Here is a 72,089-nt window from a genome sequence, read left to right on the forward strand (position 1 = left end):
GTGACTAGTGACTACCACATTGGACAGTGAAATTACAAAGGGTTTATCATTGTGGTTTTGTGCTTTTTGACCCAACAGTCATTTTGAGAGTTTTCTTCCTTATAAGTTCTAGTTTTGGTGAATTACAATAAAGAAATAAAAATATGGCTTATATAGTTTATACTTCTAAATTTTATTGATGTTCTTTTTGCCTTATGATAATGTGCCCAATTTTAGAAAATCAGTGGAATTGAAAAGAAAATCTGTGATATAAAATTTTGCTACATCTACTAATTCAATTTTACTGATTATGTTATTTAAATTACCTAGATAGATTCTCTTATTTTTATCAACTTGTTCTGTAATAGATAGTGTGGGATTTTAGTACCTAATTATAATTGTGTTTCAGTCTCTTTCTTCTTATATATCAAATAGTTTTTTGCTATATAAGTTTTGATGTTATGTTAATCAGCTCATAAATGCACAGCACTATTATATTGCAATTACAGATTTCATCTTGTTTCAATGGAAAAGAGTCCTTTTTGTTTCATTGTTGTATTGAATTGTTTTTGCTTTGAACTTTCCTTTGAAAATATCAGTGCCACCTGTGCTTATTTTTATTTGCCTTCTATACCTATCCTTTCAATCTTATCTTTTCAATGTAATTTAATTTTGGTCTCACTCTTGATCTTCTTTAACTCAATTCAAATCTGTCTTTCATTTCAGTTGTAGAGCAAAACTATTTTTATTTATTTTTCATACTAAGTTCAGTCCTATTTCTACCATTTTGTTTTATATTTTTTATTGAATTTCACACTGATGTTTTGCTGTTTCACTTATTGGTTTATGCTTTTTGCTATACTTTTTTTTGCTCTTTTTATTTATAGTAATTTAGAAGGTATATTTTTCTCTACTCTGATGTATATCATGGTATTTAATTTTTTTCATTTCTCCCTGTCTTTACCATTCCCACAATTATAAGTTTAATTAGAAATTACAGACTCAGTTTATAGAATCTCATCTCCATTATTTTTTCAAATACATCTTTAAGAGCCATTTTGGCTTTATATTCAATATTTATGTTATTGCAGTTCTCTCTGAACTTTTTAGTAATTTAAATGTTTACTACCAATTGTTTTATATGATAACTGTCTCATGGTCAAATTCTTGATCTAAAAGCATTTGAAAATATACAGTAATAGAAGAGTCTGCTTGATTTCTGTATTCCAGCAGGAGACATGAGAGGTGAGAAATGACTGAATTTTTTTCTTTGCATTTATTTTGCTATTCCCAAGATATATATTTTTTTCTGTTATGCTCAGGATACTGTGCTCAGTGGAAATACCAAGACTTTGGCATATGGACTCAAGTTTAGATGTTATTTCTAGTGCCAGTTACTCTTGTTAATGTTGAAGTTTTTTCCTGGATTTTATCAAGCTGTTGTCTTTCACCCTCTGGATAAATTCATTGAATGAGAAGTTCAGGATAGGTAGCTGCCAATATGCTACCATATTAACCAGGTTTATCTGCACTCCAATTTCTAGAGAGCACTAAGTTTTCAAAAGTTCATAAAAATGTGTGTATTTATGTATTTTTATATCATCTCATTCCAAAAATATTTGAGAATATTTAGTAGTAAATTCAATTCAATTAGATAAGGCACAAAAAGGACAAGGATATTGGGGCAAAAAGAAAGAAAAATGTTTAATATATCAAATGCAAGCTCTAATTGTTAGAATCACAAAATTAAGCTTCCTGGTAGCCAAAGCAAAGAAAGAAGCAAGCTCCATTCCACAGTATCAAGACTCATGGTGACTCTAAGACCTTAAGTCAAACAATTGCTCAGAAGCAGCACAGCTTTTCTTGATAATGACTTCAGAGACTTACTTTCCCAATTCTCCCAAAGGGGGCACTGTGTGAAGGTATGGACCACACTCTCAGTAGCTTACGGGCATTAAATACAGTCTTGAGTTTGACAAAGCCATTTCTATTTCTTGTAATGACATCTAACGTAGACTGTAGAATACGAAATCACAATTCTCCCCATCCCCACCAAAGGCGTGATTTGACAGGCATGTCTAACTATGTAGGAAGGCACTATTATAGAATGATTCACTGTGGGAGACTGCTGTCAGAATTCCTGAGTTCAAATCCTGGTTCAGCCCTTTGCTAGGAGTCTGACTTTAGGCAATTTACTCCGCTCTCTGTTTCTTCATCTGTTAGGCTCGGTCACGGAAGGACCGATGGTGGTGTCATTCACAGAATGGTGGGGGACAGGGTGAGGGAGATGGATGGAGGCATATCATGAATCAGGTTGAACAATATCAGGCAGGCCTCTAGCCTCAAGTCCTCAATTCCCTGTGGCTGCATCTTGGAAGAGAATTAATAATCAAGTGGTGGAAAATAGAAGGGGGAAAAAAAGAATTCCATTGATTCTAAGAGGACATTTTTCACATTTTAATATCTCTAAACTCAGGGCACGTTTAAAAATTGATGGCATGCCATGGCTGAACTAGCAGCATTGTTTTTCTTTCTTGGTGGAATAGAAAATGATGGTGTATATTACAATGTACCACATCCTAGATTCAATAAATTATGGTAGCAATAATTATTGTAAGAGACCAGCCGCTCCTCAGGGGCAGCCAAGGTCTGTCTGGGGAGGTGGCATGGATCCGGCTAAAGTTCTGGCAATCCAAGAGGACCATGTCTGTCCAGATAGGGTGCTGTCAGGTGAGAAGGTGTTCAGCAGAAGCACAGTTCTCTTATTTTGAGAGGAATCCTTCCTAAGGCTAATCCTTGCTGCCGTTCCCAGTGTCCTCATAATGATGAAAAGGAACCAAGGAGCTGCTGCATATAGCAGGAAACTCCTTTTGTTTGCCAGGGAGAAGAGTCAGCCACAAATACACAGGAGCATATGCAGGTCAGAGGGAGGCAGGGAGCAAGTCGACAGCCTGCCAGGGGCCTCTCCAGTACCACTTCCCTATGGTTATATGTTTTTTTTCACCAGTCAGCCAGGACTGTGGAGAGATCATCGCCAGTGGATGCTTTCTCTGACCTTTCCTTCCTGCATGCTGTTGGCAAGACTGGCCCCAAATCCAATGGGAAGGATATCAGAGACCACTGGGTTTGGGGCACAGAGAAACTCACAAAAATGTGGGAGAAGCAGAACTAGCTACACCATACCCATTTTGGAAGAGGCCACATCTACCTTCAAGGGAAGTTTATGCCCCATTCCCCTTGAACTGTCCATGTAAAGTGCTTGTCAAATGATCGATGCTCCATATAAATATGAGCTATTTTCCTTTTGTAAGTTTGTTTGCCCAGACAGGTTTGGAGGGTATGGGAGATCTATTAGGAAATCCCAGAAATGCAGCTCTGCATTTCATGGTGTGTGGGAATGCTGGGGGAGGGGAAGACCTAGAAGTGTCCCTGTGGGTTGAGAGTTACATGCACCTTGGTCTGCCCTTGGCTGTCCCAGTTTATGTCTATTGTCCCAGCAAAATTACTAACAGAGGTCCCTGTCACCCTCAAAAGTATTCTCATGCAGACAATAATTTCATGATCACTCTACAGGTGGCTCATGTGAGTCCAACTTTGTTTCCTTTCATACACGTGAGAAATAATTTAAATATAGAGAGATTAAAAATGGAATCAGTAAGATATTCAAATGCTTGAGAACAAGAATTTCAAACCCAAGAAATCAGGAATAAATAAAAACACACATAAAAAAGAAATACCATAGTATAGGACGTTTCTATATTAGACTTGTTAAATGTAGACACTTGAGAAGTTGAAAGAACTATTCTAAACCAACAGTTCAAACTAAGTATTTTTAAGGTATAACATCAAAACATGTAATAATAAATCTTAAGGGACAAAATAGAGAACCTAAATACTTAAATAGATACATTGCACAATAGGATGAATATAAATAGAAAACAAAAGAATAAAAATAGAGTGAGAAAAACTCATTAAAGCAATACACAGCTGTATGTAATCCACACATATATATGTTTACATTTGTAATATATGTGTAGATACATAATATTTATCTCCTTAGCAAAACAAATAAACCAAAATCTAAAAGAGAAATGGGAAAAAATGAAAATTAGGCCTTAGCTAGAAGTCTATGAATAGCAACAACTCTTAAATTCTGTGGTCAAATGGTCTTCTCACAGTGCGGTGCCCACGCAATGTCTGTGGCAGGGGGAGAAGAGGTGTGAGGGCACCTGGAAAATATACCTTTCCTTCCTCTCCCAAATCACATCAAATCCCCGAAAACAAACACTTCTCATAGCAATATTGGTGAGACATTGCACGCATATTCGTACATGTGCCATTTAGATTTCCAAATGCATAAGCATTCTATGTTATCATCTTTTACTTTTCTGAAAAAAACGTTCCCTAAAGAAGTTGATTAACGAAAATACCCCAATCCCAAATGCTATTAATAGCACAGGGTGTTGTTTAGAAAGATGATGAAATTAACACATGAAGAACAGCTACTCAGTACAAAAATCAGCCTAGCACCAGACACGATCTATGGTATTACTCTTTTTAAAAATCACATGCAGGAAGTTTCGTCAAACAAGAACTCTAAAAAATGAGAGCAATTTTATTAACTAATTACAATGCTTCCATCAATCAAAGTGGCTCCACTAAGGTCATATACAACTTGGTTGCATTTAAGAAGGAGAAAGGTCTGCAGTTATACATTTTCTCTTGTTTACTAACATGTAAAAAACTTCAGGTTTTTTATTAACCCAGGCAGTTGTTGGCACGAGAGATTAGTTTTGCAATTTGATGAGGTGCATTCCACAGCATGTTAAATTAGAATCCCAGATACTAAAGCCCCAAATCTAATTTTCACTCTGGTTTATAAGGTTCTCTTGAAAATTCTGTTATCCTAATGCATGCCTCTAATTCTCTAACTCCTATAAAAGACCATGCCAATTATAAAGGCAAAAATATTCTGAATTGCCACTGTGGAATATTTAAATTTTTATATTTACTGGATCATTGAGCTTAGGTACAAAGCTCCAATCTATTTACCTAAAATTCCAGTTCTTATAAATTGTAGCAAAATTCTGGATCTAACTATGAATTCTGCAAAATAAAGATTTGATTGAGCCACTCAATTTGCCTAAATAATAACTACACTTGCCTGTTTTTGGGCAGGTCCTTAAAAAACTAATCAGTATATGGTTCAGAAAGCCAGAGGATGGAGGGAAATGGAGAAACAGGGAAGGCAAGATAATGGAAGGTGAAGGATGCTGGTTGATTTCATTGCACCAGTGTTGACAACGTGACTTTCACTTATGAAATTGAGCTACGGATGAGAGTGTGAGCATTTCCTCTAACTTTCCCCAGGACACTCTTTGCCCAGATCACCAAAGTGCTTGCTCCCTCATCTTCTCAGGTCTTTGCTCACACATCAATGTCTCAGGTCTTCCCTGATCATCCTATTTAAACATCTCTCTGTCTAGAGCCCCCACCTACACCCCACATCTTTCTCTTTCCCTGCTTCATTTGTCTCCAGAGCACTTTTCAACACCTAACATTTATTTTAATTATGTATCTTGTTTACCATTTGTTTTCCTCTTATTAAAATGTAAGCCCAGAAAAGTAGAGATAACCTTGATTCTAAATTTCTAGATTGTGATTACCTTGTTTTGTTAATAGGACATGTTGCTTGATGTTGCTTGTTTTTGAGCTTTATGAAAATGCTATCGTTCTGTTTGTTGTCTTCTGAGCCTGGCTTTTTATGCTCAATATTATGCTTTTGAGATTCAGTTTTGTTGATGGCTGAAGCTATAGTACATTCATTACTTTTCCACTTTTCCATTCTCTTGTCAACAGCAATTTTGGTCTTTCCAGTTTTTTGCAAAGCAAGCAGTTCTATTATGAAAAATCTTATGTATGTCTGCTGGTACACATGTGAAAGAGTTTCTCTATGGGTATATCCATGAGTGGAACTTCTGGTTGCAGGGTAGACAGGTCTTCTTATTTCCCAAGGGGGCTTTACCAATTTTAGCTACACAGTAGTATATAAAAAGTTTCGTGAGTACACTGTTTATCCAAACTTAATATTTTCCAGCTTTCCAATTTTGGCCAATCTGATGAATGTAATGTGATATGTCACTCTGGATTCAAAAAGCATTTCTCTAATTATTAATGTAATCAAGCATCCTTTCATATTTAGTGACCATTGGGTGTTTTCTATTCTGCGAAATTCCTATTTTTGTGAAATATTGTTCATGTCTTTTTTGCCTGTTCTTCTATTTAGTTGTCTTTTCCTTACTGATTTTAGGAGTTCTTTCTAAATGCTGTCTATTAATATTTTATCTGTTGTATGTACACAAACATGTTCTCCTACTTTTTGGCTTAATTATTATCCTTTCATCTTTTTTCCCCCTCTCTTCCTTGTCACACTTTCCCCTGGAATATCTATGGATTTGGAACAGGAGGAGAACCCATTCGTGTCAACTTGATTAGTCACATTATGCAGAAATTCCCAATAGACTCTTCCTTCCTCTTAAATTTTCCCATTTCTAGCATTTTTGGTAGCCTTTCCTAGATAACTTTTCAAAAAAAAAAAAGAAACAAATAGCTAACCCCTCTGGTGTGCAAATTATTCCGTTTCATTATTAAATTGTGGAGTAAAATAATTATTTTTATTTCTTCCTTTGAGCACCATTTGGAGTTAAACCAATTTCCAATATTCCTCCATAACCTTAACTAACTGAACACAATGCATAATTTATAGGTAATTTGACAGCTGCTACAATGCTTAGCACATTTTAATGCCATTTGTTTCTTGGAATTCTTTGCATAAATGATATTCTAAGAGTCAAAGCTTTCTTTTTGTTCTTAATTTTTCCTTCCTCTAAGCTTTTAATTTTGCATGAAATTTGACATTAAATCTATAAAGATTCTTGTTCCAAGATTAGATCTAGATTCTTGGTCAATAATAACATGTGTAAGAACAGGGACTCTGTTGATTTTGCTCAGCAATGTGCTCCTGGTACCTAGCATCTTATCTGGCACCTAATAGCTTGCCCAATATATACTTGACTAGTGACGTAGGTAAAGTATACAGCACAAAATTGTCTTTAAGCATCTTAAATATTTACACTCTATGGACTAATATGTCTATCTCTGGAGATATAGTCTAGGAAGAAAATCTGATCAATGCAGACATATTTACCTACAAAGATGTACATGGGATTGTTATTTATAATAAAGTTTGGAAACAGTGAATGTTAAATGATCAACAATAATGAATTTGTTTAATTATGGAACATCTACATAATAGACTGTCATAAAGTCATTAAAACTCACATTTTCAAAGAATATTAGAAACGTATACAAAACAGTGCTAAGTGAATAAAACAATATAGAACTGTATATTTAGTATGATACTAATTTTGGCATATGGCATATAGATGAAGGAAAAACTGGAAAGAAAAATACTAATATTTTTCAGTAGTTGTCTTTGGTTAGTGAGAACTACCACATCACGCGGGTTGGAGGCACCTTGAAATCAGTACCAAGCTGTTTCAGCTACGTATTTCTATAGCTTAGCTCAGTGCTTGTGAATTGTGGTACTCAATAATTAATGAATTAGAATAGCACACTTAAAAATAATCAGAATTCTTAATCCTGCATGGCCCTTTTCAGTAACTTGTCATTGGTCATGTATTCTAAAACTTCATGTATCATCTCAAGTTTCTGCTTGCAAAACAGGGGGTGGGCCATGCCCTCCAAGGGTACTCTGGGGACTGGAAATGGCAGAGGCACCTCAAGGACTTTTCATCATCTCCTTTGAATGCCTGCAGACTATGCTGACAAAGTGTGTTGTGGAATCTGTGCCTGAGCTGCTTGAATTGAACTCAACACGCAGCATCCACAGCAGAGTGTGTGTTTTTGTTTGATTTGAAATAGAAATATTTCCATTCACTCTTGGTGGGAGATTGTCAAACACAAGGCACTAAACATACTGAGCTCAGCAACTCTGGCTTCCATGAATTATCTATTATACCATGGCTACATTTTGGCTACTTAAGGATGATTTGGGGATATGTTCTCACTTTAATTTTTTTTTGTATTACCAATTGGCTGCCAATATCTGATCCTGGATTGACTATGCATGACTCCAGCAGTGGTTACTGTGGGGCCTGGGCTTCCTGGGCCATTCAATTATAGGATCATGTATTAGTCTGTTTTCACTCTCCTGATAAAGACATATGTGAGACTGGGTAATTTATAAAGAAAAAGAGGTTTAATGGACTCACAGTGCCACATGGCCGGGGAGGCCTCACAATCATGGTGGAAGGTGAAAGGCATGTCTTACATTGGCGGTAGGCAAGAGAGAGAATAAGGACCAAGCACAAGGGGTTTCCCCTTATTAAACCATTAGATCTCTTGAGAGTTATTCACAATCACAAGAACAGTATGGGGGAAACCGCCCCCATGGTTCAATTATCCCCCACCGGGTCCCTCCCACAACACGCAAGAAGTATGGGAGCTACAATTCAAGATGAGATTTGGGAGGGGACACAGCCAAACCATATCACAAGTCCTCCGGCCTGAGAGCCCTAGAGGTCCTCTGGCAGAAATGATGCAGAGGACTTTGGGAAAGTAGGGAATGTGTTCCCGGTTCCTCAGCAGAGGGTCACTCTTACCTGTAATCACTCTCAGATAAGATCTTCTAAGATTGGCTGATATTCCTGTGGCCACCCAGGAAGGAGAGATTCTCCTTCAGCATCGCAAGTCAAGGAATGGGCATGGACGCAGCAGCAGAGACAAGGCGACCCCACAGACCACAGAGGGCACAAGCCACACCGTCTCCTTAAAAGAGATGGTGGTGGTTGTGGTGAGTCCTCTTGGAATCTAGGAAAATAATAACAGGAAGACAGAAAGCTCTAAATTAAGGAGGTGCCCCAATCCTTCCTCCACCTCAAGGTTACACTTCCAGTGTTTCACTGTGATCTGCCTCTGCCATTCATTTTTCTTCATTAAAATCCCTTTGCCAAGTTTTAATTTTCCCACTCCAAGCCCTTTGTGCTCCCTTGCCTGAGGTAAGCCAGGGGTTTGGACCCAGGGAAATGCTCAGAGTTAAATGCCCAGGGGTAGCCAAGGCATTGTTTCCAGGGTCAGGCACTGGAGCTGCAGGGTCACCAGGCTTCAGGGACCACAATAACCAAGAATGGGCAGAAATACAGAAGCCCCCATTCATTTTTGAAACATCACATTAGACTCCCGGGTTTTTGTTTGGCACCAGGAAGTGAGGGTGCCTTAGCAAAGGTGGAGCTTGAGAGCCCTACCAGTCTGGCAGAATGAGGGCTGGAAATGAGCTCTTGAAATCAAAGTCTTCATAACAATTCTATGCGCCATTCCTTTCACAACCCAGTTTGTGGTGCAAAATTCATACCCATTGTACTCACACCCTCCAGGGTTGTGGGGAGTGTACCAATAACAAACTTGGGCTTCCCAAAGACTTTAGGGACAAATTCCAAATGACATCAACAAATATGGGAGTCAAAGACTCCCATAAAGCAAGAAGTTTTTTGTCTTCCAGCAGATAACAGCAAACTCTTATTTTTATTTATTTTATTTATTATTATTATACTTTAGGTTTTATGGTACATGTGCGCAATGTGCAGGTTAGTTACATATGTATACATGTGCCATGCTGGTGCGCAGCACCCACCAACTCGTCATCTAGCATAACAGCAAACTCTTAATCTTAGCATTGGCGAAATACCTTCTGTCACTGTCAGCTGCCTTGGTTTTCTGTTACCCCTAAATGCCATTCGTGGTTTTATATTCTACCAAGTGTGCCTCTCTTTACATAATTAACAACTTCTGCAGTGGTTAATGGATGAGAAGAAAGCTTTCTAAGGAGGCGATCTTAATTCATCCCGCATCTCCTACAGGAAGACACGCGCTTCTATGCCAAGCGTACACATGACATGATGGGGGATTTACACACGGCCTTTATAGAGTAATTTACTAGCAAACTTGGGTGTATATTATTGTAAACTGCTGTATACCATGTGATTACAAGATTAAGAAAGAAGGAGTGAATTGCTAATCTTGTCAGTCCAACTGTTTTCTCTCTTGATAACATTTGGTTATTACACTTTGGGTGATGAAAGACTGTAATTGGCTGTTGACACTGATTGAAGGAAGGAGACGTGGCTTTTTCAAAAAAGAGAATTAATTAGCTTGGTGAGGGAGGTAACAATTCAATCTACAGCTCTCACAGCTGCAAAACAGAAGTGAACTGTCAAAGAGTGTTTTCATCTCTTTCTTTCCCACCTGCTTTTCTCCTTTTGATGACATCTTTTCCTAGATTTAACACATTTAAAATGGGCTTACCAAAGAAAGAGGTGTGTGGGGTGGGGGGAGCTGAGGAGCCTTCAGAAGAAAAACAGAGAATGTAGCTTTCAGGATTCACAGCAGAAATACTGTAAATGTGAGTGTGTTCTATTTGCATGTGTTTAAGCAATGTTTAAGGAAGACGTCACAGACAGATTAAGCTCAGCTAAATCTCTTTATGCCACTCAAGTTGTTTTAAACCAGTAACGAACACCTGAGACCTCGTTGCTTGTCTGGCAGTTGGAAAAGGATAATCTAGGTCAGTTGACAAATCCTGGTTTACTTGGTTGAGTCTCCATGGAGGCCGATTGTATGATTAATGAAAACTTGCTGTCCTACAAGATACAGCGTATGCCTGAACTGCAACTCGTTCAATATGGCACCTTTTCACCCACAAGAAACCCCAGGTCCAAGAGTTAGGAGGCAGAAGTGAATGGCTTCTCATTGTTACCCATAATCATCCCTTGCAAAATTTTTATTTCTGATCCCCACAACTTCAAGTGCTGCTGGTCTAGAAGTTTTAGTTCTCAAGGGAGGAACGCTGTCACCAAGGAGTACAACAAAGGTTTAGTTGAGGAGAGAGTTGAGACTGCCACCTGGTCACATTTGCCTTTTTATGCCCCTGAAGCAGTAGGCAAGAAAGACGATGACTACAGTTGCTGGGGGAATTGATCCTGGTTATCAAGGGGAAACAGAGTTCCTGCTACATCATGCAGATAAGGACTATGTGAAACTCAAGGCATTCCCTGTGTACCTTTCTTAGTACTTACATGTCCAGTGGTAAAAGTTAATGACCACCACCACCAATGTAGGCAGGAAAGGGAATCAAGGTTTTGGTCCTTCCACAAGGTGAAGACCCATGACCGGCAGTGGAACTGGCAGAGGGCAAAGGGAATACAGACTGAGGAATGGAGTATGGCCTCATGCACGATTGCTAACATAAGGACTATAACCCTGCATATCTTACTCTTTGCATTGTTACATACATATTAGTGTATTACCATTAGTGAATTGATTTTATAGAAGATGTGTGGTTAGCTTTTGATTTTTGGCTTTAGGTTCACAGGATTATCAAAGGGGAACTGCCAACTGAACTAGAAATGGATATGGAGACTTAAGGGACTTTGAGTCTCCATTTTGGGAAAGAATGATAGCATGTTCATTTGCATGAAGGATGTGACTACATCATATTAGGAGCATGCTGTTGTTGCTCTCATTATTTTTGTCTGGAAGTTAAACATTATTGTTGAATAGTCCACCACAGGGGTGGAATGTGCTGGATTGCCAGTTGCCAAGTCAGCTGTATTTCCCCATTCATTTCTCCCCTGTACCAGAGGGGCTGGGAGTCTTGGAATCTACATTTCCCATAATCTTTGCTGGCAGCTTTCTGGGATTCCTCTAATGACAGGTACTCGAGGTTTGGAAGGCGGAAGTGAAGCAGAAGGCAGAAGTGAAGTGGAAGGCATCGGACTGTTCCTCTGGCAAGTGAGCTTTTGCAGATGTGCCGTTTTACAGTGGCTTCCACTTGTTTTCCTTGACAACTTCCTTGAATGACTGACCCAGCCCCAATGTACCTATCTCCTGTGAAAAATAAACCATCAGATTGGGACTGGTTTGAGTTTCCATTACATGCAATTAAACATAATCCTGATAAAACCTGCATAAAAGAGATGACAGCTAGTTTTCATTTTCTGACAAAATTACGCATGCAAACACATCTGTAGAGACAAATGTTTTCTAGAACTAAAAACTGAGCCATAATATAACATTGATCCTTTCGTGAGCAGGGGATATTAGGCAATCCGGTGGATAATGGCTAAAGTATTAAACTCCATTTGTGTCAAAGATACTGAATCATTGAAAATGAAAACTCATGTAATGATCCTTGTATAATGGTTGAAGGTTTATTATCAAAGGATAATTCAGGGATGGCATTTATCCAGGTAGGTGAGATAACAGAATTTAAATGTTTTCTGGGACAGAACTTGGAGAAACTGAAAGACCAGTTAATATATACATTAAATATTCTGCAAATTACACCTACTTAAGTAGCGCTGATTGATATTTTGATTCAATTACCTTTTTCTATTCTGTATATTTATTATTGCTGATTAACCTGAAACTCATATGCTACAGATACCAGAGAAAATGGGTACATTTTGATGTGAACATTTGAGAAGCAGAATGGCTTCAGAGTCCTGTTTTGCTGCTAACTTCCTGGATTTTATTTTCTTCTTGCTGGTTGATATGGCTTGGCAATTTGTTCTCACCCAATCGCATGTTTAATCGTAATTCCCATATGTCAGGGGAGGAACCTGGTGGGGGGATTAGATCATGGGGGCAGATTTCCTCCCTGATGTTCTCATGATAGTGAGTTCTTGCATGATCTGATGGTTTAAAAGAGTGTGGCACTTCCCCTTCCCTCTCTTTCTCCTGCCACCATGTGAAGAAGGCGCTTGCTTCCCCTTTGCCTTCTGCCACGATTGTAAGTTTCCTGAGGTCTCCCAGTCCATGATTCCTATTAAGCCTGTTAAGCCAGTGGAAGTGTGAGTCAATGAAACCTCTTTCCTTCATAAATTTACCCAGTCTCAGGTAGTTTTTTACAGCAGTGTGAAAACAGACTACTACACTTGTACTACAGAACAGATCATAAGTTCTTTGAGAGGAAACAGGACATGAATTCAGACACATGATGACATAACAGACTCAAGCCTTATTGATGACATCTAGCATATAAAAATCTACACCAAGCAGGGACACACAGGGCAAAGGGAGACTGTAGTCTCGTTACTGAGATTTTCGAGGTAGCATTCTGAAATCAGATTTCATGGGCTCAAATCCCAGCTCCAAAATATAAGAGTAATTGAGGTAAGTTAGGAAGCTCATCTGAGCCTCAGATTCCTTATCTGTAAAATGAGGATAATTTTCTTGTCAACGATTTTTCATGAGGACTAAATAAATATAAGTGCCTTGCATGTAGTAAATATATGTTTACTATTTTTACTATGTCACTCCATTTAATTGTTGGAATGGAACCTATTATTTTAACAATGCTAAAGATTCTGGGAAATCGATACAGATTTATGGCCTTCTTGAAACGAGTGTTTCATGCAGTAAACTTCATTCAAAGCTATTACAGGAAATAATAAAACTCCAGTAATTATAATCATAAGCTCCCTTGGCTTTAGAATGCATCTGTACATCATGGAGTCACATGTAAAAATGGAGCCATATGCTAATTCCTTGAAGTGCTGATTAAGAAACAATCAGATACTAAAATAATTTTAATGATGAGATGATTTTATTAATTTGCAGATAAAGAACATTACTGAAAAGCTCTTATTAACAAACACTTGCATAGCCAGATGTGCTTTGTTTTTCCTTTTAAAGAGAAATTTTGACATAAACACACATTCAACTCATTGACATGTATTCATTTCTTATGGCTGCCTGATATGGTTCGGCTGTGTCCCCACCCAAATCTCATCTTGAATTTTCATAATCCCCACGTGTCAAGTGCGGGACCAGGTGAAAAAATTGAATCATGGGGACGGTTTCCCCCATGCTGTTCTCATGCTAGTGAGTGAGTTCTCACGAGATCTGATGGTTTTATAAGTGTCTGGTATTTCCCCTGCTTGTACTTCTCCTTCCTGCTGCTATGTGAAAAAGGATGTGTTTGCTTCCCTTCCGCCATGATTTTACGTTTCCTGAGGCCTCCTCAGCCATGCGGAACAGTGGGTCAGTTAAACCTCTTTCCTTTATAAATTATCCAGGATTGGGTATCTCTTTATTAGCAGTGTGAGAATGAATTAATGCATTGCTCGAATGCTGAACGTAAGACGGGGACAAAGAAACTGGATCTTTGCTGACACCCACCTATGTGCTTGGAGCCTTTATTAATGAGGGACATCTCAGCCTGAGATACCACTGCATTATCTGCAATTGTGTTTTGCTGCTAGCACCAGAATCACAGAGTTCTGTGTAGAAGTCTCCTCCAGTAATGAGATGATACAATTTGCTAAAGAGTTGACCTAAACCATAACTTAGTCCCCCAGAAGGTTCTTTACCTTTTTGTAGGCTCGTGGTTCGTAACATCTTAGAGTTCAACACACTCTAAGGCCCAAATGACTTGACAGTGAAAGGGCTTCAGAAGCAGTGAGACCATTCCTGCTTGTAATGACAAGCCCAGGGCTGTTAAAGAACATCCAGCCCTGTCCTGATAAAAGAGTAATGCCATTTTTAAAGAGATGAATTTTAACTACGCTATATTTAGTGCAAAATTTCTCATGTTTTTCTTTTTGTGTTCTGTACCTGGGGGCTACTGTATAACATGATTAAAAGTAGGCTGGGTGTGGCAAACTGCTTTGAAGAGTTGCTTTCCAGCTGAGGTTTATTTAAAAGCAATATATCAAAGACAGAGAGAGCTGGTCACTGCAGCTTACAAAAGTCAGTGTATTTCTATCAAGGCAAAGAGGTTTTGAGAGATTTGCTATAGAATGTACTGCCACAAACCTCTAAAACTTCCAAAAGTAGGCTGATCCTCTTTAAACTAACTTCTGGCGCAGAAACCAGCCTGAGAAGCGGTTTATTACTGATCCGGCTGCAAGGCATTAGGAAGACAGGTTGCTGACAATCGTCTGTGGTAAAATATGCCACCACCACTATACAAGGTAAAAATGGAGAGCTTTTGAAACTGCACACAGGCACTTCAAAGGGAATGGTGATTGGAAACACCTGCAAGAAATTTATCACTTTTATTAAGAAACAATGATGGTACAATTCAAGATAAACCCCAGATGTCTGATGAGTTGTTTCAGAAGGTAAAAAACGGCTCTCTATAAGAAATAATGGCAAAAAGACTCATTCAGTTTGGCAAAACATTTTATTCACAAAATCTCCCGTTCCTCCTTAACTCTCTGCTCAAATAACTCTTAAGGCTGGAAGCCGATGTTTGATATTTACACAGCTCAAAATCTGAATACCCACTAATGTCTTGTAGCTGTTCTACGTACTCTCAGCTTTCTACTCCCTCCTCCCCCATCTTTGTTCTTAAAACCTAATGGTAATACTGTATGAAGAGCTCAGACGGGATAAATAAAATCCCCGCCATCCCTCCCCACCACATAATTTGTTAGGAAATCCTACTTCTAAAATCATCGTCTTTTTTTGGAGAATGAGGCCATTCTCTGGAATGAAAGCAACTGGCACAGAAATGACTGGCAATCGCAAGTGATACACAAAGGCATTTTTATTGCGCCGGGGAATAACCACTGCTGCTCTCTTTGGTTCACAAGAGTCATCTCTGCATTTCAAAAGATATCAGTAAGTCCATGTGCCAAAGAAATTATTACAACTTCTTAGAAAGTATCAGTATTTCTGCTTTTCTTTTTTCACGTATCTCTGGCTCCCTTGCAACTTGCCTCACTTGATTAAAATTGACAAATTTTGGTAGGACGGTTATCAATTTAAGTAGGTAAGGCTCAGGGGAGGTGTCTCAGCATGATACTGAGATCAGACTGACAGACAGTGATCTCCAGGCATCAGCTTCAGCTGCTACAAGCTAACTGTACCAGCTATGGAGATGTAACGGTGGGGCTGGTCACCCCAGGCAGCCTACTTCAAAAACTTTTAAGAATCTTTAATGTTCTATTAGGGATCTCCTTGCACTTTCTTCCTGAGCATCAAATATGTAAGGTGCTAACTACATAATGCTCTTCCCTTCTACCGCCAGTCAATCCAGAGAGCCAAAAGTGAGGTAGCAGGCTGCACACTGAGCAATCTCTGGTGTACCTCCTCCCAATAGTCGTTCTTCCTTCTCTTGCTTGGAATGTTAAGAATGTCTCCCCTCATTTGCTTTCTTGCCAACCCGTTGATGAGGAGTGGGAACAGGTATCAGGAACCCTCAGGTTTTCCAGAAACTTGAGGGAAGAAGAGATCTTGGCAAGCATTCATTTATTCATGTAACATAAGCCAGACACTATGCCAGGGGCTGGCGATACAGAAATGAGTAAGACATGATCCCTGGCCCCTCCCATCCCTGGAGTGTCTACTAGGAAGAAGCTGCTAGAAAAAGACAACATGCTACTTTAAAGCCAAGAGGGGCCAGTCTCCCATTCCAGCTTGGTACACATTGAACACATTTGAGGCTTATGACTAGTTCTTTTACTTACAAATATTGTTTAGACACATTTTCAAATGTCACACCAATCAATAATAATAAGGAATGGATTTTATCTATATTGACAGTTCTTTCAACCTTAAGAGTGAACTGCCATAGGTAAGATTCAATCACATTTTTCAGGAGAAAGCTATTGAGACCAATATGCTTTGGTTATCTAATAAGGGTGGAATGACTTATAATGCTATTTACTCCAGGCAAAGAGAAACAAAATACAACAGACATAGGATCTTGATTTCAACGTAGTTCTCCTCCATGTGCATTTCTCTGTCCATTTAGGTCAATGCCAACTGGTCCACCAGTGAACATGTCCACCGGCCCTGAGCTAACTCATTGGTTTATAATTATTCCTGACCTAAGGTGTTTTACTTCCCCTCTCCATAGGTATCTGGCACTGTTGAGTGAAGCCAGTTAATGGGAAGGTAAAAATAGCAAAATAAGAAAAGCATTGTTTCCCAAATAGAGAAGGGAATGGTGGTAGAGATTCTCAAATAGAGAAGGGAATGGTGGTAGAGATTCTCAGCCTCCATTTTGAGCTGTAACAGAATAAACAAACATTTCTACATTAACCCTTCACATTCATCCTCATCTACAGATATGGCATTCACACATTCTGCCAGATATTCTCACTATTATAAATGTACCCCCCAATATCAATGCTTGTAAGAATGTATAACAAAATACATGCTGTGCAGATATAAATACTCTGTAAAAATCCACAAAAACATCCAGGGGCCCCAAAAAAGAGAGGCATAAACAGATACAAGATGATAGATCTTTCTTAGCAGAAAACAATGCAAGTGAAGAAACTGGAGTGAAGAAAGTGGGGGAAGGAGTTCGGAAGTGAAATAGAGGAAAGCTGCTCAGGAGATGACTGCGGGATATTTATTAGAATCCTTGAAAAACATCAAGCCATCTTTCCAGAAGAAGAGAAGAGGTTTACTCTGGGTGGCACAGACCAATTCAGCTTTCATGGTCTTCCTCCGTAGCACTGACCAAATCAAAATACAGCAGCATTTCACTGTGGTTAACAGCATGGAAAGGAGGATAAAACTAAAAGTATTTGGATTTGTCTAAATACTTTAGAACTTGATATAAATGTATCAAGTACATTACAGTTGTTTTAGTTGGACGAAAAAGAAAACAAAGAATCAAAAATAAGTTACTAATAAACATGAAAAAGATAACATGTTTCTAATATGACAATAGAGTTTTGGCCAAAGATATGCAGACATTAAGCTAATACAATTCAAATATCCACCATCTGCTGTTACCTTATCTGTTACATTGTCAAGTTGTTCAGCAGGCACACAGGTGCACACACACATACACTGTATTTTCTGGCTAGTGTCCTTTGCTATTTGATTTTTGCTCTAGCATAGAGTTTTGGATGTCTTAAAGACTAAACTCTTTGTAAACAAACTATATCTTCATCTCTGAAGCATAAAATTACATGGTCTTGACCCAGAGAAACAGGAGAGACATTTAATAGACATTTCTCTTCCAGTTAGTAGGAGTCTGATCTTCTACAAAATAGTTTTTAATAAAGGTTGAAAAAATGTCCACCCTGGATTGAAAAATCAGTTAACCAAGGGGAACGTATTTCTTTTTTAAGAGTAGTTTTAAAAAGTATTAACTGGTGTCCATTAGACATATTTCCTTATATTCAGCTACTAGAGAAAAACCAGTTCCCAGGGGATTTGCGGCTTTCTGCTTCTATATGTGGTCATCTTGTGCGAGTGTTCTAATCTATTCCCTGCCCATACATAGCCTCCTATTCATAAGACTGGCTGAGGTATTCACGCTGAGATGAACACACATGCTCTAAGACCAGATGCTAAAACCTAATGGGCCCAAGTACTGTCTGTGAACATCAACACATACCCAGTGATGAAAACTTGTAATGTTTTCATCAACATGAAATGGGTGATATTATGTATGTGAGGCTGCATCCTATTAAGAGTTCAGAGACTCCAGATACGTAGCAATGAAGTTGCCTCTAGGGACAGGTTCTTCTATTAAGTGGTAAGAAAAAAGTAGCTTTTGTTGCTTTTAAAAGGTTATTTAACACTTGGATATTTCTAGCACCATCAGTTCTGAGGAACTCTACATATTTCAAAGCAAGTGGCTTTTGATCCTATGAATAGGTTCACTTCTAATTCAGCATCCTTCAGAAGAGCCCATTACTGGCTCTAGAAAGCTGTCAATGTCCAGAGCAACACATTATTACTCTGTAAACTCAGTGATTTAGGTGGAGAAATAATATCCACATTTTAAGTAACAAAAACCCGAGGCAGCTTAAGTGACTTCTCCAAGCGACCTGGTGACTCTAGGACATTTATCTCCACTGCTGTTGCTCAAATCCATCAGAGAATAGCTCTGGACAGTGGAATAAACATACCACACCATGGAATGAGCCCAGGAGACCTGGAGAGCCATGTCTCAGTTTAAGAACACAATGTGTGCACCACACACACACACACACACACAGTCTTTGTCTATAGGCAAAAAGAGAAGCGGCCGGTGAGTTCAGCTGCTTACAGAGGAGCAGGTACTGGTATGTAAGGTTCCAGCTAAGTAAAGAAAAGGGATGTGAAAGTGCAGCCACTTCCGTGCCCTTTGATCACACACAAACTACACAAGAGCACACACAAGCTACGCATATTACAGCAACAGCGTTCCTCCTATTCAAGATTGTCCAGTGAGAGGAAAACTGGACCTCTGAAATGATTAGCAAAGAGAGGCATGTTTCCACATACAGTAAAGCACATCCAACCATCCTCAATACCCATCGAGAATGGTAAGATACCTTATAGGACAATAACAACTTTCAATTGTAGTTGAGGTTTGACCTGATTTACACATCACACACTATATATCTCCATCTATGCATTCCCGACTGGTCGTGACTCTATCAGAGTCATCGGGCAGAGGGGAATCTCCTGGTGGTGCAGCCTTATCCTCCCACTAGAGACCCACCCTTCTGCCCTGTGAGTGCCCGGCTGGGCCAACAGGGACAGCCATGGCTCTTGTGGTGCTGAGCAGGGCCATCCTGCCGCCACCACTGTGGCCTAGGTAATGGGCTTCAGGGGTGCCCAGTCCATACAGTCCATAACAATCTTTCTTTTTTTTTTTTTTTTTTTTTGTCTCACTCTGTCGCCCAGGTGGGAGTGCAGTAGCACGACCTCAGCTCACTGCAACCTTCATCTCCCGGGTTCAAGTGATTCTCCTGCCTCAGCCTCCCAAGTAGCTGGGATTACAGGCATGCGCCATCACACCCAGCTAATTTTTGTATTTTTAGTAGAGTTGGGGTTTCACCACGTTGGCCAGATTGGTCTCGAACTCCTGACCTCAAGTGATACGCCCACCTCAGCCTCCCAAAGGGCTGGGATTACAGGCATGAGCCACCGTGCCCGGCACAACCTTTCTTTGTTATGAACACTGTGTCTGCTGTGAGATATGCTGCAGGGCTGCCCTAATCACAGAAAGCAACGGATAGAAGCATCTGACTTTTGCATAGAAAAAAAAAAGCAAAATGTGGGAAAGAGGAGTCCCACTAGTCTTGCTCCACTGTCACTGGGAATCAGCTCAGGGGAACATCTCTTTCCTTCCCAAAACGCTGGAGGAAGTCCAGCCCTGCTGGTAACTAGTGTCTCAGTTTACTTGGCCACTCCTGGTGATGGTGGTGCCTGCAGTGTCTGACTGACCGTGAGGTGCTGCTGAAGAAGGAAAAGGTGATGGGAGACAAAAGGGATAAGGCCACAGGATGACAATGACTGCTGTAGCAGAGATGCATTAGAACAGCAAGAGAAGGGACAATCTTTTCCAAGACCATGGATAGTAAGCCTGTTGTTCAGGAGACTCAGAATTCAAAAAACAAGAATAATACTGAATATTTCGGTAAACAAAACAGAAATAAATGAATGGGCTGTTCAATAGTCCAGAACTGTTCTTTTTTCTATTTTAGGGCTAAGGGGTTTCTATTCAGTCTACATGTGTCAGTCTGAGCAATGTGAGAAGTCCCCTCCTCCTGAAGATTTCCTGTTGCATGGCTGGCTCAGCACTGCGGGTAGCTCGGCATTAACAAAAGCGAAACGGTGCTCAGACCTTCACAGGGTCCCTCCTCACGACGACACTGGTCTACATACTCCAGGCAGGCCTCAGTTCTTCTTGCTGTCCTTCTGAGGCTCACTTTTTGTGGTCCCTAGGTTGTTCCATACCTCTGTGTACATTAAGGTCCCAATGAAGACAAACAAGGTGCCCAGCCAGTGCCACAGGGTGAAGGGGTTCTGGAAGTACAAGATGGAAAAGATGAGGCTCACAAATTTGCGTAGGGTCACGACGAGCGTGACGGTGAGGGAGGCGCATTCCGTGGTGAGGATGAACACACCCCGGATGCACACGTACCTGGAGGAGTGGAGTCAAGGTAGTTTTCTGTAGACTGTACTTGGGGGATCAGTGAGAGAACCTTCTGGCATAGTCCCTGGCTTAACTTCTCATATTCTAAGAAAACATGAAGGTCTGCTACGGCAACTCTGAGGCTCCTCCTGGGGAGAACCTGCAGAACAACTCCTGTCCTGCCATCCCATTTATGGGTACCAATTCGAAACCGCCTAAAAAACCCCCAATTATTCTTATGTTGGAGTCTTCCTATGGTTACAATGACAGGCACCTCCAAGATAATGACAGAGGGTGACGCTCTCGGTAAGGGTGATCCCATTCACCTTTATTTATCTTGCCTCCAGCCCTTCTATCCCCTCCTCCAGAAAGGGACTCTATGGCAAATCTAGGAGCTGACTTCAGAGGAATGAGGTCAATCTTGATTCATTTCACTATTTCAAAGACATAATTATTTTTATAATGAAAGTAAGGTCATTCGAAATAACCACTTTGAAAAACGAAAACTTGATTACTTTGAAATTTCTTTTTTTTTTTTTTTTTTGAGACAGGGTCTTGTTCTGTTACCCAGGCTGGAGTGCAGTGGAGTGATCAAGCTCACTGCAGCCTCGATCTCCTGGGCTTCAGCGATCCTCCCACCTCAGCCTCCTAAGTAGCTGGTAATTTGAAATTTCTTTCAGGACTTTGCAGCAGCTTGTGATTACTGGAAATATCTTAGGACACCAAAAAATCACAGGTACAAATCACAGATGATTTATGCTATTCAGTAGTTTTTTGTTTGTTTGTTTTTTGAGATGGAGTCTTGCTCCGTCGTCCAGGCTGGAGTGCAATGGCATGATCTCAGCTCACTGCAACCTCCACCTCTCGGGTTCAAGCAATTCTCCTGCCTCAGCCTATGGAGTAGCTGGGATTACAGGCACTCACCATCATGCCTGGCTAACTTTTGTATTTTTGCAGAGATGGGGTTTCACCATGTTGGCCAGGCTGGTCTCAAACTCCTGACTTCAAGAGATCTGCCCACCTCGGCCTCCTAAAGTGCTGGGATTATAGGCGTGAGCCACCACGCCTGCCACTATCAATCAACGGACTCCTACGCTTCCACTCAGAGCACTTCCTCCTGCTGCCCTGTGCCTTACTGACCTACTGCACCACTAGCATCTCTTCTGCCCTCTACAAGGAGTTCCCTGAATGGGTCTCTGTCTCCAGCTTACTGCAGAATAAATCCAGCGAAAATCAGATTGAAGTCAACACACTGTTAGAAGAAAAGAATGACCATTCCTATGCCAAAAGAACCTGACGATGACATAAGGATGATGGCAGAGTCCAAAGGATACTGAGTGATGATGTTCATGAGGAGGTAGAACCACATGATGGGCAGGGTCACTCCGATGACTGGAATTTCATATAACTCTGTAGAGGTTACAAGAGGATATAGCCATATCGCTTTTTCACAGCTAAATTTTTCATATTTTGAACAGGGTAATACAGACTGAACATAATAGGAACAGCAACATTGTCTTCCTTGCAAATAGAATTGGATCACGCATCACTTTACTTGCCTTGACTCCAGTCTATAGCAGCCACTAAAGTCATTAAATTGGTTTCTTAAAACAAATAATAGTTTTAATTTTTAAGGAAGTGCTTTACCATTTGCCTGAATAGTGCCTCACTTTACAAAGAAAGACTGTGAAGCACAGAAAGGTTGGAAATGATAAAATGATATAGACAGCCTTAACTACTCAACACAAGAGGAAAGGTGGCTAGTAACTAAATACCGTTTGGAAATATGTTCAATCACACTAGTAATTACAGAAATCCAAAGTAAATAAGACTGTACCATTTTATAGCTACAAAATTAGCAATTCAAAATTTATTTATTTATTTTTGAGACACAGTCTCACTCTGTCATCCAGGCTGGAGTGCAGTGGCATGATCTCAGCTTACTGCAACTTCTGCCTCCCAGGTTCAAGTGATTCTTGTGCCTCAGCCTCCCAAGTAGCTGGGATTACAGGCACACACCACCACACCTGGCTAATTTTTGTATTTTTAGTAGAGACGGGGTTTCGCCATGTTGGCCAGGCTGGTCTTGAACTCCTGACTTCAAGTGATTCACCTGCCTTGGCCTCCCAAAGTGCTGGGACTACAGGCTTGAGCCACTGCGCCTAGCCAATTCAAAATGTATAAATAATATCTTCATCTGGCAAGTTGGTAACGGAACTGGCAGCCACAGGTTGGTGGCAGTATAACTTGGGGTCATTCTTTAAAAAATCAATTTCATAATCCTTATTAAGGGTCTATAAAAGTATTCCTACCCATTCTTCAGAATTAATCCTAGTTTAATTCAAAGGAAGAAAAAGGTTCTGCACTCATTAAAGTACTATACATAATAAAGAATAACTCTGAATCAAAATCAATCAAATGCCCAATGATGGTGCAATGGCTACATAAACAAAGGCACTTTCATTAGAGAAGGCATTGTACATTTGATAAAAACAAAAATCATAGAGATTATATAGCCACATAAAAAAACTCAGAAGAAAAGTAAAAAACAAATATAAAATTATATCCACACAAGGATTACAGCTATGTAAGAATCTCTGTAAACACACATGGTCTAGAAGAAAATCAATAAAAATAAAATTGGCAGATGTCTAGGTTGATGGAACTGTGAATAACTTTAAATATATTCTTACGTTAGTTTTAGGCCAGGAGTAGTGGCTCACGCCTGTAATCCTAGCACTTTGAGAGGCCAAGGCAGGAGGATCCCTTGGGCCCAGGAGCTCAAGACCAATCTACCAATCTGGGCAATAGGGAGGTCCTGTCTCTATTAAAAGACACATACACACACACACTCTCACTCTTATGTTAGCTTTATAGAATGACACTTGCACAGTAAATTTGTGGGAGGAAATAAAATATCTAAGATGAAAGAGAATACAGACATAGAAATCCTCAACGGCTCAGTTTTTTTGTATTACTAAATTGTTTTCAGGTTTTGAATTATACAGCATAATTTAAGAAATTCTGATACAATGATGCTGAGATCTGGTAAGAAATATTAATTTTCTTTCACCAATAAAATGTCTCATATATACATACACACGCATACACATAAAGACTAATTTTTGAAACTTGGTTCTGGATCAGTGGGCAATGCCAATAATCTGGTATTCTATTGTCTTTGATATACTTAGCAAGTATTGAAATGAAAAGGAAGTTAACAAACGTGATTACTTTTTAGTAACTTCAGAGATACACTGAATCTCTGAAGGAAAGAGATAATGAATATCACTTACAATATTTTGACAGATATTTAGCTCTCTTGGAAAATTCACGGATCTCAGACACTTAATCTCAAGGAAAGCAAGAGAAGGAAAATGTATCTTTAACTTGGAAATGATTCTGAAGAAGTTGAAGACAGATTCTGTAAAACATTTTATCATAAATACCTAGCCCTGTGATTTTTAGAAGCAGCATTCTAACAACTAAATCAATCACATGGAATTTGACAACATTTTTATTTCAATAGCCCTTTGCTACGTGGGACCTCTCAGAGATCTTAAAAACTGTTGTGTTAATATGAAGAAATGACTATTTGAGTAATTCAGAGCCTTACAAACTCTTACACACTACCTTCACATTTTTTGGGAGATAGGGCAAATGGGAGAGGCAACACTATAAATGCAGAGAATAGTCATAACTTCACAACTCATGCTCAGATAGCAAACAAATGTTTACTGAGCACCTACTGTCATTCTACAAAATGCACTTCAGCATTTGAGGTGTGTGCAACATAAAGCCTTGATTTTAAAAATGTTTATTTGTTCCTTGTGTGTTCAATGTGTCTATATTATACTCTGTTAGTAGATAATCAGATCATATAAGTGATCCCTTTCAAGTTAACTGACAATCTATAGCTAATTTATTAACTGGCCACTTTAAAAAGTAACAGCTAACTTACACTAGACACTTGAAACTAATTTTGCTTATTCATCTGCTGCCTATCTCATCTGTAACTAGGAGAAAAACCTTGTCATCATTGAGCTCCCCTCTTGCTCTGCTCCATGGCAGCTTGGGCTGGATCTGTGAGCAGCTCTGCCTTTCACGGCAGAGAAGGATAAACAGCAGTTGAGAGAGCTGGACGGCTGCCCAACTTCGCAGGGCTCCAGTCTCTGCAGTGTGCTATAAGTATTCATTTGCATTCTCAAAACATCAAACATTTCACATTCAAATGCAAACACACAAATTCCAAAGCAAAATGGAAAACTCGAAGATATTCTTTTACTTCATTTGTAAATAATTGAGAAACCCCTGTAAAAGCTTTTGCTGCTGCAATGACTGGAAAGTGGAATGGAGACATTTTCGAAAGGAATACATGACTTGAATAGGATTACGAAAAAGGCCGAGGTCAAGTCAAGAGTAAAACTGAGACTCTGCCTCAGAAACTGTCAGGTGATTCTACTGTCTAACCCCAAACTCACCAGACTTATTGAATAGAACTGCATGGTCATAAATATCAGAAGCCAAGAAGACGAAACCAGGAAGTGGAAGGGCGTGCTATGGAAAGAAACAGGTCACATAAATGTAAGTGCAAAAACATTATAGAATAATTACAGTAGCTTTACAATGATTAAAAGTTGTACAGGTTGTTTGACAGCAATACAAAGAAAAGCAAGTTAGACTTAAGTTAAATGTATACAGTGCTTCTTGACCACTTCACATTGTATGGCAGGATGTTAAATCCCAAATTATGGTTCTTGCCCTTATAGGGTCTGAGGGCCATCACAGACAAAGCGAACAATGGAGCCAGCATCCTTTCCTCAACAACAGGGAATGGAGAAATTTAAACATATAGTCTTTCTGCACAAAAGGATTTGCTAAATATGCAGGCACAATTTAATCCGCTTTGATTGATTGTGATCATCTCATGCAGTGAACTGTGACTCGGAACCCACCAGAGCATCCCATCAAAACTGCTTCAGTCTGTGGGTCTCAAAGCCATCTACCAATAATACACCTTCAACTACATCAGAAGAATGTTAATAGTTCACTTGAAGTAACATTTTACAACTTAGGAATTTTCATGTTCCCAGGTTCAAGAAGGTGCTTACATTATAAAACAAAGCCTCCTTGGAGTGTTTCCCAAATCGTTTGTAGAGAGTCTCTTGGAATAGCCCCATCCTTGCTGACATCAGAAGAGCAAAAGTCAATGCCCCAATACCTAAAAAACAAACATCAGGTTACAAGATATCTGCATTTGTTCATTTCCAGATGTTTTTCTTGAAGAACATTATTGTTTGAAGTCCTGCAAATATTACAAACTAATTGTAGAACGTGTACAAAACTGTAAAAAGAAATAAAAATACATTATTACCAGCTAGTCCTTTACAGCTTTCTACATCTCCTTATATATTCATTTATGTAAATTTTTTTACACTAAGACAGGATCAGATTGCATATGGAATTTTATATCTTGCTTTTTTCATGAGCTTTTGCCTGGAATTTTCCTTCAAATCAGTCATTAAAATTTTTTCAAAAGAATGCTTTTAATGACTATGATATGGATGTAGCACACTTAAATGTATGAGGATGGTTATTTCCAATTATTTCATTATTAAAATTAATGTACATCCTTGTATACAAATCTTTAAACAAATGTTGATATATTTTAGGATAAACCCTCATAAGTGGAATTACTGAGTCAAAGGCTGTGGACATTTAAAAAATACAATACACAATATTTTTCCATAAATGCTGTGTCCATTTATACCCAAACTATTTTTATTATATAAAAATAGTTGTCTTACTGTACCCTCAGCAGCAATGAGATAACCATTCATCATCTTGCCAGTATGTTAGGCCAACATAAAAAGGTATTGCATTTGGGTTTCAATTTGCATTTCCCTGATTACTAGACTAGTGAGGCTGAACCTAAAATTGTTGGGTACTACTATTTCCCCTGTGAACTATATGTTCATATCCTTTGCAAATTTTTCTCATGGAGTATTTTTCTAATAGCGCATAAGGATCTTTCTATGTTACAAACAGCAACAAGGGATAAAGTTTCAAAGCCAAGAAGCAAGAAGAACACAGTTCTTTCACTGCTATTTCTCTTCCACTTGGTCAGTCTCAATCTGTTATTGTTATCATTGAAAGCCCCTGGAACGAGTCTCACCTCCATATCAAAAAATGTGAGAACAAAGCTCTACAGGAGCTGCCTATTTAATTCCACAAAGAGATCCTTGTATTTTTAAAAATTTCCCAGGAGATTCTGATGATCAGTCAGGTTTGGGAACACTGCCATATGGAACAGCTAACCTCTGAAGAAAATAAGTCTTTAGAAATGAGTCCCTCGGAAATTTAAAGAGTCAATCGCTCTAACGTGCCCTCTTGCAGAAGCTTCAACTCGGCAGACAGATCGTGAAGAGACGGATGACATTCTAAGGGTGTGATGTGCAAGTAGACAAACACACACTTTTCTTTCTACACCAGTGGCAACCAAGAAAAACATGGATCCATGTTGTAGAACATACTGCCACGAATGTAGGGGCATTTTCTTTTTTTCATTTCTTGAACGCTAAGGTTCAGAGAAATATGATCCCAGGTGCCTCTCTTCCATGGCATAATTTGTTTATCTGAAGCTTCTTACCAAGAAACATTTCTCTTAGGAGAAAACTCAGCAAACACAACTGCAGAGGCAATTAGCTTTATTATAATTATTGTACTTGCCTAGTAACCACCACACAAATGCCTGGAATCCATCATTCTCACTCAAGCTGGACTGGGAAGTCTAGGAAATAAGAAAATAAACTAGGTACAGAGAGCAGAACTACGTGCAAGGTCCCCGACATACAAGGGAAACATTTATGTTACCCATTTCCCTCCCCTCTTCTCTTTCAAAATCTTTGTATTACATAAAAATTTGAATTTTATTAACTGCCTGGTAACTGGGCCCCAATAGCAAGTAGTGAACATAAAATGATTTGTGAGCTTCTTACCACCTGCTTTGCCGACATAAAAGTGCAAATAAATATCCCCACAGACACCAGGGCAATGGAGGTATATTTGAATATACTGTATCTGCAAAAAAAAAAAAAAAAAAGAAGAAAAACACCTTAGGAAAGCACAGATATGAATTTCCCAGTGATACTTACAGTCAGATGGTGCATGAAAGTACAAATCACTAAAATATGACAGACAGGATCACTTTCCAGCAGTCCACAGAAGTGTGCATATGAATGAATCAGGATACTGACTGGTTTCTAACCAATACTTTTCCTTAGTACTGTTCAGTCTGTCTCCAACACTTTGTTGACCAATCGATTATTTCATCAGGAGACAAAAACAGAAATAGACCAGATGTGATGTTGCATTCTGCTCTTAAGAGTCCAAATGAAAGCCTGACCCAGTCCTTACTAGGATCTGTTGCTTTTCCTGTCTTTAGGGGGCCCAAATCTGTGTCCTAAGACACACTGTGCATGTGGAAGAACAGGCTATCAGGTGCAAGCAGCAGGATTCAATACTCAGAAAATAATCCAATCATCGATTCTCTGGGCGAGGCTTGTGTTTTTTAAATCTCTGAATGACTTAACGTTGTTTTAAAATGTTGGCATAGTTGGATAAGGGGAAGGATATTCAGATTATAGAACTATGGGCAGTAATAACAGTAGCATTTCACATTAGCTAGTATCATTAGCACCCTCTTAGATTCTTGGTGATCAAGCAAAAGGCCTCAGGCAAGGATTAAAAGAAATTAAGAAGATGAACCATCCCAGGTTTTCTACTCAAATACATAGTATTGTCCTGGTCACAGTACCTCATAAAAGGCCAGCAGAACTAGCTAATAAGAAGAGAAAGGGACTAAAAGGGCCAAGAGGACCACACTAGAGAGCAGTTGGGGAGGAAGCAGGTACGAGCGGAGGTACAGTAAAAAATAATGAACCTCTTCAGTCTGGAAAGATCACGCTGAAGAGGTTTACAACTGAGGCCAAAAATAATAATAAAGGTATGGGTAAGGTGAATATAAATTTGATCTTCAAATTGTGGAATGAGGAGCACACTATGAACTTGAGGGGCTTCTACCCAAGATAAAAGGAGATAAGAAGTTACTAATTCACTCTATTGGAAAGTTAACTTATGGAAATTCCTGCTCAATGGGAAAGAGATACACACAGAAAAGAGAGTCAAAAGGCTTAGACAGATGCAAGATGACACACTCAGAACAAGTTCTTAAGGGCAACAGATGCTTGAGAAGGACCCCTAACATTTTGGGGCAATATCAGGAGAATACAATTCCTCTTATAACATGTTCTTTTGTATCCTTGTTATGAGCCAGAATCAAAGGTTGGGAAAGAGCACAGGTCTGTCCCAAGGCGAATTCCACACTATAAGAAGCATGGTGATCACTTCAAATGTAATAAACCTGACCATCATATGTATATATGTTTAAATGCAGAGAACCAAGAAGAAAGAAATCAACTACAGTAGTACTTTTCAGGGAATTCATAAGCCTCAGGAGATAAAGGGTCCATGATACGGAGCCTAGTAGGACAGGACAATTGTTCTTTTTATGACACAGCCCTTAATACTTAAAAACTCTAGGTTCTCACATTCTGAATTTACAGCTACTTTCCAAGCATGTATAGAGAGCTTGGGGCTGGATATCAAATACATTGAAACATTGCCATCAACTTGTATAATTTTGGTCTTAACAGTGAACTTTCCCTGATAAATTTCCCAAACTGTATGTGTTGTCTCTTGCTAATATCCGTCCCCCTTAGGAGTGAGGGGTGAAGCTCAGAATGAAGGTGACAGACAAATACTTTGAAAAAGCATCCCAGGTTCTTCTGGTATTTCCTGCTCCTGTCCCAAAGAGAGCCATTGGTGATGGTCACAAAGAACAGTCCTGAACTTTTCATTCCATCTTCTTGGCTATCTGGGCCTTTTTAGGAATTTCCTTTTAATATATACAACCATTCCTTAGTTTGCTATGCTGTACTGATAAGCACCTTCTAGGGCAGAAGTGTCCCATGGAATTTCTGAGATGTTAGAAATGTTCCACATCTGGGCTCTCCAACGTGGTCACCACCAGCCCCGTGAGTCCACTGAGCACTGAAAATGTGACTAGGAGTTTGAGACCAACCTGGACAACATGGCAAAACCCAATCTCTACCAAAAATACAAAAAAATTAGCTGGGCATAGTGACACATGCCTTTGGTTCCAGCTACTTGGGAGGCTGAGGTGGGAGGATCACTTGAACCTGGGAGGTGGAGGCTGCAGTGAGCTGAGATCGCACCACTGTATTCCAACCAGGATGACAGAGTGAGACCTCATCTCCAAAAAAAGAGAAAAAAAAATGTATGTGACTAATGAAACTGAGACACTAAATATTTAATTTTCTTTAATTTTGAAAAATGTAAATGTAAATAGTCACACATGGCTAGTGGTGACCATACTGCACAGTGAAGCTCTCCTATCATCTTTGTAATTTGGCTTCGCAGGTTAGTATGACACTAAAATTCAGTGATGCCAAGAGCTATTCGGTTCTACACAGAGACACCACAGGTGTGACCTCTTACCTGGTCAGCTGCTTCAGGACATTGCATGATTGGGCCTCATTGGTAAAGAACTAAGAAAAAAGGTAGATGGCCAGAAGCAAACTTATCACTACTTTGGGACAAGGAATCCAGATGACTAGCTTATGGACAGGGGCTCAGGGTATCATTTCCATACACAAAATATACAAGTGTATTGTTTACCTTTTCTTCAAAATGATAATTCCTAGAATCATGTTGGCAATTAGAGAACCCTGCAAAAGGAGACAACAGTAACAGAGAGGTTTAGTGCACTAGGAAAAAAACAACATAATTTGAGATGAATAGGAACATGGGCAAGGGGAAAAAACACGGAATGAAGAAGGCTAGGATGAATAATTAGTGAGATTTAGTTGTTCTTATGATGGCAAAAGTATAAACCATAAAAATCTATTATGATGGCCGGGCGCGGTGGCTCACGCCTGTAATCCCAGCACTTTGGGAAGCCGAGATGGGCGGATCACCTGAGGTCAGGAGTTTGAGACCAGCCTGGCCAACATGATGAAACTCTGTCTCTACTAAAAAATACGAAACTTAGCTGGGCATGGTGGCAGGCACCTGTAATTCCAGCTACTTGGGAGGCTGAGGTAGGAGAATCCCTTGAACCTGGGAGGTGGAGGTTGCAGTGAGCCAAGATCGCGCCATTGCACCTCCAGCCTGGGCAGCGAGAGTGAAACTCTGTCTCCAAGAATATACGTATATATATATATTAAAAAAACCTTTTAAAGATGACAATGAGAATAAAAAGGATCAATTCTCAATATAGTCATTATCAGCCCTCCTTATAGGCATGTTTTGCATCTCATGAATACTGTATTTTCATATTTGTTTGAAAAAAATTTGCATATATGTGGACCCATGCAGTTTAAACCCATGTTGTTCAAGGGTCAGCTGTAATTGCTCAGTGCTGAAGCCAGTGCTAGCAGGAATAAATGATATCATAGACTTATTTTTAAATGTCAAAATTTCCATCACCTAATTTATAAGAGCTTTTAATAAGCTTCTCCCATTACCTGCAACTTCTACCCCCGACCAGTTTTTTTTTTTTTTCCCCCCAGACGGAGTTTTGCTCTTGTTGCCCAGGCTGGAGTGCAATGTTGCGATCTTGGCTCAACACAACCTCTGCCTCCCAGGTTCAAGCGATTATCCTGCCTCAGCCACCTGAGTAGCTGGGATTACAGGCATGTGCCACCAAGCCCAGCTAATTTTGTATTTTTAGTAGAGATGCGGTTTCCCACGTTGATCAGGCTGGTCTCGAACTCCTAACCTCAGGTGATCCACCCACCTCGGCCTCCCAAGGTGCTGGGATTACAGGCGTGAACCACTGTGCCCAGCCCCCGACCAGTTTTAAAGGAAAAAGTCATGCAAGGATCTCTCTGTTCTCTAAAAAGGTGACAATCAATCAACAGGTGTTTATTGAAAGTCTACTATGTTTTCAATGCTTTGAAGGTCACCTTATTATAATTGCTTTGGAAACTCCCTTCGGGAACAGTACAATCTCACAAAAATCTCAGACCACATGGAAATGTTATCATCACAATTATCAGCCTTTTTTGCCTGGAGTGCTTTGGGAGAAACCCTACCTTCATCAAGAATTTCCCTTTATTATCTCAAGTCTCTGCTTAAAAAAAAAAAAAAATCAGAAAAGACAAGTATCTCTTTCATGTTCTAGAAGTAAATGTACTTTTATGAAAGAAGAGATAAGAAATAAGTTAAATAATATTAATAGCATGTTTGAATATAAAATCAAAGAGATGAGGGAAAATGAAGGTAAAATCTGTTTCCTAGGGAAAATTTAATTTTCTTTTTATTAACCACTCATTAGACCTCAGATGAATAAAAGTAAACCATCCACTTTGAGATTTCTTTTTGCCTTACTTCTCAGATGAAAGCCACCCTTGCTCACGCATTCACAAGCCTATTCTTCTACCCAAGACCACTTACTACAAGACCCTTCTAGTTCTGCCATATATTCAATCGATCTACTTAACTATACTTTTCAGAGGAACATACACACGTGATCCGGCAGCACTTACGGATCTAAATATCATATGCAGGGGCATGGCAATGTTGAGATTCAGGGCATAGTTGTTCACCACGCTCACAGTGAAGAACATGGTCACCATTATGGCATAGTACCTGAAATGCAGACAGAACAGCTCATCAAACAGAATCTAGGATTTCAAGAAAATCAAGTATAGGAAATATATATTTTTGGCTAAAAAGGCATTTTGCCTATTTCCTCTGCGTTACAAGATTGCATCACTATTATGCAATGTCAACTACTAAGTACATATCAAAATGCTTCACAAAGCCAGACTAACATGGGAAAGTCTGAGTTATAAAATACATTTAAAGAAACACTATTTAAAATTTTTCAAGTATACATAGCAACTTAAAATGATTGTATTGGTTCTTTGTAAGTAATTTTCATATACCTCTGAAGAACTTGAAAATGGCTGATTCTCTCAAATACTTCCTCTACACACTTGTTTGTACTATTAATTTTCGCTGTTTCTAAAGAAAGTATTTGCTAAGTTAAGGATTATTTTCAGCCTAGCAGCTGCTAAAATTCTCCTGCATTCTGAACTAGTGGCCTCCAAATTAATGAGGACATGGTTTGACTTGTACAGATTTTTATTTAAAATCAGGGTCTCTGTTTTTTGAAAGTTTATAGATTTTTTTTTTTTTTTTTTAAATATTGTAAACAACTTTATGGTGTGAAATTTGAAATATTGAAATATAGGTAAGACAGATTAATCTTTAGAAAAATACAAGTTACCAATCTAAAATAGAACTCTATAAAATTACATGGCAAGTTTATAGGTCTTAATAACAGAAACAAAAACTAAAAAAAAAAAAAAAATCCAGTAACCTTAATAACTTAAAGGGATAAATACAAATGAATAATTATGAACAGATGAATTAAACAAATAATTTTACATTTGTATGTCATCACTGTGATCCAGAAAATACATCAGATGCCTTCTACATATATTGGGCCAAACCATAAAAAATTGCCATTTTTATAGGTCAAAAAGAGTTGAATGTCAGAAATTTCATATGACTCAACTTACTATATTGAGTAAGAGAAAAAATAGCATTTAAAATAAATGGCTAAAGAATGCAGGGCAAAGGCAAATAAAGTGGTTCCATATTCTTCAGGAAATGTTGATCTTGGAGATGCCCAACCATTTTCCACCTTTGCATATCTGAAGGATATGACAGCACTGAGTCCTAAGTGATCTTCCCTGAAAGAACCCATTCTGTATTGCTAGTTAGGTGTGGAGCCACACACCACAACAGGCAGTCAAGCCAAGGCTAAATTAATATAGTCTGGAAAGTCTGAGGAACTTGACAATGAACACACATGCAAAATTACCAGCAACAGCTTCTTCACAGCTTCTAAATAGCATACTATCAGTGACTTTTACAAAGTTTCTTGCCAAATTTTCTTAGCTCTATCTTGAAGAGCTGCCATTTACAGAGTTTGTCAAGGTCTTTTAGGGTAATTAATTTAACTATTCCACATTGCTTGCCTAGAAATTGTTGATGGGGATGAATGACATGAGCAAAATTTTGATTATGGCTCCACCTACAGAAAATAAAATGGCCAACACACAGAGGACATGCATGGGAATATGGTTATGAGGGCAAGATCACAGAGACCCTCAAAGGGTGGGATGGGGAGTCTGGACATCATTCAGAACATCATGGTAACGACAGAGTGGGGCAACATGATAAAATGATATTAAGTGAAATGGACGGATGAAGAGGTGGGAGGCAGGGAAGTCAGCCAGCTAGGATGCTATTATAAAAGATATGGTGTCAGGGTATACTTCCTGATCTATGCTAGTGGTGGAGAGAATGGGGAGAGATAGTGGCAAGAGGTGGGAAAGGGCCAGAGGAGTCAAGAAATGCTGGGGCTTTTACTGCGATGTAAATGCTGGTCTTTAGGGGCAGAAAGTTTTATGCAGATACTAAAGCCAATGAAAAACTAAAAGTATCTGGAATATTTAGCATCGCACTGAGAACTTTAAAAGTATAATATTGACAAAATTCAGCCAGATTTTCTATAGCAGGCTACGTAGGAATGCTGCAAAAGAAAACCAACAAAGATGGGCCTTTGCCTTCATACTTGGATATATTCACACCAGAATATCACTCTAAACGGAAGTAAGTGACATCATCCTACTAAATACTCACAATTGGATGGATTACACTTTTATCTCAAGTCGCTCTCAGCAAGAAGGCTCAGTTTTCAATACATTGTTTAACATAAGAACTGCCCTGTTTTCTATTTGGCCCCATGAGTACAATTACGCAAATTTGGACTAATGTACTACAGGTCTGGCATCAACAAATTTTGTCTTCGCTTGCCATTCATTTTCTTTTAATTGAGGTGAAGTTAACGTAATATAAAATTAACCATTTTAAAGTGAACAATTCCGTGGCATTTAGTACATTCACAAACTTATGTAACTACTACCTCTATTTATTTCCAAAAGCCATTCATTTTTAAAAAGAAACAAGGATACTCCTCTTTTAGAATGTTTGATAACTTTACCAACACAGAAGACAGCACAAAATTTGTGGTCACACTAGGCCTTCTGACTATTCCTATACTAAATATGAACACACACACATACACACTCTTGTCTCCATCATGGTTATTTTAAATCTTGTGGCAGAAATTTTATTTTCGAAGTAGGCAAAATTTTCACAACATATTAAATTTAGAAAATGACTTATTATTCTACTGATATCTTTGAAATAAATCTTATAAAAGAATGTCTCATCCTCCTTTTATACAGGTACCACCTCTTTACTTTCTTAAAAAATCCAAAAGCTAAAAGAGACTCTAATGTACCATACCTTATTGGGATAGCTGGTGGCTTCCTTCCCAAATCAGCTTCAAAGAGGAAGCCTTCCACAGCAATAAATAAAAATTGTGCAAATGTCACAATGTTCCCACATCCTGGATGCTTCCTGTACAGTGAATAACAAAAGAGGGGGTAAAGGCACAAAAATTGAGATAAAGAACACTAAAATGCATTCTAATTAGAGGGCCAGAATAACAGCGTGGATGGATTTCGATTACCCACTGTCCTTTATCTCAATGTTCATAGCCTTTGGATCACATATACTCAGCATTGATCTCACAGAGAAGAACGTCAAGCTTTCTTATTTTACTCTTCCTTGCATGTATCAGGCCTGAGTGAGAATTACTGTGACGACACACTTGTTCCCAGAACTATGATACAGCTTTCCTAGCAAACTGCAGGAAATTGGTCGTATGTTCTTATTGGGATCTTTGCTTCACCAAAAAGGTCTTTAATCAGGATCCCAGTCAGCTTAGGTAGCAAAGCCCAGGGACAGAAATATGCTCAGGTCTCCTGGAATGTTTACATATCCCTCCTGACCAGGAATCACCAAGACTGCTGTCAAACAAAAAATGGACCCAGTGTTGATGATAGGAACATTACTTTAAATGGTGCCCAGCAACGGGGCAAAATTGGTTCTTGGGATGGGGGAGATACCTTACTCTTTTTATAATAATAAAGTACAAATATACATATAGTACCTGAACCAGTACACACTATATCTATGGCAGGGGAGGGATTAAGAAAACAACATCTAAAAAGTATTCTGGAGGAGGCGTAATGAACAAAAGACTGAAAAACACTGCCGTAGTCTACTATTCTCTATAGCCCTTAACCCAGTGTTTTGAATATATTGGGCACTCAAAAAATGTTTGTGGAATTCAATAGATTCTCCTTAGTGATCTATGAAACAGTTGGGGAAGATTCCCCACGTTCGACAGTGATTGTTAGGAACAAATTTACAAAGTTAAAAACTTCCTCCTGACATTCATCTTGAGGCACTCTGAAAACTAGTCATTTAAAATGTTCAGGTTTTCTTGAGCTTGTCTTCCATTCAGCTCTGCTCAATCACTGGAAGAACAAAGTAAGCAGTTATCTTTGCTCTCCTGAAGCTTCCAGATTTCCTATAACACCAATATTCACCCGCCTTCGTATTCTGTGTTTTCATCTTTTTTTTTTTTTTTTTTTTGAGACAGAGTCTCGCTCTGTCGCCCAGGCTGGAGTGCAGTGGCGCAATCTCGGCTCACTGCAAGCTCCGCCTCCCGGGTTCACGCCATTCTCCTGCCTCAACCTCCCGAGCAGCCGGGACTACAGGCGCCTGCCACCAGGCCCGGCTAATTTTTTTGTATTTTTTTAGTAGAGACAGGGTTTCACTGTGTTAGCCAGGATGGTCTCGACCTCCTGACCTTGTGATCCACCCGCCTCGGCCTCCCAAAGTGCTGGGATTATAGGCGTGAGCCACCGCGCCCGGCCTCTGTGTTTTCATCTTGACCAAAGGCATTTACCTGAAGCTGGTGAAGAGAGGGATGTAACTGTATTATTACATATTAATATAATGCTACTTACCAGAAACGACTCCATTCTGCATTGGTGGTGTTAGTATTATACAGCAATGCCAAGATATACAAGTCCTTAAATATACCCATTAGGCACAAAATTAAGACAACATAGGCATGAGCCATTCTTCTACAGAGCTAGGCTTACTAACTGAAGCAGAACTGTTTCTACTCTTTAAGCTCTGCTGCCTATGAAGGTTTCCTTGAAAACTGCTTTCTATTCAATTCAACAAGTTCTCTTTTAGCCTTCTTATGTTCAAAGGACAAGGCTAAATGCAGGAATCCATAAATAATCATGTAAGACATTTACCTCATTCAAGGAGCTAATTAAAACCATTAGCCTAAATACGAGCAACAGAAGGAACTTTAACTCTAGATGGTTCCTAGCACAGTGCTTTGGAACTCGGGCCAGCCTACTCTGCTCTTTAAAAACCTGTTTCCCAAATGGTCGGCACGGTGGCCAGCTCATGCCTATAATCCCAGCACTTTGGGAGGCTAAGGCAGGTGGATCACCTGAGGTCAGGAGTTCGAGACCAGCTTGGCCAACATGGTGAAACCCCGTCTCTACTAAAAATACAAAAATTAGCCAGGTGTGGTGGTGCATGCCTGTAATCCCAGCTACTCGGGAGGCTGAGGCAGGAGAATCACTTGAACCTGGGAGGTGGAGGTTGCAGTGAGCCGAGATCATGCCACTGCCCTCCAGCCTCGGTGACAAAGCGAGACTCTTGTCTCAAAAACAAACAACAACAACAACAAAAAAACCTATTTACCCAAAGAAGCTCACTCTCCCACTTCTAATTTGATTAGTCTGGGGTAGGACCCTGGAATCTGTACTTTTAAAAGCTTTCCACTTGATTGTCAAATGCAGCCAGGTTGGAGAAATACCAGTCGAGGTGCAGGGAAAGGACTGAGAGTGTATGTGAGTGCATGTGTCACTGTGTATGTGAATAAACAGGTAGTTCTCAGGTGCTGACGCAAGGTTGAGAACCACTATGCTCCACTGTGCTTAAAAGTACACACGGACATGCGAGATGCTGCTCTGTCACTTGCTATGTGACAGAAGTGAATTAATTTATCTAAGTCTAGTGTTTTTATCTTTAAAATGGAAACCATATGAGTGCCTATCTCTGATTTATTGTAGAGTAAATGAGCCATCCCTGAAAAGCACTTAACACAGTGCCTGCCACAGAGTGAAAAAGGCAAATATGATGACCAGTATTTAGGATCTTGCATACTGAAAGGTCTTCAGCCTTTAAAAGGTCTTCACCCTTTTAAAGACATTCCAGTTGACTAAGTTTTCTCATCTCTAAAATGAAACTGACTTCACTGTTGTAGTGAGTATTCAATGAGAAAATACATGTAAGTGCCAAGCACAAGAGGTCATCCAAAAGAGGCTTCAAAGTTTCCTTCTATGTTCTCTTTAACAAGCTTAGGCCAAGTCAATTAAAGAACAATTATCAAGACCCAATTATGTGTAGAGTTAGGTGGCAGCTTCCAGGGAGCCCCCAACTTGAATGGGACTGGATTCCTGTCCAAGAAGATGACAATATGAGGGAGCCAGACATGAAGAAGGAGGCCGTCAGAAGCCAGTGCCTTAGCAGGGATGGTGACGGGACAGACCATGTCCCATTTACCTTTCTGCTCTCACTTTCGGGTCAGTGACCCACCTTCACTCAAGCAAGATAATGAATGTGAGGGTTCCAGTGTGATCTAGAATCTTATAATTTCTACAAAAGATAAAAAGAGATTTAAAAAATGATTCACGTGACATGTGTATAAGGATTTCTAAAAAGGGCATCTTAGTACTTTTTATTTTATGGAGGTGGGTATTGATATGCCCATTTCATTCCATTGCTAAAGACGCTGAGGGTCCCATTGCACTGCGTCAGGTAAGTCTCCCAGTGGTCAATGGCAAATAAACGGCATTTGCGGTTACCCTTAGCATTATGATTATTACAATTTAGTGGGATTTGGTATGGGTCTTTAGTTGTGCAATAATTGCCACTATCTAATGTTAGGACACTCCCAAGAGATACTCCATTCCTATTTTGAGTCACTTCCCATTTCTTCCTTTTCCCAGTCCAGCAATAACCCTAATCTACTTTTTGTTTCTATTTCTATAGAATTTAAAAATCTCCCTAATGTACTCAAATAATTTAATTTTTGAAAGCTCAACTTATGAAGCCTTTTCGAAACACACTTTTGTATAGCTACCAATGGAATTATTTATTTTAACTTGAATAATTCATTTTAAAACTTCAGAGTAAAAACTTGGATCCTTTAATCTTGTTTTCTTGAGCTCTATTCCTCAGGAATTGTAATCACTAACTGCAAACAGTTTCTCTTACTTTGAATTCTCTTGGCAAAAATTCAAATTTTTATTTAAAAAGAATGCAACTTTGAAGAGAATGAATTGGGCAGATAGTTTATGCCTTTTGCATTTCTTTTGCTGAATTTAGGAAACTATTTAATTCAAGATCAGGCACTTGAATGAAAAATAAAATAGGAAAAAAAATGTTTCAGATTGTTTTTCTGATGTAAGGCACACAATATCTTGCCTAGTTAGTTAGCTGGTGTGTGTATATCTTGTTTCCAAGGTACAATGTAAGCTCCCTAAGGAAGAATATCAAGGCACTCATCCATTACTACCTATCTGCTCTGTCCACTGCATTGTGTTTTATTATTGGTCCCAATCATAGGTATAAAAATCAGAATGAAAAGCCTAAATTTGTTTTCCAATTTGGGGAAAATGGTTAAAAATGTCCTCTTCTTCCTGCAAGTCACTTAGCATTTATATTGAGTGTTATACTTGCTACTTATTAGGGTACCTAATGGCTCCAAGCCAGCCAATATAAAAAGCACAGTTCCTAGGCTATAAAAATTTATGGGCCTTCCGCTGTGATGTCCCAAGATAAAGTCACAAATTCCAAGACCATATCTAGAAAGAAACTTAAGGCCATCTGGTTCAACTAGCTCTTATTTTATTGATCTGTAACACAAGAAGTGGAGACTTGTCTTAGGAAAGGGCTCTATTCAGTCTGGTGCACCACTGATTATTTTAATAAATGCACCTCCTCACCACTTTACGAAAACCCATTGTTTTACGCAAAAAATGCAGATTTACAAAAAAAAGATAAGAAGTGATGATTTATTTACAAATTATTCAAAATATTTTAAATAGAAGCTCCTATAATGCATGAAAATATTTTATAAAATTAGATTTGTCCACGACTTTGCAGGACCATAAATATATAAAAAAGAAATACATCTTTCTTTTATATATTAAAGAAATATATCTGTATTGAAACCAAGTTGTTGGAGAGAATGGGAAGCCCTACAAGTGTGCTTTAGGCTTTACATGCGCGTCTCACTTCATCCTTCAAAACTCTGTGAAGCTGGTAGAACCATCATCACCATCACCCCCTTTTACAGTTGGGTCAGACTCAGGGAGATCAAGTAATTCAGTCAAGGGCTCACAAACTAGAAAGAGGGGATTCAGTTGCTTGCATATTCTCATGTCATACAGCGTTTGGCAAGATTTAATTTAATGGCATATTCAACACAAATATTACCATTATTCCCTGACTGTCATTTCCATGGCTGGCCCGATGATATCACTTTTTTATATTTTCTTTTCTAATTTTTTGAGATGTAGTCTTGCGCTGTTGCCCAGGCTGGAGTGCAATGGTGCTATCTCGGCTCACTGCAACCTCCGCCTCCCGGGTTCTAACGATTCTCCTGCCTCAGCCTCCTGAGTAGCTGGGATTACAGGTGTCTACCACCACGCCCAGCTAATTTTTGTATTTTTAGTAGAGACGGGGTCTCACCATGTTGGCCAGGCTGGTCTTGAACCCCTGACCTCGTGATCCACCCATCTCAGACTCCCAAAGTGCTGGGATTACAGGTGTGAGCCACCGTGCCTGGCCAACTTTTTTATATTTTCAAATCAATTGTTGCCAAAGTGGCCTTCCTTTAAAAGTGTATCAGATTTACAGTTGGATACAATTTTTTTTTCAATTTTTATCCCTCATCACCTATTCCCAAGTCAAATAACAGATCTTTATCAACACTTTCTGTACAATAAAATTTCAAGCTCCGTAACAGCAAAACTTAACCCCACACAGAGTTTACCTTAAGTAAACTGGTTGCTTTGGGATGATTTAATCAATGATATCAAATAAAATAAACTTCTAGTAGGCATCACATGAAGAATTGGATGACCAAAATCTATGGGCTGCTCAAGTTCAAAACTGGCAGGGAGGTTGAAAAAGGTATTGGACTAGGAGCTTATATATCTTGGGTCCCATTTCTGGCTCTGCCACTTACAAGTAGTGAAGGGTCACCTAACTTCTTTGGACCATTTCCACTTCAGTAAAACAGTTTATAATTCTTGACCTATATTCTGCACAGGATTGTTCGGATGATCAACAGAGATACAAGTTGAGTATCTCTCATCTGAAAATCTGAACTCTGAAATGCTCTAAAAAATCTGAAACTTTTTGAGCACTGATATGATGCCACAAGTGAAAATTCCACACCTGACACCTTTGCTTTCTGATAGTTCAACGTATACAAACTTTAATTCATGTACAAATTATTAAAAATATTGTATACAATTACCTTCAAGCTAAGGTTATGTGTATAAGGTGTATAAGAAACACAAATGAATTTGTGTTTAGATTTGGGTACCATCCGCAAAATATCTCATTATGTATATGCAAATATTCCCAAATCCAAAAAAAAATACAAAATAACACCCGTTCCCAAGCATTTCAAATGAAGGATACTCAACTTGTAATGTATAGATTCAGAAACACGAGCTAGAGAACACTATAGGTATTGTTTTACTGCCAGGAAAAGGAGGCCAAGAGAGGCTAAGTGACTTGAAGGGCTACACAGCCAGTGGATGACGGAGCCAAGAGTGAAATTCACAACACAGCTTTTTAGTCCTGGAGCCCTTTTCCACACCACCTGTTGTCTCTTCTGTAATAGCTTCTATTCACTGAACTTTGCACATTCAAAGTGACCTCAAAGAGCCCTCTCGGGTCACATGTTGTTTTTTTTTTTTTTTTCTTTTTGCAAGCCACCTCAAAGAGCACTCTCGGGTCACGTGGACTGATCTTCTACATAAAAATCTGTTCTACCGCATCATTTACGTACGTTTGGGCAAAGTACTCATAACCATCTCCAAGGCCAATAAAGCAAACGCTTTGCAGGATGCCATAATAAAAATAAAACTTTCTTTGCAGCATGTACAAAGTCAGACTGCTTTATACGTCAAAAACCTTTGCTCAAGTCCAGCCTGTGCCATTTAACAGGATTGAAAAAAGAGCTAGAGCTGAATGGGAAGGAAGAGAGAGAGTGGTTTGGTGAAGGAACCTTGGTTCTGACACTAGCTCTCTGCCGACCTTGGACTGGTCATGTGAAAAACTCTTCAGGCTTCAATCCCCCCCGAGTGTGGAAAAGGGGTGACGACAGCAACACCCTGAGTGTTCCCCTCGTAGGAATGCTTTGAAACTGTTAGGCTGGACTGCCGCCGGTGCGCAGTTTTGGGAAGCAGCGGACTTAGCGGGGTCCCAGGCTGCGCAAACAAGACGGATTGCTAGGGGGCTCAGGCCGTCCTGCCCCGGGCTCCGTGGGCGGCGGGGTGGGGACAGGGCGTGGGCGCGTCCCGGGGGGACCTCTCCTCCGGCTTCCACCGCCCCGCCCCGGGAGACCGGGTGCGGCCCGAGCGGGTCACTCACCGGGCCAGGAGCTCTAGGAAGATCACGTTACTGCAGCAGCCTGCGAACACCAGGCCCACCGCCAAGGCCGGGCGCATGGCCGGTGCAGGGTTGGGGGAGCAAGCGCGCAGAGTAAGCGCCCGCCTATACCGCTACCCCAGGAAGCTGGCCTCCTGCCTCTTCGCAGCGCAGCACATCGCACCGTCCTGGAAAGCCGCTCTCACTGGGGGCCGCCGCGGTCTCCCCTTCTCCCGCGGCCAACACCGACGCCGCCACCAAGAAGCTGTAGTTCGCAGTCAGCCTCGGTCCCATTCATCCGAGGGGGCGTCCGAGCCCCGGCCAGACTACACGTCCCAGGATGCCGTGCACCTTTACGTCAGGGTGCGACGTTCCCGCTTCCGCCAGGCAGCTCCGCGCGATAGGCGGCCGCGGGGCTTACTGGGAAATGAAGTCCCAAAGCTGTCAGTGTTTCTTGCGAGACCGCCCAGAACGCTGAAAGTAACTCGGCCGCCAGGGTCAAAACAAACTTGCTGGCAGCGGCGGCACTAGAACTACAGAGCTGTGACTGCTCGTTGGAGGTGTTCTAGCATCTGAAACAACTCTGCTTCCTGAACTGATATATATGTGTATCTTTGGTGACTCTATTATGCTGCCAGGATTAAGAACCACTGAGAATTCAAGTAAAGCAATGGCTCTCAACCACGTCTGTACATTGGAATCACTTGGAGAGCTTTAAAGATGACTGGTAGCTAAGTCTCACCTACAGCGATTCTGATTTAATTAGGCTGAGGTGCAGCCTTAAAGGTGATCTATTGATATTATCCCTAATCCTAGCTCTTTAAGGTACTCCCTTCCTTTACCTCCGTGGTTCTCAAACTTAGCTGCGCAGTCAGATCACCTGGGGGCTTTGAAAACTGCCAACGTCCAGGCACTTCTACTGGCAAAAATGCCCATATCAGCAATCAGATCTTTAATGGTGAAAAGAAGGCACACTTCCCTCTTCTTACAGTGCAATTCTCATAGCACTTACAATCTGAGCCATTCGACTTGACTCTTATTTACTCAATGAACAAATGTTTGTTAAGCACATATTATGTACATAAGCTAGTGCTGCACTGTTCTTTATTTGTAAAATAGGTATGCACACTTTATCCACCCAGCAAGACTAGTTTTTAAGGGAAACGTGTTTACACTTCCTTTCTGCTTCCCAGTGTCCACTATAAAAGGTTAGCATCACTGCTCAGTATTTTACCACATCAAATATTTCCGTTGTAATTGAATCCAACAGCAATAGCAAAGTACACGGTACAAAGCTAGGTAGGATTTTGGAATGGTATATTGTTTTTGCTATTTCCTGTGAGACATGAACACTCTGAAGTCTTTCTCGAGATCTACAAAATAGTTTGGAATGCTTTTTTCCCAATCTGTGTGCTGGGAGATCACATTGGAATCATCTGAGGCACTCGTTATCGAGTGCAGATTATTGGGTCTCACTTTAGACCTACCAAGTCAAAATCCTTGTGTATGGGTTCTAGAAACTTGTATTTTTAACAAGCACTCCACGTTCTAATTCTAATGCATTCTAGAATTTGAGAACTGCTGCCTTAAAAAGGTGAGTAGGAAGAAGAACTAACATGAATAGAATGCCTACTACCTGTGAAATTCAGTATTTAATGAGCACCCGTCTTGAGTCTGCACAGTGCTGGCACATTACAACAATGAATTATATATACACATATATACACGTATATATACCAGTTATATTCATATATACATATATGCACACACATACATATATATATAACTGGTATATATACAGGTATATAGTAGTACCAGTTCTACTCAGACCAAGTAAAGTAGACTATCTGGGAGTGAGGCTGAAGCAATGATAATATCTCCACCTCCACTATAGATAATCCTGCCAACAGGAAGCGGGTATGGATTTTCATCTGGATTTCATTAGAGGTGATTTATCTTCACACAGACCTTCATTTTCCATATATGCCAAGATTTTGGAAGCCCTTAAAGGATGTTCTAAACATTTCTCATTACATCTCAGATAAAAACCCAAGCATGTCTAAGTGATTGAACAAGAAAAAAATGGCCTGAGTACTGTAATATCTGCACGAGTTCTGTAACTTCCTTCCTTCCTCCACATTTCTGTCTTGACCTACTGCAGTGAGTATTAATTTAATGTGCATGTTAATCACTTGGGGATCTTGTTAAAATGCAGATTCTGATTCACTAGGCCTGCAGCATGGCCTAAGATTCTGCATTTCTAAGTAGTTCCCGGGTTATGCTGGTGCTACTGACCTGTTGACTGCATTTGGAGAGCAGAAGCCTGTAAAATCATTAACTCTGAAGACCTCTCTATCCTCCGCTCTCATTTGCTCAGAGAACTCTTGCTAGCAAATCTGTTCTCAGACCAAAATCATGCTCAAAGAAACTAACTTATCTTTCTTCCTCCCTCATTTTACCATCAACTATCTTTAAAGAGTAATCTACATTCGTAGTCTCTACTTGTTAAACCTCCAATCAGCTTCTTAAACTACTCTGATCAATGCCAGGGTATTAAAAGCAGTCCTGTTTAGAGCCATAATGACTTCTTAATTGTCAAAACCATATAACACAGTCTCACCTTACTTGATCTGGCAGTGGCTTTTTACAATGAAAACCCAATATTTCTTGACATTCTCTTGTCCCTCTGTTTATAAGACATGAGTCTTCTGTTTCTCTTTTGACTTCTCTGACTTACGCTTTCCAGTTTCCTTAATGGGCTCTCGTCCTCTGACCACTGGGTTCTCCTTTCAGAGTTCCATCATTTATCCCCTCTTCTTATTGCCCTGCACATGTTCTCTCGGTGATTTCACCTCTGGTACTTCCACCATTGCCATATGGAACAGTGATCCTGCGTGTGTGTCTATGTACAGCCCCCATCTCCCTTGTGTCCTCAATCAAAATTTCCAGTGTCTTTGGAATGTTCACTAATAATATTTCCCTGTAAACCCCTCACCATCAGGGAATACACATTTCATTACCTACCTTCCCTAATAGGCCTTTATTTCTATTAAGAACATTGTACTCTACTTCTTCTCTTTGGGAAAAACCTGAAAGATTTCGGTCTTCCTCTTTTTGCCACTGCACATTTATTTGCTCTTTATATCCCATCGGTTCCACCTTACAAGTATCTCTAGATTCCAGCCTTTCTGTTCCATTCCCATTGACATCCACTTCTCCTGTAAAGGCCTCCTAACATCTTGGTGCCTTCAGCCTCTGTGTTCTTCAACCCATCCTCCCTGCTGCCTCCAGGCTGATTCCAAAAACAAACCCAAAATCTTCATGTCCCATTGCTATTCTAAGATGTCTGTTCTAATTATGTAGTACAACGTAACAAACCACCCCAAACTGTAGTGATTCAAAGCAAAACAAACAAATAAAAAAACCCACACACTGTATTTCTCACTCAGGTTCTGTGTGTTGACTGTGCCCAGCACACAGCTGCTCTGTCCTCTTGGGGTTCTCATGCAGTTGCAGTCAGATGTGGGTTGGTGTTGGAGTTCCCTGAAGGCTTGAAAGAGTTGATCCCCGAGATGGCAGGATCAAGTCTCTTGACATGGTGTCCCTTAGGCTGTGCTTGCTCACAACATGGTGGATTCAGGATAGTTGGAATTCTTAAATGGTAACTTGTTTCCCCTGGAACAAGCATTCCAAGATACTAAGGCAGAAGCCATGGTGGCCTCTGAAGTCACACAGTGCCACTTGTACCACATTCTATTGATTCCATAGCACCAAGCCTGATTCACTGTGGGAGAAAACTAACAAAATCATCAGTTGTGTCTGTGTGGGAGGGACGTCTTTGAAGTCTAGCTATATACAATGTTCCTTGATTCCTTGTGTAAAAGCCACACTTAGTAGAAGGCATGTAAACATCACAATCAAGCCTTAGTTTACCTCTTTGGTTTTACCTTGTGTCATTCTCCCTAGGGCTACCTGGGCTCCACCCACATGAACTCACTCTCTTCCCTGAGTTTACAGTAACTTTCAAAATTCACATCTGTGCATATGCTGTTCTATCTGCTTGGACTATCCTTTTCTCTTTAACCAACTCCTGCTTATCCTTTTACGGTGGCCAGAGAGGACAGTAGAGTGAGTAGATACCTCTATATTGTGCAGAAGGAAGGTGCTGTGCTAAGATGTCACTTTTCTGTGTGTAGCTTTTCTTTCCTTTTTTTTTTTTTTTTTTTTTTGGAGGGGGAGTTTTGCCCTTGTTGCCCAGGCTGGAGTGCAATGGCACGATCTTGGCTCACTGCAACTTCTGCCTCCCGAGTTCAAGCGATTCTCCTGCCTTGGCCTCCTGAATAGCTGGGATTACAGGTGCCCACCACCACAGCTGGCACATATATATATATATATATATTCTGTATTTTTAGTAGGTATGGGGTTTCACCATGTTGGCCAGGCTGGTTTCGAACTCCTGAACTCAGGTGATCCACCTGCCTCAGCCTCCCAAAATGCAGGGATTACAGGGATGAGCTACTGCTCCTGGCTGCTTTTCATGGCCTCCTTCTCTATACCTCCAGCACTCCTCCATACCCCCACTAATCCATTAATCATGTTGCACTGTAGTTACCTGTTTTAATGTTGGTCTCCCATGCTAGACTAAGCCTTTTATGAACAGGATCCACATGTGACTAATTTATCTCTAGATCCTCAGCATCTTACATGGTGACAGGTACATAATATTTGCATATACTTTCTATTCAATGAATGAATGAATGAATATTCAGCTTGACATAGTCAAATAATTCACACCTCATGAATATATGATATTTTTCAGCTTGACTAATTTTAAAAATGTAAACACCAAAAATGTACTGCTCAGTGAATTTGCATGAACAGTGGTGTATAACCGATATTCAGGTTAGGGAATAAATGAGTACTAGCATTCCAGCAGCTCCTGTGCCCCATTCCAATCACTAACCCCCTCCAAGGGCAAGCACTATTCTGACTTTCTAGCACCAAAGATAAGTTCGGTCTGCTTTTGCGCTTTACATAAATGGAATCATACAGTATATTTCTTTTGTTTCTGCTTTTTTTGCTCAACGTTATGTTGTCAGTTCAGCTATGTTGCTGTGTGTATTTGTAGCTCATTTATTCTTATTGCTGCATAACATTTCCTTGTATGAATATACTACAACTTATTTGTTCTCTGGTGATGGACAATTTGGCTATTATCAATAGTGCTACTATGAAATATCTTGTACATATCTTTTGTACATTTCTGTTGGATATCAGGGTATCAATTAAGGTCCAGTCAGGAGACAAAAATTAAATAGCAATTTGAACAAAAAAAGTTTAACATAAAGAATTATCAACTAATAGTATTAACTAGAAGATTAACTACTATAAAGGATTAAAAGAACTCCCTAAATTATAGGAATAGCAGATACAAGGAGTAGCCACTACGTAAGACTGAGTCAGACTACCCAAGAAAAGGACATATTCGGAAAAGGGCCCTCTCCCCTCCTCCCCAAATGGAGATTCAGACCTCATTGAAGGGGGTAGGGCTGCAGTCCTCTGGCTAGCAGAGAAGTTCAGTGAGGTGCTGACGAAATTCACTGAGGGTCATCCGCTGGGGTCCAGGTAGGGCACTGGTCAGCTCATTGAGAAGATGCTGGTGGAAGTTTTGTACTTGCTAGGAAGCTGGGTGGAGCTCTGGCAGAATTTTCTGGATACCAGCTGTAAGGATACTAGTTAATTCACCAGGGTGAATTCCCCAGGGTACCCTACATGCTGGCTGAGCACTGCATGAGCAACATGGAAGAAAGCACACCAGAACCAGAACTCCTCCCTCAGTGTCCCTGCAGCCCCCTCTGTGACAAAGCTTCACACTGTGCCCCCCATCAGAGGAGAAACGTCCACAAGCTCCAGCTCCAGCGGCCATGAAGGGTGGATTTGGAGCGGAGAGGCCATAAATTGACAACTAGAACATCCAAGAGTTTTTTTAGGGGTCATGTCAACTTCAACATTTTGTTTTATCATAAAACCAAAGTTATGAAGTATAGTTATGATTTCATCTCACAGATCTTTTTTTTCTTCTTTTATTACCCTGAATTCAGAATTCTAACATTTTTGAATGAATAGCAACTTCTTAGACACCAGCTGTGCTCACCATGTTTAAACCTCTTCACAGTCCTCTTACCTTATAAAGAAGGATCTATCGCTTTGGGAATGTTCATCGTCTTTGACCTAGTGTTGTCAGTGGGAAAAGCTGTCAAGCTTGTTCTAAAAGCCATTTTTGTTTCTAGTTCTAGACACTCAGACACATTTTGAATCATTTGTAAAATTCACTTAAACAACTTGTTGACAAAAAAAAATATACCTCTGATGGAATACTGCCTGATAAGTCTCAAATTGCCAGTCCTACAGAGATCCGTCATTTGATTTTTTAAAATGTCTTTTCTGTATCTATCATATGAAGATTATTTTCTCATCTTTACATTATGTAAATCTTGAGATATTTAGAGCTGTGAACTATAAATATACTTCAGATATTATTCATAGAGTCAAAATATTCTTGTTTGTTTTATAGGTCAGATTCAAGCAATGCCCTGGTATATTAATAGATTTATGAATGCTAACATTTTCAAGGGCATTATTTGAAGACATATTTTTTCAGATTACTGTAATTTGGGAGCATGACATTTTGGCTAGGAAGAAAACCTTCTTGACCGAATATTAGTGGCCCAAGGACGAGGGCTTTGTCTTATTAGCCACAGTATCCTCCATATCTGAATGACATCTGGCTTATAGTAGGTGCTCAGTAAGTAACAGCTGGAGGGAAGGAGGGAAGGAAGGAAGGAGAGAAAGAAAGAAATAGAAAAGAAAGAAAGAGAAGGAGAGAGAGAGAGAAAGAGACAGAAAGAAAGAAAGAAAGAGAAAGAAAGAAAGAAAAGAAGGAAGGAAGGAAGAAAAGAAAGAAAGAAGGAAAGAAAGAAAAAAAAAGCACGGAAGGAAGGAAGAGGACCTTTTGAAAAACCAGCTACTTTTTAAGGGACTCATAAACAAAACAGGTGAGCGTTTGAAAATGGTACCTGCTATGAGAGAAAGTAAGTACGAATAATTACCTGAAGAAAATTTACAAGGAACTCAAACAACTCAACAAGAAAAGAAACATTAAAAAGTGGACAAAAGACATAAACAGACATTTTTCAAAAAAGACATGCAAGCAGCCAATAACCATGTGAAAAAAAATGCTCAACATCACTACTCACATTATTACACCAGTCAGAATGACTATTAAAAAGTCAACAAACAACAGATGTTGGTGAGGATGCAGAGAAAAGGGAACACTTATACACTGTTGGTGGGAATGCAAATTAGTACAACCCCTATTGAAACAGTATAGAGATTTCTTGAAGCAATTCCACTACTGGGTATCTACCCCAGAGAAAAGAAATAATTATATCAAAAAGATACCTGCACTAGTATGCTTATTGCAGCACTATTCACAATAGTAAAGACATGGAATCAACGTAAGTATCCATCAACAGATGATTGGCTAATGAAAATGTGGTATAGATACACACACAGTGGAATACTACTCAGCCATAAAAAAGAATGAAATCAAGTCTTTTGCAGTAACATGGATGGAACTGGAAGTCATTGCCTTAATGAAATAATTCAGAAACAGAACGTCAAATACCGAATGTTCTCTCTTATAAGTGAGAACTAAATAACGTGTACACAGAGTCACAGAGAGTGGAATAATAGATACTGGAGACTGGAAAGGGTGAGAGGGTAGGAGGAAGGTGAGGGATGAGAAATTACCTGATGGGTACCATGTATACTCTTTAGGTGATGGGTACAGTAAAAGCCCAGACTTCACCACTATGCAATATATCCATGTGACAAAACTGCAATTGTATCCCCTAAATCCATAAAAATAAAAAATTTAATTAAAAAAGAAAAAATAATAATTCCCCGAAGAAACAAACCTTAGTGCCCATAACTGTGGGTGAGCTCCTGAACAGCAGGTACCAGAGCTCGTTTATCTATGTGCCTTACCATTTTCCCCTTTATTGTTGCTGAAAAGATGTTTGTTAAATTATATTATTGAACTGAGGTGGCAAATCTAATTGAGGAAATGAGACTGTTTATACCACCTTTAGGCATGGTGGCTCATGCCTGTAATTCCAGCACTCTGGGAGGCCAAGGCGGGCGGATCACCTTAGGTCAGGAGTTCAAGACCAGACTGGCCATGGTGAAACCCCGTCTCCACTAAAAATACAGAAAATTAGCTGGGCGTGGTGGCGTGCGCCTGTAATCCCAGCTACTCAGGAGGCTGAGGCAGGAGAATTGCTTGAATCCGGGAGGCAGAGATTGCAGTGAGCCTAGATCGTGCCATTGCACTCCAGCCTGGGCAACAAGAGCAAAACTCTGTCTCAAAAAGAAAAAGAATCATGTCCAATAATCAAGTTTTCTTGGTTCTTCACTCAAGTCAAGTGTGAGAAGTCTCCAAGTATTTTTTCACTGTGCCTCTACCCCCATGCCTTGTATAACTGATAATATCTTTTTTTTTTGAGACTGAGTCTTGCTCTGTTGCCCAGGCTGGAGTGCAATGGCATGATCTTGGCTCACTGCAACCTGCGCCTCCCGGGTTCAAGCCATTCTCCTGCCTCAGCCTCCCGAGTAGCACCTGTAGTAGACTACAGGCACACACCACCATGCCTGGCTAATTTTTGTATCTTTAGTAGAGATGGGGTTTTACCATGTTGGCCAGGATGGTCTTGATCTCCTGACCTCATGATCCACCCGCCTCGGCCTCCCAAAATGCTGGGATTACAGGTGTGAGCCACTGTGCCTGGCCAACTGATAATATCTTAAGGGAAAAAATACCAAACCTATGGGATCATTTAGTTTTCCTACACTGACTGCCACCTTTCTCCTCTGATTCCGGCATTAGGTGCTTGAGAAGATGTTACTAACCCATGTACCAAGCATGTGCTTTGATTTGCTGTTCCAGGAAGTAAATGCAGCACATTTCAGTTTCTGACAATTTCAGCTTATAAAGTGATCCCATACAGAGCTTGTCTACCCCCTACATGAATCATATGAAGCAGATAGGCATTATTAGTCCTAGGAGAAATATGGTTAAATATATTTTCCAAGGCTCACTGGTGTGAATGCATGAGGCTGGGCAGGTAAGGTAAAGTGGGTAAAACTGATTTCTAAGGTAAATGTGTGAAACTGGCCATAATTCATAGGAGTTTTGTTGGGGAATTAAAAAGTGTAAACTCTGTCTGAATACATTTGAATTTACATTTTCAACATTATTTTTCATTGTGGTAGCATACGCATAACATAACCATTTTGACCATCTTCACCATTTTAGAGTGTAAGGTTCTGTGGTATTAAATACACTCACACTGTTGGGCTGCCTTCCCCACCATTGAGCTCCAGAACTCTTTTCATCTTTCAAAACTGAAACTCTACACCCATTCTACAATAACTCCCCATTCCTGCCTCCCACCAGCCCCTCGAAACCTCCATTCTACTTTCTACCTCTATGAATCTGACTCCTCTAGGTATTTCATATAAGTGAAATTATACAGTATCTGTCCTTTAGTGACTTATTTAATTTAGCATAATGTCCTCAAGATTCATCCATGCGATAGCGTACGTCAGAATCTCCTTCCTTTTTAAGACTAAAATAATATTCCACTCTATGCATAGCACACATTTCGTCTAACCATTCATCATCCACAGACACTTGGGTTGCTTCTACCTTTTAGCTATTGTGAATAATGCTGCTATGAACACAGGGATACAAATGTCTCTTTGAAACTCTTTCAGTTATTTTGGGGATATACCTAGAAGTGAAATTCCTGGATCGTATGATAGTTCCATGTTCAATTTTTTGAGGAACCTCCACACTGTTTTCCACAGTGGCTGCACCATTTTATATTTCTACCAACAGTGCACAGGGTTCCATTTTCTCCATATCCTTGCTAGTACTCGCTATGTTCTGTTTTGTATGGTGGCCATTCTAGTGAGTGCTTGGCGGCATCTCATTCTGGTTTTGATTTGCATTTCCCTAACGATTAGTGATGTTGAGCATCTTTCCACGTGGGTATTAGTCATTTGTATATCTTCTTTGGAGAAATGTCTATTTAAGTCCTTCAAATTCACATTGTTAAGGCATGGCATACACCAATCTTTGAGCCATATTTCTTCTCTAGGCTGCTGGCTTATGACCCCGATCATGTCCTAAGTGACAGAGCCAGGAAAAGGATGAGCCAGCTCTTTAACACCCTCATTTGATACCAGCTCAGTCACTCCACCAGCTTACCCCGACATATTACTTTTGGGATTGGTGACACTTTTAATTTGTAATATGTACAAAGGGTACAAAATTCAAAAGGTCTAGAGGATACCAGTGTAAAATAATTTTCCTTCCCTCTCCTGAGCCCCAATAACCCACTGCTCCCATTTTGAAGCAACCAGTGTCACCAGTGTTTTGTACATTCTTCCATTTTCTACAACATATGTAGTTTTTTTCACTCACATGCTGTTTTTTTCCTTAAAAATAGATCTTAGAGAATATTTATATTAGTAGTGTGTTGTTCTTTTTAATGACTGTATAATATTCCATTTATGATTATACTATCTTTTATTTAACTGGTTCCCTGTTATTGGATCTTTAGGTTGGTTCTCATCTTTTGCTCTAACAGGTAGCACTGCATTGAATATCATGATACATATTTTTGAGTAAACTAAACACATGGACAATTGGCCCTTGCTTAGCTATGAAACTTAGGTTAACTGACTGACATGCTTTAGATTCATAACCGTAGCATTGATAGTACAAGTTTTCAAAGAACTCCTGTAGCCAAGGATTCTTCTTTCCAAATCTCCCTATAACCAGATAGTTTAAACAAAATCCAAACGTCAAATACAAATAACACCGAAGCAGATATTTTGTTTAATACTTAAGTACAATATAAAATGTTATTAGAGTATACTTTATATATTGTCTGAAAAGTACAGCCTACAGTAATTCCTCACAGATGCAGTATCATTAGGAAATAACTCATTCCAACTAACCAAGAACTTCCAGATAACATGTTGATATTAGTACTGAAATTTTTTGTACTAAAGCAATTTTGAATGGAAATCTTCATGCAATCCCCTGCTTTATCAAGTATGATACATGGAATGTTGGCTATCCTCGTTTGTGTACTCAACGCCATGGTTTTGAGCATCCCCTATTGCAATGTGCTGATTCTCACTGAGCCATTGGGTGAACCATGGTCTAAGAGCCCTCATAAACGAAAGCCCCCATTTTCTCCAGGAAGTCGTCGGATACCTAAGACTGATCAGTGCTCCTCCAGTACCCCCTAGTGTCCGATACTCCCCCTTGACCTCTTAACACATTGTATTGAAATCATTTCTTGCTCGTCTGCCCCCACCACACCCTTGTGTATGAGCCAGGGTGCCTCTGTGAAGGCAAGGTTATGTTCTTGTCACTTCTATGTACCCAGCTCTTAAGGATAGTGCCTCGCCTACAATAGTCACCCATAAATACGCGTTGAGTGAGTGAATGATTAAAGGAACAAAGGAATAAATAGATTCCTATATTCCTTCTTTGAGTCTTTCTCTCTGCTTTTTATTTTCATCTTCTTTCACACTGTTGCTCTTTTTAAATTCAGCATGTTGCCCTTGGCCACTGTCCCCCTCTAACTCTCTGCAGCTTGAGAAACCCAACTGCGCCATTAAGATTGGGTTTAAAAACAAGTGGGGAATGGAGGCCTCTCCATGATCCAAGTTTGTAGCTTTAGTGCATAATCTTTCTGAGGTGTTTTGGGAATTCTAAGACATATTTTGTTTTCCCCCTGGCTCTTGTTTCTGAATGGAGTCGTCAGTCAGCTGATTGCTAGATTTAAAAGTTACTGCTGTTTTGTAAGTCTACAAAAAATTTGTGAAGAGCCTAGTTATGTGGCCAACACGACGCTAGGAAGTATGGGATTATCCATCACAGTGCTTGCACATGGTAAGAGATTACTATGTATTTATTGACAGGCAAAAGGAAAGCTCAGAGTATGTTCCCATTGCCGTCAGTAATATCTGACGTATGGAGCAATTACACAATGCCAGGCATTTTATTCAAATTATCTCATTTAGTCTTCATAAAAATCTAGTGAGATGGGCACTATCATAATATTCATTTCATAGATGAGGAAATTGAGGCTTAGAAAGATTAAGAGCCTTTCCAAGGCGCTATTAAGTTGGGAGTTTGGCTAACACCCAGATCTGATTCTCAAAACCATAGTCTACTCTATCTACTTTACTTATCCTAGAGGCTTTCAGTTTCATCAGAGAGACAAGATAAACACGGATGAAACTACTAAGACTTCTCAAAATACTCCAGCTTGTGACCTGGCCCCTGGTACTTTTCTCCTACTCATCTGCCCACTCTTGCCTGTGCAACCTGCCCTCCAGCCATGCTGAGCCCCTTGCAGCATGCTGAGCTCATTCCTGCCCCAGCGTCTCTGCCCTGGCCACTCCCTCAGCCTGGAACACTCTCTCCCAAGGTGTATCCATGGCTCTCTCCTTCCTTTCATTTAGTTCTGTACTTATATGTTACTTTCTCACAGAGATCTTTTTTGACCACCTTATCTAAAGTAGCATCCCCTGACACTATATTTTAACTTACTCTGCTTTATTTTCTTTATCTTACCATTACTTAACAGGATATTAATTATCTTTCTATATTTTCGTTTTTATTGCCTGTCTCTTCCACTCAGTTGTAAACTCCAGGAAGCCAGAGACTTTGTGTGAACCTCCAGCGCCTAGAACAGTACCTGGTACATAGTAGCACTCAATATATACTTGTCAAATGAACGAATGCCTTTACTATATATGTCAATGTTCTTTAAGATAACTGACATATATTGAACAGCAATCCCATGCCTGATATTTTGCCAGATGTTTTTCATTATGGTATCTCCTATATTACTTTGCCACAGCCCTATGGGAGAGGTGTATTATTTTATTTTCATTTTATAGACACAGATAAGGAAATCGAGTTCAGAGTGGTTAAAGAACAGGCTCCAGGCAGCTGGTGGCTGAGCAGGATCTGGACCACAGAGTCTGACTTGGAGTCCATGCTCTTTTCCACTGTGAGTTTGTCCTGGGAGTTCATTCTTCCAGGCTTATTTTTCTTGCAGTGCTAAAGTCTACGTCTCCAAAGCTTTTAGTGGCAAGTAGTTTCCCTTCCATTTTGCCCTCATGGTATTTCAACAAGTTTTAACAGGATAGAGAAGAAAACTGAATTACAGGCTTTTCAAGCTCCAGTCTAATGTCCACAACATAACCTCACAAAGGTCAGGACACAGGAAGGCTGCTTGTCCAGGATCAGATTTCTTCTGGGATTCTTCAGATCTCTTTACTTTTCAACCATGACAGATGGCTTATGTGAGTGGTAATGAGGAGTGGTCAGAGGAATGCCAAAGCAAAGAAGGCTTTACGTTCCTGCCCACCCCACTGACATAAGGAAAACTTGTTTCCTAGAAAGACTATCTCCCAAAGTTTCTGATGATGTGGCAACGGGTTTTGTTCAAGTGCAGTGTGTTTGTTTGTTTGTTTTAGGCAGAGTCTCGCTCTATTGCCCAGGTTGGAGTGCAGTGGTACGATCTAAGCTCACTGCAACCTCTGCCTCCCGGGTTCAAGCCATTCTCCTGCCTCAGCCTCCCAAGTAGCTGGGATTACAGGTGCCCACCACCATGCTTGACTAATTTTTGTATTTTTGTAGAGACAGGGTTTCACCATGTTGGCCAGGCTGATCTTGAACTCCTGACCTCAAGTAATCTGTTTGCCTCAGCCTCCCAAAGTGCTGGGATTACAGGCATGAGCCACCGTGCCTGGCCCAAGTGCAGTGTTTGCAGCCTGCTTTCCTTACACAGCTGTGATCGTTGGAAGTTACATCATGTCCTCTGAAGGTGGAGAGTCAGTCTCTGATCCCCTTCGGTAGAATAATGCTACTCAGAACGTGGAAACTGGAAGGCACTTGGACAAACCCACCCCATTCACTTTTGCTTGTTCTTGGGGGCGAGGGTGAAGGAAGGTGGTTCTTTCATGTAAACTGAAAACAACTCAGGATTAATATCAACTCTGTTTCTCATGAGGCACCAAAATGGCAGTCTGGGTTTTTGTTAAAAATAAAAGTTTTGGAGTTTCTTTATTAACAAACCTTTTGTTGTTGTTGCAGGGTCATGCCCTAAACACCCATAATTTCATGAAACAGCATTGGGGATGCTACAGAGGAGAGTGGGGAGAGGAGGTTGAAAAAGAGGAATTTGGAGTCATCAAGCCTATAGTGGTGACAGCTAGGAAAGGGAAGGGTTGGCATACCTGCCCCCAGGATGCTAAGCTTTTACAAGGCAGCCAGGAGAACTCTAGGGAACTAACTTTTATCCTGCAATTACTCTGCTGCAGGCAACATACTGGCCCTTACACAGATCCCCAAAGCAGGTGTCATTATCCACAATTCGCAATTTTCAAAAAAATGAAAGAGAAGCTCAGAGAGGTTAATAGTTACCCAAGGTCACACATGTAAGATACACTTTTCTGTTTAAAAGCCGTCATGAATCTCTTATATCTTTACAGAAAAAGAAACTCCAAACTTGTGTCCAGGGCCCTTCACACCCTAACTTCCCAGCCTCATTCCACAGCCCTCCACCTCCTGCATGTGGACATCCCTGAGCATGGCCGCATTCTCCTGCTCTGATGCTTTGCACCTGTTCTTGTCTCTATCTCCAATGCCCTCTCTGTAGGGCCACCTGACAAATGTCAGCTCATTTTTCCAAATTCTGCCCAAGTGTGTCTTCCTCCTCCAGGAAGTCTTCCAAGCTCATCCTGAGTTAGGGTTCCCTCTTATGAGCTTTGATAGCACCCTGTGCTTTGTGTATCTTCCACAATGCTGTAATTCGCTACAAACCCAAATCTGACTGTCACTTCCAGACTCACACTCTTCAATGGCTTCCCATGGTCCAGAGAATCCAAGGCCAAATTCTGAATGGAAGCGCGGCATCCAATACTCAACCTTCTTGATGTGAAGTCTCCTCCCCAACCTTTTCTTCTCAAATTGCATCGACCAGTTTGGTAGCCACTAGCCCCATCCGGCTATTTACGTTTAAAATATTTGAAAATGAAATATTTGAAAATGAAAGAAAATGAAAAATTCTATTTTTTAGTCAAATTAGCCACATTTTAAGTACTCAATAGTCACATGTGGATAGTGACTACCATATTAGTGCACTTTACTGTGTAGATTTAAATTATAAAACATGATGTTATGGGGCATATTTAGATAGTTAAAAGGTTGTGATAGTGAAGCAACTTAACATACCCATCATCTCAGACAGTTACCTGTGCTTTTTTGTTTTTGTGGCAAGAGCAGCTAAAATCTACTCATTTATCACAAATCCCACATACAGTAAATTTTATTACCTATAGTCCTCATGTTGTACATTAGATATCTAGACTTGTTCATTCTACATACATTCTCCTTTGGCAGTGCTGATTTACAGAATGTTTCCATCATTGCAGAAAGTTCTACCGGATGGTGTTGCTCTGGAGCCGTCTACCTCCACTTCTTGCATCACTTTTGACACTGATAGATTAAAGCTTCTTGCGCCTCTGTGCCTCTGTTTGTGCTGTTTCCTCTGCCTGGACTTCTATTTCTACTCTTCTCCTCCTGGATCAATTTTACATATCTCCCAATAAAAGTTCAGGCATTGCATCCTCCAAGAACCTTTCCAAGAATCCTGACTGTGCTAGGAGCCCCTCTCTGTGTTCTTACAGCTCCCTTTTCCTATCTCTCTCACAGCACATATCCTCTTGGGTATTCAGCGTATCTCAATTGGAGAGGCCATAAGGGCAAACAAGGACCCTGGGCCTTATTCATCTATTTCTTGCTCTGTTGGCTCCATATAGCCAGGGTTGAGCTATTTTTTCAGCACTGGAAACCTAGTGCCTAGAATAATATTGTTTCATAATAGACGCTCAATAGAAACTTGCTAAATGAATGAATGACTCTGCATGGGTCAGCAGTAAGATATCCTTGGGAGAGCCTGGAGGTGCAGACATTGATATCTACTAGAACAACAGAGTGTGCTATTAGAACATTTGGCTCTCCCCTCCCCACCTCTCCTCCTCCTCTCCTTCTTCTTCACATTTTTGGATGTTTTCTGCTGTTTACCATAGAATAAAAGGGAGATACATAAAAATATCAAGAAAAGACATAAAAATCATCCATCATCCCAACAGTGAGGGATGATGATTTTCCAGCATTATTTTATTAGCATTATTAACTTTTATTAGCATTTTTATTAGCATTATTATTTTATTAACATTATTATTTTAACTATTAACTCTGTCAGTATTCATTGAATCAGTATTGATTATTAGTTTTTACATGGTTTGACATAGCTGAAAGTTGCACTCAGCAGATGGGACAAGGGACAGTTGGGCAGCTGTGCATGAGGAGTCTTTCCGACAAAACTGGATAGGGAACTGTGAGGTTATTCTCTGAAAAGAGCTACTCTCTGAAGGGCTGCTACTAGTTTGTCCAGCAAATGGCCCTTCTCTAGTGTCTTGGCCCAAAAACGTGGTGAAAAGAAGGATCAGAAGAACATTGGTTGATTCATAAAAACTATTCAGCAGCTCAACAAAATAGCAATGCTTAACTTTGTCATAGAAAACTATACAGGTTATTCTCCATTTTCCCTCCAGATTCATTTTCCACCCTCCTCTGTCCTGTTTTGAGCCCTGAGAGTCCCATCTCTATGGAACATGCCACCTACTCTCTCTTGCTCTCTGGACTCTCATTAAGTTTGGTAAATAGAAGGTACCAGCCAGGAGATCAGAGGGCAGGAAGAGAGATAACTTAGGGTCTTTCTTCCCCCTGCTACTTGTCCCCATGGGCTGTGGGTCTGGCAATGTCAGCATCTTTCTACCTAGGACCATAATTCCTGGTAGAGAAATCCTCTCCCATGAATATAACTCATGCCAGGTTCCAATAATAATGTTCCCTCTCTTTGTCCCTTCAGGCCTAGGGTTGTACTGTTGCTAGCCCCTGGAGATTTAACTATCCTTTGTTCTTAACCCCATGCACATTTCCATAGCCAGCCCCTTCATACAACTTTGTCTAATTAATCTTTTGAATATGTCATCTGTTTCCTTTTGGGACCCTGACTGATAGAGTGGCAAATTACACACTGTCTTCTTTGGGGGTCTACCTCTCCCCAAACTTAATGTAGACATTGATATTTGTGGGCAAGATGCTACAGAGCAGGGACTGGAAAACCACGGAGACGGGCAGCACAAATCCACCCGCTGTCTGTTTTTGCAAATAAAGTTTTATCAGACCCCAGCCACACCCATTGATTTACATATTTTCTATGGCTGGCTTTCGTGCTGCAACAGCTGAGTTGAGAAGTTGTGAGAAAGCCTAAAATCTTTGCTATCTGGTCTTTTACGGAAGCAGTTTTCCAACCCCTGCTGTAAAACCACGCAAACCTCCTCTAGACTAAATTCATCATTGTATCGCTCTTTGTGCCCACAGACTCATGTAGAAAAGTCACACATCCTTTGCCTGTGCTGACCCTACCCTTGACGCCAGTGCTGTGAAGTCAGTGTTTTATGGTACATCAGATCGTAGGTTATGGCGCCAGACAGACCTTAGTTCAAGTCTCAGTTCTAACATTTACTAGCAGAACTTGGGCAAGTTTTTAGAATTCTCTAAACCAAACTCAAGTTCTTAATCTGTAAAAAGGACATAATACCACCTCCCTCCCTCATAGACTCATAGTGAGAAATGAATAAGATTGCGTGATGTAAAATGCTTAACCCAGGGCCTGGTGCATAATGAATGCTTTGAAATTGCTAGCCCTCTCTGCACCAAGCCCCGTGCTAAGAGGTGGAAATAGAAATATATAATACATAGGACATAGTCTTTTGCCTCAAGGAGCTTATAGATATAATAAAAGATAAAGATGGCTTCCCTATAGAGATTTTCTCATGTCCAGTTTGGGACTATAATATAGCCTGAACCCTTCCACCCACCTCCCCCTGCCCATCCCCACCCCTTTTCAAACTCCTAAGTCTGTCCTGTCTAGTCCCAGTTGGGCAAATTGCAGAACCTCATGTTTGGTGGAATGGTCTCTGATATGGTTTGGATGTTTGTCCTCTGCAAATCTCATGTCAAAATGTAACTCCCAGTGTTGGCGGTGGGGCCTGGTGGGAGCTGTTTGGGTCATGGAGCCAGATCCCTCATGAATAGCTTGGTGGTGTCCTTGTGATAATGAGTGAGTTCTCGCTCTGAGTTCATGTGTGATCTTGTTGATTAAAAGAGTGTAGCACCTCCCCTTCTCTTGCTGCTGCTTTCACTATGTGTATGCCTGCTCTGTCTTCACCTTCTACCATGAGTACAAGCTCCCTGAGGCCTCACCAGAAGCCAAGCAGATGCCAGTGCTATGCTTCTTGTACAGCCTGCAGAACTATGAGCCAATTAAACCTCTTTTTTGTTTTGTTTTGTTTTGAGACAGAGTCTCACTTTGTTACCCAGGCTAGAGTGCAGTGGCACGATCTCAGCTTCCTGCAACCTCTGCCTTCTGAGTTCAAGCAATTCTCGTGCCTCAGCCTCCTCAGTAGCTGGACTTACAGGCATACACCTCCACGCCCAGCTGATGTTTTATATTTTTAGTACAGACGAGGTTTCAACATGTTGGCCAGGCTGGTCTCTAACTCCTGACCTCAAGTGATCCACCTGCCTCAGCCTACCAAAGTGCTGGGATTATAGGTGTGAGCCACTGTGCCCGGCCAGAAACCTCTTTTCTTTATAAATTACCCAGCCTCATGTATTCCTTTATAGCAATGCAAGAATGGACAAACACAGTCTTCATTATAGCCACTGCCCCATTGTCATCCATCAGGTGGTAGTATCTCTGCTCTGTTTAAGGTGATTTGTGATCTACTTGGAGGTTATCACTTCAAGGCCACCCAATTCCATGGGTTCGGATGGAAAGATGCAGCTAGTGTGCAATGTCCTTTGCCTTTTATCTGCCCTATTGGGCTGCGATGCCATGATTCATCTGCAGTAGCGTATTCCAAACTACCACATCATCAGAAAGATCTCCACTTACTTATTGGCATTCCATAGGAGCCTTAGTGACAATGCTGAGCTGATGGAAGCGTCGTGAATGCATCATGAATATGAATATTATTATTCAAATTACCCTGGTAGATGTTGAAGATAAAAGGCAATGCTTTATTTTGTGTTCATTAAGCACTAGAGGGTATTTTCCCGTGGCTGCCGACTCATTATGCCTGTTATGGTTAATGGGAGTTAAATTCCTGCATCACATTAAGGGGAAGAAACGATCCCTCAAGTATTTGGAAACTCTTTCCTCCAAATTGCAGATCAAAGCTAGGTTAGGAACTTGTATGCTGTCTTGCTAATGGATTAGACAAACTGCATTATTTGAATTTTTCTCTCCAAACGCTAACTTTCCCTAAGTAGAAATGATTACAGACATTTTGTAAGCATGAGTGATTGTGTGATCTACTACAGCCAGCCACCATTATGGCTTTTCCCTCCAGGGGAGAAAAATTAACATTGCCTAGGCCGGGTGTGGTGGCTCTCATGCCTGTAATCCCAGCACTTTGGGAGGCCGAGGCGGGCAGATCATGAGGTCAGGAGATTGAGACCATCCTGGCCAACGTGGTGAAACCCCGTCTCTACTAAAAATACAAAAATTAGCCGGGCGTGGTGGTGCATGCCTGTAATCCCAGCTACTCAGGAGGCTGAGGCAGGAGAATTGCTTGAACCAAGGAGTTGGAGGTTACAGTGAGCCAAGATTGCACCACTGCACTCCAGCCTGGGCAACAGAGCGAGACAGCAAGACTCCATCTCAAAAAAAAAAAAGAAAGAAAGAAAAAATTAATATTATCTAAATGCCTGTTACGTATCAGGGGCTCTGCTTATGCCTTCTCACTCACAGTGGACAAAAACCCCAATGAGACATCATATATATGAGGAAACTGAGGCCCAGAATGTTTAAATTACCCACGGCAAATTACCCAGCCGATGGAAGTGCCAGACAACAAGCCCAGGGCTTTCTGGCTTAAAAACATGAGAATCTACTGTTTGGGGCCATCTCCCAAGTGTCTGTCAGATGCCTGCTCTAGGAGAGTGTTATGTTCGAGGATGGAGTAGGCATACAAGAAGAGCAAAAACTGAGCTCATAACAAAATTGCCGGAGAAGTGTGGCTGATTCATAAGAACCCATACAAGCTATCTGCTTTTGTGGTTTTCTCCTCTTCCATAAACCTGCTGATGAGAAAATGAATTAATTCTGGGTCACTGTGGGTGAGAGCTAGGCAAGTGCCCCTTTCTGTGACTTGGGAGAGAGAAGGAGCCTGTCAGAATGAGGGAATGTGGGCAGGAAAGAGCAAGTTGCTGGGTCGTGCCTTCAGCATCCTCCTGGAATAGGAGGCTCCACCTTGTCTGTCACCTTACTGTAGAGGAGGCTTTTAGTGACTCCTGGAAGGAAAGAAATCCTAGAAAACTTAGCCCCATGCAGATTTTCATAACATTTAAGACAAAATGTCTCTGCTGCCACAAAACACCTCTTCTCTTGTTGTCACTGAAGATGGAGTAAAAAATTAATCCCTGCCCTCTTCATAGCATCTCTTCCAGTGACTGCTTCTGGGCCCTAAATAGAACATGGCCCAGCTTTGTATCCTCCTCCCAGGACCCATTTTCTGGGTCTGGGTAATGTTTGTGTTGTTCTCCTTTGTGCTCTCTTCAGCTCGGCTCTGTCTGGAGTGAAATGTGGGGCCCAGGAGGAGATGGAAATGGAGCCACTAAGCAACACTTGGAGAAACAGACGACTCTGCTGAGACTCCACCTGGAAGGCTGAGCACCTAATTACCAGTCAGGTACAGACAAATGGGGTGAGTGTGAGGGGAAATGCAACAAGAATGATGGAGAAGGACAACTTGATTTATGAAGAAAGATTAAAAGAGCTGAATAAGTAGAGCTCAGTAAATGATGATCTGGAGGAACTCTGGGACCATTCACTTATAGCTGAAGATTGTAAACAGTCAGCAGAGTAAGAATTCTTTTGGTTAGAGCTAAGAAATATAACAAAGAGTAATGAAGAGAAATTTATAATAATAATGGACTGTAATGTTATACCTATTTCCAACCCAAGAAACCTTAAGACATTTTATGGCTAAGTATAATATACACACTACAACGAGGCGTACTCAGACTGTAAAGTGGCTTGTAATTTAGCTAAAGGCTTTTCAAAAAAAAATTTAGTGGGAGGGTAATGGGCACTTTGTGTGTAAAGCACAGGGCCTTGGCTTTGTTTTGCTTGCTGCCCACTCAAAGACATAGTGTAGATGGAGAATGGTGTTGCTTTGCATAAATAAGACCACTTTCAAAGTTTCCTGCTGCCATTTTCAGAGAGGCACAGAATCCAAACCCCATTGTATAGAAAAAAGTAGAAGGATCTTCACAGTCAGAGAATTGTGGGTCTGAGAAAACAGCGAAAGTCTGCTACAGCATAGTTCTTAACACTAGGCAACTGCCTCTGTCCATTCAGGCAGCTGTAACAAAATACCATGGACTGGGTGGCTTATAAACAACAGAAATTTATTTCTTATGGTTCTGGAGGCTGGGAAGTCCAAGATCAAGGTGCCAGCAGATTGGGTTCATAGATGGATTCACAGATAGTGTCCTCCTGCTGTGTTCCACACGGCAGAAGAGGCATAGGAGCTCCCTGGGGCCTGATTTATAAGGGTGCTAATCTCATTCATGAGGGCCTAGCCCTTGTGGCCTACTTACCTCCCAAAGGCCCCATTTCCTATTACTATTACCTTGGGAGTTAGATTTCCAACATATGAATTTTGGAGACATGCAAAAATTTAGAACCAGAGCACTGATGGAGTAGGTGGGACTGCAGCCAGAACTGCAACTTTTTTTTTTTTTTTTGCCTTGCTTCTGTCCAGACTGTGAAATGGTGTGGATCTGACCACATCTCCCCTTCTCTGAACCTCAGCATCCTCAGCCTCTGTCTGAGGAAGCAAACCTTTGTCCCTTTTCTGATTGGAATATTGAGGGATGAGTAAGCCTTTGCATTTTGCTGCTCTCTCTGCTTGGATTGCTTCATCCTCAAATATCCGCATCACCCACTTCCTCACTTCATTCAGATTCCACTCAAATGAACTCATTAGAGAGACTGTACCTGGTCATCCTGCCTAAAATAGCAGGACTTTTCCCCCTTCATCACTCTCCAGCAACGTACTCTTATTTTATTTTTATTTTTTATTTTTTGGCTTTAGCTTTCTTTTTTTTTTTATTGTACTTTAAGTTCTAAGGTACATGTGCACAACGTGCAGGTTTGTTACGTATGTATACATGTGCCATGCTGGTGTGCTGCACCCATTAACTCGTCATTTACATTAGGTATATCTCCTAATGCTATCCCTCCCCCCTCCCCTCACCCCATGACAGACCCCAGTGTGTGATGTTCCCCACCCTATGTCCAAGTGTTCTCATTGTTCAATTCCCACCTATGAGTGAGAACATGCAGTGTTTGGTTTTCTGTCCTTGTGATAGTTTGCTCAGAATGATGGTTTCCAGCTTCATCCATGTCCCTACTCTTCTTTATTTTTTTTTTAAGCATACTTATGTCAACCTAAATAACAGAGAGTTTTTCTAAAAGAAAGGGTATTTATTTGGAAATAGGACATTGCAATGGTAAAATGTGTGCCATAGTGAACTATGTGTGTATTCAGGGAGGTAAAGGGAGACAAGAGTTTTTAAAGAAAAAATGAGGAGGATTACATAATTGTTTTGAAATAATTATCCTTGGCTACATAGATCAATAACAAGGCTGATGCCAGCCCAAGGTTACACAAGCAGGTGCTGGGCAGATGTCCTTGCAAAAGTATTTTTTTTGTGTAAGGCTGTGATGGCTTTTGGGCAAAGTTGTTGTTTTTGCAGTTGTATTAGTCTATTCTCACACTGCTAATAAAGACATACCTGAGACTGGGTAGTTTATAAAGGAAAGAGTTTTTGATTTTTTTTTGAGAAGGAGTTTCACTTTTGTTGCCCAGGCTGGAGTGCAGTGGCATGGTCTGGGCTATCTGCAACCTCCGCCTCCTGGGTTCAAGCAATTCTGCTGCCTCAGCCTCCCCAGTAGCTGGGATTACAGGCACCTGCCACCATGCCCAGCTAATTTTTTTGTATTTTTAGTAGAGGTGGGGTTTCTCCATGGTGGCCAGGCTGGTCTTGAATTCCTGACCTCAGGTGATTTGCCCGCCTCAGCCTCCCAAAGTGCTGGGATTACAGGCGTGAGCTACCATGCCTGGCTGGAAAAAGGTTTAATGGACTCACAGTTCCACATGGCTGGGGAGGCCTCACAATCATGGTGAAAGGCAAGGAGGAGAAAAGTCACATCTTACATGGCAGCAGGCAAGAGAGTTTGTGGAAGGGAACTCCGCTTTATAAAATCATCAGATCTCATGAGACTTACTCACTATCATGAGAACAACATGGGAAAGACCCACCCCCATGATTCAATTACCTCCCACCAGGTCCCTCCCATGACACATGGGAATTTTGGGAGCTGCAATTCAAGATAAGAATTAGGTGGGGACACAACCAAACCGTATCAGCCAGCAGTCTTTTGTGATAGTTTTTGTTTTCATGAATACAAGTGTGAGACCTCTCTTCATGGCCTTCCTCAGCTCTATTTGTCAGGTTTTTCTTTCATTTTTTTTGAACATTAGTGACCTCATTTTGATTCTGACAACTTTCATACTTATCAACACCACAAATTATTGTATTATCCATATCATATAACTATTGTTTCCCGTCTCCCCGACTTGAATGTAAGCTCCTTAAGGACAGGGACTTTGTTCTGTCCATTGCTGCAAACAGCACCTATATTACTTTATGGCCACTTATAGCATATGCTAAGCATATATTAACAACGTGAATGGACTTGATGTACCTTGGGTTTCTCAGATAAAGAAACCTTATAAATTGCATGTGTAGTTTATGTCTGCAGCATGTTTTTAACTTCTTAAAATTCTCATCCTTTCAGTAGTCCTGTGGTATATGGTAGTGCTCTTCTCTCCAACTTACAGAGAGAAAAACCGAGGCAGATGTTTAAAACTTGAGACAAATTTACTTGGCAGGAGCTAGATTTAAATCCAGAGCTCTCATGTTCTCAGAGCTTTCTTTGGTTCTTAGGCATCTCCTCCCAGAGCCCAAATTTTATATCTTTATGCTCCTTGCCTCCTACATTGCATGAACTTGTAGAAAATCATAAAGGCACCAGACGTGGTGGCTCACGCCTGTAAGCCCAACACTTTGGGAAGCCAAGGTGGGTTGATCACTTGAGCCCAGGAGTTTGAAACCAGCCTGGACAACGTGGTGAAACCCCATCTCTAAAAAAAAAATACAAAAATTAACAGGGCATGGTGGCATGTGCCTGTAGTCCCAGCTATCCAGGAGGCTAAGGTAGGAGGATTACTGCCTGAGTCTGGGAGGTTGAGGCTGCAGTGTGCCAAGATTGTGCACTCCAGCCTGTGTGTCAGAGTGAGACCCTGTCTCAGAAACAAAAACAAAAACAAAACAAACAAAAAACCCCCACATAGTTGTAAAGGGATTATAAAGAAACTCTTCATGCAGAATTGGCTAAGTATATAAAGTAATGATCTCATTATAGGAAAATCTATAAAGCTGGGCCAACTCCCCTTGGTTGCTAATTATAGGTACCTGAAGTCTCTGGCACAGGTTGTTTGCACAATATATACTTCAGCTGGTTGTTGTGTATGTACATACACAGTGCTTTGCTCTTCCAAGTAGCTGAGAAAGTGGAAGAGGTGCCTTGCTCTTCCAAGTAGCTGAGAAAGTGGAAGAGGTGCCTTACTGCTGTGCTTTTTCTGCCTTCCATCTGGCTAAGATTCTTAATGGCCATATACAGGGCTGATAATGTGTTTTCTGACCTAAGTTTCCAGTGATTGTCTTTAACTTAATATTTGCTAAGGCATTAGGAGGATTCAGAGGTTTCCCTCTCTAGTTCCTTTATTGGCTAGTGTCAGCATCATTTTAATTTTTGTCATTAATACTGAGTCAACAATATGCCAGGTAGCAATATGGGGACCTGGAGGAGGTAGTCATAGTTCTTGGCTGGAGTCCTCAGGAGAGAGTTTTAGCAGCAGATTTGAGAAGCTGGATCACTCTCAATGACTATTGTTGTCCTAGGAAATGAGGTTATGATGTGCTAGTTACTGTATGGGGAGGCTTTGAAACCAGTTTTTTTAGTAGCAGGTAGTTGAGGGTTGATTCTGTGGCCAAGGGGAATCCAGGATGAACCAGCCACAAGGAAAAAAACCTCCAGAGACATCGTGAGGCCAGCAAGATGGAGAGAACATTTGGGGCTGACTTTTCCTCTCCCATTGTATTAGTCCATTTTCATGGTGCTAATAAAGATATACCTGAGACTGGGTAATTTATAAAGGAAAGAGGTTTAATGGACTCACAGTTCCACATGGCTGAGGAGACCTCACAATCATGGCAGAAAGCAAAGGAGAAGCAAAGTCACGTCTTACATGGAGGCAGGCAAGAGAGATTGTGCAGAGGAACTCCCATTTATAAAACCATCAGATCTCATGAGACTTCTTCACTACCATAACAGTATGGGGGAAACCGCACCCATGATTAGGTTATCTCCACCTGGCCCCACTCTTGATACATGGGGATTATTACAATTCAAGTTGAGATTTGGGTGGGGACACAACCAAACCATATCATCCATAAAGAACACTGCATTGCATATTAGAGAGTGGATGCTTTGCTTTGTTTTTACAGGCGGCTTTACTCTGTGCAACAGTTCAGTGAGTAAGGCCAGCCCTCTTAGTCCTACTTCTATGAATTGCAGAAGAAATGATAAAAGAACAAAGATTCTGGAGGCCATTGGCTTCCCTCAATTTGCAATAATTCCTTTTCTTTGAGACCACCCCCCTTATCTCCTTATAGATCCAGATGCCATTTGAGAAGGTCAAATTAGAAATACAGAAGAAAAAAGGCAGGTGCCAGTTAAGAAGTCCCTTTCTTAAAAGAAAACTCATCTATGCAGACTTCCCAGTGTAGGTGGGTAATGATTAAGTCTCCCCTCTTCTTTCTTCTTAATCAAAGATTTTTTTCTTTCTTTTTAGTCCTTCACCTGGCAGTGAGGAGAGTTCATTAACTTGGTGAACAAAGGGAACACATTTGAGCAATGTGCTTTAGAAGGGAGGGAGTAATGTTCATTTGCTGTGATTCTACATTTTGTGAAAACAGTTGTACAGATAGCTGTATTTTGGCTTCTGAAATGGTGAATGACAGCATTTGAATGCACAATCGTTCAGTATAATTTTAGGGCATTGTGCCTGCCTCAGTGAATGGTCTTAAACTGCTCTGAGCCTGTGCAGAAGTGAGACTGGGGCCACCATAATCTCCAAAAGAGTTTTCTCCTCCATTTGCAGCAAAATTATATTTGACATGTACACCAGATGTCACAGTCATTTGTCCATTCTGAACATGCCCAGGAAATAATGCCAGAGACTGAAAATAGCAGAGTATGTGCAGTTTTTTGAGCAAAGGGTGGATTAATGATTTTAATTAAGTTGGGTTTGCATGATTTTTTTCTGTGAAAATGATTTTTTAAAATTTCATTATATTTTTAATTGACAAGAAATAATGGTATATATCATGGCTACAACATGATGTTTTGGTATATGTTTACATTGTGGAATGATTAAATCAAGCTAATTAACATACCTATCACCTCACATATATGTCAATTGAAAGTGATTTGTGGGGTCTCTCTATTAAACCTTAATTTAGGAATGTGTAAAGTTTGTCTATAAGATACATGAGGTTTTAATTTTAATGTAAAACCCTGAAGATAGGAAAGATTATGTAGAATTATGGGAAAAGTAGATATTTTGGAATTAGATGGATCTTCTTTTAAATTCTGACTCTGCTTCTTCTTCTTAGCTGTTGAGACCTATGCAAGTTGTTTTTTTAAAAACTTCAGCTTCAGCCTTGCATCCCAGGGATGAAGCCCACTTGATCATGGTGATAAGCTTTTTGATGTGCTGCTGGATTCGGTTTGCCGGTATTTTATTGAGGATTTTTGCATCAATGTTCATCAAGGATATTGGTCTAAAATTATCTTTTTTGGTTGTGTCTCTGCCCGGCTTTGGTATCAGGATGATGCTGGCCTCATAAGATGAGTTAGGGAGGATTCCCTCTTTTTCTGTTGATTGGAATAGTTTCAGAAGGAATGGTACCAGTTCCTCCTTGTACCTCTGGTAGAATTCAGCTGTGAATCCATCTGGTCCTGGACTCTTTTTTGTTGGTAAGCTATTGATTATTGCCACAATTTCAGAGCCTGTTATTGGTCTATTCAGAGATTCAACTTCTTCCTGGTTTAGTCTTGGGAGGGTGTATGTGTCAAGGAATTTATCCATTTCTTCTTGATTTTCTAGTTTATTTGCGTAGAGGTGTTTGTAGTATTCTCTGATGGTAGTTTGTATTTCTGTGGGATTGGTGGTGATATCCCCTTTATCATTTTTTATTGTGTCTATTTGATTCTTCTCTCTTTTCTTCTTTATTAGTCTTGCTAGTGGTCTATCAATTTTGTTGATCCTTTCAAAAAACCAGCTCCTGGATTCATTAATTTTTTGAAGGGTTTTTTGTGTCTCTATTTCCTTCAGTTCTGGTCTGATTTTAGTTATTTCTTGCCTTCTGCTAGCTTTTGAATGTGTTTGCTCTTGCTTTTCTAGTTCTTTTAATTGTGATGTTAGGTTGTCAATTTTGGATCTTTCCTGCTTTCTCTTGTGGGCATTTAGTGCTATAAATTTCCCTCTACACACTGCTTTGAATGTGTCCCAGAGATTCTGGTATATTGTGTCTTTGTTCTCGTTGGTTTCAAAGAACATCTTTATTTTTGCCTTCATTTTGTTATGTACCCAGTAGTCAATATACGCAAATCAATAAGTGTAATCCAGCATATAAACAGAACCAAAGACAAAAACCATACGATTATCTCAATAGATGCAGAAAAGGCCTTTGACAAAATTCAACAACCCTTCATGCTAAAAACTCTCAATAAATTAGGTATTGATGGGATGTATCTCAAAATAATAAGAGCTATCTATGACAAACCCACAGCCAATATCATACTGAATGAGCAAAAACTGGAAGCATTCCCTTTGAAAACTGGCACAAGACAGGGATGCCCTCTCTCACCACTCCTATTCAACATAGTGTTGGAAGTTCTGGCCAGGGCAATTAGGCAGGAGAAGGAAATCAAGGGTATTCAATTAGGAAAAGAGGAAGTCAAATTGTCCCTGTTTGCAGACGACATGATTGTATATCTAGAAAACCCCATTATCTCAGCCCAAAGTCTCCTTAAGCTGATAAGCAACTTCAGCAAAGTCTCAGGATAAAAAATCAATGTACAAAAATCACAAGCATTCTTATACACCAATAACAGACAAACAGAGAGCCAAATCATGAGTGAACTCCCATTCACAATTGCTTCAAAGACAATAAAATACCTAGGAATCCAACTTACAAGGGACATGAGGGACCTCTTCAAGGAGAACTACAAACCACTGCTCAATGAAATAAAAGAGGAGACAAACAAATGGAAGAACATTCCATGCTCGTGGGTAGGAAGAATCAATATCGTGAAAATGGCCACACTGCCCAAGGTAATTTATAGATTCAATTCCATCCCCGTCAAGCTACCAATGACTTTCTTCACAGAATTGGAAAAAACTACTTTAAAGTTCATATGGCACCAAAAAAGAGCCTGCATTGCCAAGTCAATCCTAAGCCAAAAGAACAAAGCTGGAGGCATCACGCTACCTGACTTCAAACTATATTACAAGGCTATAGTAACCAAAACAGCATGGTACCAAAACAGAGATATAGATCAATGGAACAGAACAGAGCCGTCAGAAATAACGCTGCATATCTACAACTATCTGATCTTTGACAAACCTGAGAAAAACAAGCAATGGGGAAAGGATTCTCTATTTAATAAATGGTGCTGGGAAAACTGGCTAGCCATATGTAGAAAGCTGAAACTGGATCCCTTCCTTACACCTTATACAAAAATTAATTCAAGGTGGATTAAAGACTTAAACGTCAGACCTAAAACCATAAAAACCCTAGAAGAAAACCTAGGCATTACCATTCATGACATAGGCATGGGCAAGGACTTCATGTCTAAAACACCAAAAGCAATGGCAATAA

General features: G+C 40.3%; 1 protein-coding gene across 1 annotated transcript; it reads right to left on the reverse strand.

Moving 5' to 3' along the window:
• Nucleotides 1-19,669: 19,669 nt before the first annotated feature.
• SLC35B4 (solute carrier family 35 member B4) lies at nucleotides 19,670-42,909 on the reverse strand. Its single transcript, NM_001132621.1, is given in 10 exon segments — nucleotides 19,670-20,947; nucleotides 22,273-22,348; nucleotides 25,420-25,495; nucleotides 26,050-26,159; nucleotides 27,668-27,728; nucleotides 27,937-28,018; nucleotides 30,698-30,747; nucleotides 32,569-32,671; nucleotides 35,408-35,521; nucleotides 42,716-42,909. Coding segments are annotated over 10 exon segments (996 nt in total). The 5' UTR covers nucleotides 42,793-42,909; the 3' UTR covers nucleotides 19,670-20,700.
• Nucleotides 42,910-72,089: the final 29,180 nt, after the last annotated feature.

The sequence above is a fragment of the Pongo abelii genome, chromosome 6, assembly GCF_028885655.2.
Source record: "Pongo abelii isolate AG06213 chromosome 6, NHGRI_mPonAbe1-v2.0_pri, whole genome shotgun sequence".
In the NCBI taxonomy this organism is placed as follows: Eukaryota; Metazoa; Chordata; class Mammalia; order Primates; family Hominidae; genus Pongo; species Pongo abelii.